Raw genomic sequence first — 62,238 nt, 5'->3', positions numbered from 1 at the left:
GCGTACAGTTTTGGTTCCCTTCCCTTAAAAAAGGATATGGTTTCACTGGAGACAGTCTGATTCGATTTATTATTGTCACGTGTTCACATGCAGTGAAAAGTATTGTTTCTTGCACACTGTATACAGAGTGTACCGTTCATAGAGAAGGAAAGGAGAGGGTGCAGAATGTAGTGTTACAGTCACAGCTAGGGTGTAGAGAAAGATCAACTGAATACAAGGTAAGTCCATTGAAAAGTCTGACGGCAGCAGGGAAGAAGCTCTTCTTGAGTTGGTTGGTACGTGACCTCAGACTTTTGTATCTTTTTCCTGTTGGAAGAACGTGGAAGAGAGAATGTCCGGGATGTGTGGGGTCCTTAATTATGCTGGCTGCTTTGCTGAGGCAGTGGGAAGTGTAGACAGAGCCAATGGATGGGAGGCTGGTTTGCGTGATGGACTGGGCTACATTCACAACCCTTTGTAGTTTTTTGCGGCCTTGGTCAGAGCAGGAGCCATGCCAAGCTGTGATACAACCAGAAAGAATGCTTTCTAAAGGAGATTCACCAGGCTAATTCCTGGGATGAATCATAGAATCCCTACAGTACAGAAGGAGGCCATTTGGCCCATCGAGTCTGCACCAACCACAATCCCACCCAGGCCCCATCCCCATAACCCCATGCATTTACTCTAGCTAGTCCCCCGGCACTAAGGGATAATTTAGCATGGCCAATCCACCTAACCAGCACATCTTTGGACAGTGCAAGGAAACCAGAGCACCCGGAGGAAACCCACGCGGGAGAACGTGCATACTCCACACAGACCCAAGCTGGGAATTGAACCTGGGTCCCTGGCACTGTGAGGAAGCAGTGCTAGCCTCTGTGCCACCATGCCACCTCTTGAGGGCATTGTCCCTATCCAGACAGACTAAATGTATAAGATGTTGAGAGGCATAGATTGGGTGGACTCTGAGGCTTTTTCCCAGTGTGGAAATGGCTGCTACGAGAGGACACAGGTTTAAGGTGCTGGGGGGGTAGGTACAGGGGAGATGTTAGGGGTAAGTTTTTCACACAGAGGGTGGTGGGCAAGTGGAATCGGCTGCCGTCAGTGGTGGTGGATGCGAACTCAATAGGGTCTTTTAAGAGACTCCTGGATGAGTACATGGAGCTTAATAGGATGGAGGGTTATCGGTCGGTCTAGAAGGTAGGGATGTGTTCGGCACAACTTGTGGGCCGAAGGGCCTGTTTGTGCTGTAGTTTTTCTATGTTTCTAAATAGTCTGGGTCTGTATTCCTTGGATTTTAGATGAGTGAGGGGTGACCTTATTCAAACACACAAGCTGCTGAGGGGTCTTGACAGGGTAGGTGGTGAGATGTTTTTACCAATGGGAAAGTCTCGAACAAGGTAGCTACAAGATAAAGGGCCGGTCATTTAACACTGAGGTGCGTAGAAGTTTCTTGTAGCAGAGGGTGGTAAATCTCTGGAATTCTCTGCCCCAAAGAGTGGTGGAGGCTGGATCGTTAGAAGTATTTAAAGTGGAGGTGGATAAATATTTGATAGATGGAGGAATAGAGAGAGGGCGATGGGGAAATGGCACAGAAAAGGAGTTGAGGCCGGCACAGGTCAGCCATGATTGTATTGGATGGCGAGGCAAGCTTGAAGGAGCTGGTGGCCACTCCTGCTCCTTGTTCTTGTGTGTTCCCCCCACCTCCCATCAGTGCACTCAGTGCTCCTGACTTCCTACAGTTAATAGCTCCGGGTTTTGCTGCATCGTTCCTCTTGCCGAAACAAATGTGAGCCAGTTTGGAACTCGTCCAATCCACATCCTCAAGTGTACTGAAGTCTTCTTACTTTTCGTTTTTAGGGAGCATGTATTTTGACTTCATTTAAAAAGTCAGCAGCCACTCATGCTCGAGTGAATGGTGGTATGCGTCCCCACATCTTTCTTGTGTTGCTAAATTTCATGTCTGCAGGAGCTGCAGTTGCTTTCGTTGGCAACCTGTGTTCGCCAGACTTTTTATTTATTAGTGTCACGAGTAAGGCTTACATTAACGCTGCAATGAAGTGAAAATCCCCCAGTCGCCACACACTCCGGCGCCTGTTCGGGATACACTGCGGGAGAATTTAGCACGGCCAATGCATCCTAACCAGCACGTCTTTCGGACTGCGGGAGGAAACCGGAGACACCCGGAGGAAACCCACGCAGACACTGGGGAGAACGTGCAGACAGGGACCCAAGCCGGGAATCGAACCCGGGTCCCTGGCACTGTGAGGCAGCAGTGCTAACCCACTGTGCTGGGTTCTGTCTTGCTGCTTACAATGCCAGCCTCAAACACTGCACCCGTACCGGAAGATTCTTTGTCCGTCCCAGGTACGATGCTTCATTCTGCCAGCTTCTGTCTTCACTCGGTCGATCGTTCTCCACATCACAATCTCTTGTTTTTATCTGCTTTATTAATGTAATTATGGTCAATCCTCTCCTCATTCCTCCGGAGGTGCTAATATGCTGTGCACCCTTCCTGCTTCCCACCTCCTCGGAGAGTCAGTGCAGACTTGATGGGCTGAATGGCCTCCTACACTGTTGGAACTCTGTGTCCAAACCGCCAGAATGAATTGCACGCCATTTTGCTTTAACTCATTCATTGCCAGGTCCTGCAGGCTTTAGGAAATCTAGATTTCAGTTCTGTTCCTTCTATTCCCTCAGCTTCTCCCCCACACTCCCAACAAGACGGGTCGGCGCAGTGGTTAGCACTGCTGCCTCACAGTGCCAGGGACCCGGGTTCGATTCCTGGCTCGGGTCACTGTCTGTGCGGAGTCTGCGCCTTCTCCCCGTGTCTGCGTGGGTTTCCTCCGGGTGCTCCGGAGTTTCCTCCCACAGTCCGAAAGGTTAAGTGGTTAGGGTGCATTGGCCGTGCTAAATTCTCCCTCAGTGCACCCGAACAGGCGGTGGAGTGTGGCAACTAGGGAATTTTCACAGTAACTTCATTGCAGTGTTAATGTAAGACTTCTTGTGACACTAATAAATAAAGACAGTGTTATCTTTTACCTGGGTTCTCTAGCCGCAGCCACGACTGTCTCTAACCCTAGGCTGACTGCTGCCGTGAGCAAAGCGATCTGCGTGTGCCTTAAGTTGCAGTGTTTTATTTTTCCATTCTGTTCATCTTCTCAACTGGTGGGCAAAGTTGTGTGTGGGGTGTCTCTGACCAGATTCACGTCAGGGATCATCTGTGCCCTTTTCTAGTTGTTGGGACACTCCTTTGTCCTTTCTGTGTGGAAATTGTGACGTTTCTAGTTGAAATGGTGTGGTAACGTTGTGAAAATGTTTGCTTACTTCACCGGGAGCACTTGTCGCTTGCGCCAGCTTCGCGGAACTGAAAGATGTCCCACTCTCCACAACCGGCCTTGCTCAACTGGATCAGCTGAAAGTGTACAAAAGAATTCTGCGTCGCAGTGGTCGTATTCATCGTAACCTCGATTTCCCCCCCCCCCGGCCGGGGATCATGTAACAAATCTGAGCTTTGGTCTTGTGTGTCATCTGAAGCCTCCTGCGTATTGTTCAGAGCTGGAGCTGTTCTGAGATCAGTTTCATTGACATTCCGAGCAGCCGAGAGAGAGAGAGAACAGTCAGACACTGAACATAACTATCCTCGGGAGCTGCTCCTTTTTTAGAAGTGTGACGGTAGGACCCATTTGGATGTGGTTTTGTTCGTACTTTTGCTTTCAGTCCAAGCCCGTCCCTGTGAATGGGCGAGGGGAGGGGCGAGCGGGGAACTCTGTTTTGCTCCCTGTGAGTGAAGCACTTGTTTGAAAGTGGAGCAGCGCCTCGCTGGATCTCTGCCTGTGAGCTCTTCCACACAATCACAATAAGGTATCTTTTGTCTCCGGGTGAAGTAGACCAAAACAGGAAAGTTGCTGCATGCAAATAGGTGGTGAGATCCCCCACCCCCAACCCCCCCCAACCTCTCCAGCTTTGTGAGGGAATACCAACAGACCATTAAAATAAATTGCTTCCAGGAAGAAGATTCACTTCGGTCTGTGTTTTGGAGGCCCCGAGAGTGAAGGAATTCTTAGGACATTGTTGTTGTGGAATTGGTGAGTTATTGGATCTCGAGTTCTGCTTACTTTGAAATAGCTTTCCATCGAAAAGCCCCAGCGCCCTGCTTCAGGGCAGAGCAGTGAAATTGATGCATGTTGCCAATACTTTCTGGGTGTTTAAATGTGTGGTGGTGACAGCGATATAGCGACTCTCGTTGCACTTAATGTCAAATCATGGAATTGGCCGTTCAAGGCAGGGGGAGAGCTGCCCTTCCTTCTCCATCAATGAAATGTAAAAAGTCCTCAACATGTTAAATGGTGACCACTCCGAGGATTGAGACAATGGAGCGTTTTATCCCTGGGGTGATTTTTTTTTTGTGTGTGTGTGTCTGTGTATGCGTTGCTTGTTGCAGAATGGGGGGCGCTATGCTGCCTCTGTTGTCAAGTCGGCCAGGGGGCTTTTGATTGGTGCTGGTTGGATCAGGAGACGGCGATGGTGCCAGAAGACCCGGGCTGAGTGGGTGGGAACGGAACTTCTGAAGCCCATGGTTTTAAAAAAAAAAAATGGGCGATGAATGGTGACATTAGCAGTCTCGACGCAGCTTAAACTGCTCAGTGGCACAAGGATGATCCGGAGATGTGGAGAGACTGGAGTTGGGATTGTTCTCCTCCGAGCATAGGGGTTTTGGTAACGCGGATAGGGAGAAGCTTGTTCCTGATGACAGCAGTGGCGGTGACCAGGGGACACCGGTTTAAGGTAATTGGCAAAAGAACCAGTGAGATGATCAGAGTGAACGGCGAGTTGAAGTTTATTTATTAGTCACAAGTAAGGCTCACAACACTGCAATGAAGTTACTGTGAAAATCCTCTAGTCGCCACACTTCGGCGCCGGTTCGGGTCATTGCACCCTAACCAGCACGTCTTTCAGACTGTGGGAGAAAACTGAAGGAAACCCACGCAGATACGGGGAGAACGTGCAGACTCTGCACAGACAGTGACCCAAGCCAGGAATCGAGACTGGCGCCGTGTGGCAGCAGTGCTAACCGCAGTGCTAACCGCAGTGCCACCGTGCCGTCTACGATGATCTCTCATGTTATAAACTGCACAACCCTCCTTTGTTTACTTAAGAACCTTTTATTGATGTTTTGTTTGCACTTCAGCCCCACGCCCCTGATCTACAGACACCCGGTGTGGAGGGGCGGGGGGGGGGGGGGGGGGGGGGACGAGGGCCTCCTTGTGAACCTGGGCCTGGCCTAACTTGCCATGATGTGGAGATGCCGGCGTTGGACTGGGGTGGGCACAGTAAGAAGTCTCACAACACCAGGTTAAAGTCCAACAGGTTTATTTGGTAGCAAATACCATAAGCTTTCGGAGCACTGCTCCTTCGTCAGATGGAGTGGATATCTGCTCTCAAACAGTGCACAGACACAGAAATCAAGTTACAGAATACTAATTCATACTAACAGTAATACTAATATTAATACTAACAGTATTCTGTAACTTGATTTCTGTGTCTGTGCACTGTTGGAGAACAGATATCCACTCCATCTGACGAAGGAGCAGTGCTCCGAAAGCTAATGGTATTTGCTACCAAATAAACCTGTTGGACTTTAACCTGGTGTTGTGAGACTTCTTACTAACTTGCCATAAACAGGTCCCGGCAGCGGGCAACCGAGGGGGTCATCCATCCCGACTGCCCCTCTACCACGGCTACATTCGCGGCCGGGTGTCCCTGGAAAGGGAGTATGCAGTGTCCGCAGGCACTGTTAATGCCTTCCGTGCCCGCTGGGCATCACAAGAACTGGAGTGTATTATCGACCCCTTTAATCCCATTTTAATTTGATGTTTTAAGTTTCCTTTCCACTTTGTCCTTTGTTTCGGGCGGTTCCCCTCCTTTTGGGAGCTGCCCCTTTTTAATTTTAATTTTGATTTAGTTTATTTGGTTAGACAAAAAGAGCGGAAGGCGCTGCCTGAAAGGTTGGTGGAAGCAGATTCAACAGATTTCAACTTTCCAAAGCGAGTTGGGTAAAGGCCAGGGAAAGGAAAATGTTTGCCGGGCCCACGGGGGAGTCGAGTAGGGTCATGCTTCTAAATGGATAACTCTTTTAGAGAGGGCTGGTTCAGGTATGATGGGCTGAATGGCCTCTTGTATAGTAATTTCCATCTTCCCAGCTTTTTAAATTGTTTTCAGATTGTATACCAGTGCGGATGCTGAGATCAGCCTGTATCTAACGTGAGACTTTACAGGAGTGGTTTATTTTAAAAATATGCCTCTGAACTATGTGAGGAGTTGGTAGCTCAGATGGCCAAAAACTTGTTGCAGTGAATCATTTTGAGCGGGGGGAGGCATTGCCACTGATGTTCCGAGTGTTGGTGTGAATGGTTTTATTGGGATAAGCTAAGATCACCCTGAAACCATGATAGTGTCACACCCAGTAAAAGTTTATTTATTTTAAAGTTTATTTGTTAGTCACAAGTAAGGCTTGAATTAACACTGCAATGAAGTTACTGTGAAATTCCCCGAGTCGCCACAGTCCAGCGCCTGTTCAGGTCAATGCACCCTAACCAGCACGTCTTTCAGAGTGTGGGAGGAAACCGGAGCACCCGGAGGAAACCCACGCAGCCATGAGGGGAATGTGCAAACTCCACACAGACAGTGACCTGAGCCAGGAATCGAACCCAGGTCCCTGGCGCTGTGAAGCACTGTGCCACCGTGCCGCCCCATTTGATTTGATTTATTATAGTCACATGTATTAGTATGCAGTGAAAAGTATTGTTTCTTGTGCGCTATACAGATAAAGCATACCGTTCATAGAGAAGGAAAGGAGAGAGTGCAGAATGTAGTGTTACAGTCATAGCTAGGGTGTAGAGAAAGATCAACTTAATGCGAGGTAGGTCCATTCAAAAGTCTGACAGCAGCAGGGAAGAAGCTGTTCTTGAGTCGGTTGGTACGTGACCTCAGATATTTGTATCTTTTTCCCGATGGAAGAAGGTGGAAGAGAGAATGTCCGGGGTGTGTGGGCATACCATACTCTTAACTTTTTAAGATACAAACTTTATTCAATGTGGACTCTTTGAAATTGACTTTTTCTTTAAAAAGTGAGTGCTGTGCTGAGGAGGCGGTCACTGCAGGTCAGATAAACTGGCTTGTGGATTCAGAAACCCACTCACCGTCTCTCACAGAAACAAAATGGCACATCCCAGACAAAAAGTTGTCGACTGCACCCGTCAGATCGTCACTCCCAGTTGAATGGGCCTTTTCTAAAACAATAAGGCGATTGTCTTGACCTCTTCAAGATGAATGTGGGTGGCACAGTGGTTAGCACTGCTGCCTCCACAGCTTCAGGGACCTGGGCTCGATTCCTGGCTTGGGTCACTGTCTGTGTGGAATTTGCACGTTCTCCCCGTGTCTGAGTGGGTTTCCTCCGTGTGCTCCGGTTTCCTCCCATAGTCTGAAAGATGTGCGGGGTAGGTGCATTGGCCGTGCTAAATTGCCCCTTAGTGTCCCGGGACGCATCGGTTCGAGGGATGAGCAGGGTAAATATGTGGGGTTATGGGGCTACAGCCTCGGTGGGGCTGTTGTCGGTGCAGATTCGATGGGCCGAATGGCCTCGTTCTGCACTGCAGGGTTTCTATAGAATGTCATCAAACGAGAAACAAGGATGCGGCAAATCTATCCAAGACTGCCACCATATTTGGAAAAAGAACTGCAATAGTGTGGAGTCGCGTGGTAAGGCTGCCATGTTTGTCCCTTGGTAACCTCAAGACACTGCCAGCGACAGAAAAGGCAATAACATGAGTGCTTTCGAAGAACCAGGATGAATGACATAGCAAAGCCCCAAGCCTGGTTTTAGGGTCCACCAATATAGCAAACTAACCTCCCGATAATGAGACTGGGAGCAGTTCAACTTTGTAACCTGCATCCCCTCGAGAGAATGCTGAAACAACTTTGGCACATAACTCCAACTGTTGGACTCATCTAACCTGCCCTCCAGGGGTGAAAACTTTTCCTTCACCAGGCTGGCGACATGCGCTCTCCAGAACATGACACGGCGGCGCAGTGGTCAGCACCGCTGCCTCACAGCACCAGGGACCCGGGTTCGATTCCGGCCTTGGGGTGACTGTGTGGAGTCTGCACCTTCTCCCCGTGTCTGCGTGGGTTTCCTCCGGGTGCTCCGGTTTCCTTCCATAGTGTGGGAGGGAAAGGATGTTCAGATTGGGTGAATTGGCCATGCTAAACTGTTTGCTGTTCTTAGTGCATTGTTGAGTCTTATAGGATCTCCATAGTGTAGAAGAAATCATTCAGCCCATTGTGTCTGCATTGGCTCTCTGACAGAGTATCTTACCCAGGTCCTCTTCCCCCCCACCCTATCCCTGTAACCCCACACATTTATCATGACTAATCCCCCTAACCTCCACATCTTGGGACACTAAGGGGCAATTTAGCATGGCCAATCCACCCGAACCTGCACATCTTTGGAGTGTGGGAGGAAACCGGAGCACCCGGAGGAAACCCATGCAGACACGGGGAGAACGTGCAAACTCCACACAGTCACCCCAGGCCGGAATTGAATCCAGGTTCCTGGAGCTGTGAGGCAGCAGTGCTAACCACTGTGCCACCGTGCTGCCCATAATGCCAAACCAGTGATGTGCAATAAATGCTGGCCGAGCCAGCAATGCCCATTCCCATAAAATTATTTTTTTTTTGAAAAGCAAGAAGGTGTGTTTCTATGGCGCTTTGTGGCTTCAGATATCACATAGTGCTTTACACTCGATTGCCTGCTATTAAAATGTCGTCACTGTTGTAAGAAACATGGAAGCCAATTTACACACAACAAGCTTCCACAAAAAGACAATGAGATAATGAAACTGCGACTCGCTGCAATAATTCACCTGAAAGGCGGCTCCTCTGACACTGCAGCATTCCCTCAGTGCTACACTGAAGCGTCAGACTGGACTGAGAGTTCAATTCTCTGAAGTAAGACTTGGAGCTCGCCAGTACCTCACTCGGGTTGGACACAGAGACATCCCTGGCACTCAAGGATTTGGAGAACATTAAGGATTTCAGTTAGTATCAGGAATATTGTTCCAAAAAGACCATTTATACCCATCTGCAGCCAGATATACCATGGCTGCTTATCAGTTAAAGTTAATATTACAAAAGTGCCCCTCCTCTGTCTAAATGTTTATTTAGATTATGATTAGGAAATCGGTTGTACAATGCAATTGGATTGGTGCATTTTAGTTGAGAATTGTGTGTGCTCTATATTGGTCAGTTAGCGTTTCGGTCGCTAAGGGAATTTAGCAATATAGTGGAAAAATGGTTAGGTGGATCGACCATGCTAAATTGCCCCTTAGTGTCCCCAGATGTGTGGGGCGGCGCGGTGGTTTAGCACTGCTGCCTCAGCGCCAGGGACCCGGGTTCAATTCTGGTCTCGGGTGACTGTCTGTGTGGAGTTTGCACGTTCTCCCCGTGTCTGCGTGGGTTTCCTCCGGGTGCTCCGGTTTCCTCCCACACTCCAAAGATGTGCAGGTTAGGTTGATTGGCCGTGCTAAATTGACCCGTAGTGTCAGGGGGATTAACTAGGGTAAATACATGGGGTTACGGAGATAGGATTATTGTCGGTACAGGCTTGATGGGTCGAATGGCCTCGTTCTGCACTGTAGGGATTCTATGACGTGTAGGTTGGATGGATTAGCCATGGCAAATGTGTAGGTTACGGGGATAAGGCAGGGGAGAGGTCCTGGGTAAGATACTGTGTCAGGGAGTCAGCGCAGATTTGATGGGCAGAATGGCCTCTCCTGCACTGTAGTGAATCTGAATCTGTGAAGGCTCAAAGAGTTGTAAGGCCCAGTGTTCTAATCCAAACTCCATACTGTCACATTCACAGTGATTTGATTTCACTGGTGTGGAGCAAAGGGAAGCTGGGCCCACTTGGTGCAGGGGGAGGCCCGGGGGGTGGGTGGAGCAGCAGGTGGACAGTGGTGGTCTTGGAGTGAGACCCAGAGTTGTTTTAACTCCCAGGCCTTATCGGGATAACATAGCATAGCCTCTGAATCCGGAAAGGCTGACTGCAGGGCTAGGAGCTAGGGAATATGAAAGAATGGCAAAGCCTCGGCATTGGGTAAGGGCTTTGACAGCCAGAGCCAAGAGGGAGAGGCCTGAGCTTCTGCTTAAAATTGGAACTGATGTTCGGAACACGCACACTGCCACTGACAGTGCACGCATCGCCAAGACGGCCACTCCTGTCCTATTGGACTATTTCCTGATGAAAAACCTAATCGGTAACCCTAATGTTAACCTGATTAACTACCGACTGCTCAAGTGGCTGTTGAATCTTAGAATCCCTACAGTGCAGAAGGAGGTCATTCAGCCCATCGAGCCTGCACCGACACTCTCTGGTAAGAGTACATTATGTGGAAATGCCGGCGTTGGACTGGGGTAAACACAGTAAGGAGTCTAACAACACCAGGTTAAAGTCCAGCAGGTTTATTTGGTAGCAAACGCCACTAGCATTCGGAGCACTGCTCCTTCGTCAGATGGAGTGGAAATCTCCACCGGATACAAGAGTACATTACCCAGGCCCCCTCCAAATGTGTTGCCACCACTAATCCATCTAACCTACACATCTTGGGACTATGGGAGAAAACCGGAGCACCCGGAGGAAACCCATGCAGACACGGGGAGAAAGTGCAGACTCCGCACAGACAGTGACCCAAGCCGGGAATTGAACCTGGGTCCCTGGTGCTGTGAGGCAGCTTTGCTAACCACTGTGCCATTGGGCTGCAATGATTTCATTTGTAATTGTTACGTGTATTGGTATACACGTAACAATTACAAAAGTATTGTTTCCTGCGCGCTATACAGACAAAACATACCGTTCATAGAGTACATAGTGGACAAGGAAAGGAGAGAGTGCAGAATGTAGTGTTACAGTCATAGCTAGGGTGTAGAGAAAGATCAACTTAAGATAGATCCATTCAAAAACCTGGCAGCAGGGAAGAAGCTGTTCTTGAGTCGGTTGGTACGGGGGACCTCAGACTTTTGTATCTTTTTCCCAACGGGAGAAGGTGGAAGAGAGAATGTCCGGGGTGCGTTGGGTCCTTGGTTATACTGGCTGCTTTTCCAAGGCAGCGGGAAGTGTACACAGTGTCAATGGATGGGAGGCTGGTTTGCGTGATGGATTGGGCTACGTTCACGACCTTTTGTAGTTCCTTGCGGTCTTGGGCAGAGCAGGAGCCCATACCAAGCTGTGATACAACCAGAAAGAATGCTTTCTATGGTGCATCTGTAAAGGTTGGTGAGAGTCGTAGCTGACATGCCAAATTTCCTTAGTCTTGGATGGGAGGCTGGTTTGTGTGATGGACTGGGCTATGTTCACAACGCTTTGTAGTTTGTTGTGGTCTTGGTCGGAGCCATTGGCATTGACATTGGGCAACAAGGAGGCTTAATTATCATTGTGAAAATATTTCTGTTGTGTCCCGTTGCTAAATAGAATCAACGTTTTTGTGTATTTAACAGGCCATCTCTGGACAGGATGCACAGCGTGGCTAGTTGCAGCGCATCCCTGGGATCTCTGGGGTTGATGCAACTCCTTGGGGTGTCCTGGACCTGGAGTATTGCTGCTAGCTTTGGCGTCTATCTGGGAAGTGGAGGATGGAGGTTTATTCGGATAGTATTAAAAACTGCACCGAGAGATCTCTTGTAAGTTGCACTGTGTGAGTTTATTGAACGATGTGTCCGTGCCTGTTTTTGTACTGACGTCCGATGGTGAATATTGCAAACCATCCTGTTGTATTGACAAAACACTCGGTATCCCATCCCAGAACTGATTTAAAAAAACATTTGTTCCATCATATTTGTGATGCCCACTTTGACCCGTTAGACATAGGGGCAGAATGAGGCCACTCGGCCCATCGGGTCTGCTCCGCCACTCGATCACGGCTGATAAGTTTCTCAACCCCATTCTCCCGCCTCTTCCCTGTAACCTCTGATCCCCTTACCGATCAAGAACCTATCCAACTCTGTTCCTACTTAGCAGTCCTCGCCTCTCCCAGGTACGTGTTAGGTGGATTGGCCATGCTAAATTGCCCCTAATGTCGGGGGATTCGCAGGGTAAATACATGGGATTATGGGGCCTGGGTGGGATTGTTGTCGGTGCAGATTCGATGGGCTGAATGGCCTCCTTCTGCAGTGTAGGGATTCTATGAGCTCCTCTACTATCACCAGAAAAATGTTACAGCATTGGCATTTAAGAAAAAGCTAACCAACTCGTCCCCTCCCCTGCTGTTTTCCCCTTAGCCAGTAATGTTGCCCTTGTCCTTCACTTAATCTGGTTGCGACATGTTTAAAGATATTCATTTATCAGCTGCTATCATGGTCTAACTGACGTGATTCATTTAGATACATGCACCCTACAGCTCCTAAGATTAGATTACAAATTCCCCTGACTAAGATCAACTATTGGAGAGAAGATCCTTTAATTCTAAAGTTTTTTTTTTAAGTTAATTAATTATTGTCACAAGTAGGCTTACATTAACACTGCAATGAAGTTACTGTGAAAATTCCCTTGTTGCCACACTCCGGCGTCTGTTCGGGTACACGGAGGGAGAATTTAGCACGGCCAATGCACCCTAACCAGCACATCTTTGGGACTGTGGGGAGGAAACCCATGCAGACACGGGGAGAATGTGCAGACTCCGCACAGACAGTGACCCAAGCAGGGAATTGAACCCAATCCCTGAGGGAGCAGTGCTAACCGCTGTGCCACCGTGCTGCCCATGTGGTTTTGTGTGGATTTAAACCCAGTGAAGTGACCTATGTTCCAAACTGACAGTACTCCATGTTAAAATATTTAGAATGCAAAATGCTAACTCCTTTGCTGTAGAAATCCTTTACTTAATTCTATTGTCATAGAGTCATAGAGGTTTACAGCATGGAAACAGGCCCTTCAGCCCAACTTGTCCATACCGCCTCTTTTTTTTTTAACCACTAAGCTAGTTGGGGTGTTATCGAAATGTAATATGTTAGACTGGATAAGGATTTTTTAAAATCTCAAGGTGGAGGTTACTGGGTCTATGCTCAACTTGGCAGGCCAGCTAGCTCGTCGCAAGAGTTTGTCCCCTCAACCTCTGGCACTCTCTATTTGAGTCTGTCTCTGTTACATAACTCTCAGTGAGGTATAAACGGACACCCCCCCCCCCCCCCATTGTATAAAGCTATCGTTTTAATGGCATCCCTTCTCTTTTGAGCCAACAGGACTTTAAAATTAACAATCTGTCCATTGCTGTTAATGCTGCTCCTGATCAAAACTATTTGGTGCAAGATGTTCGTCTCTTAAACTTGTTGTTTAAAAATATGTATTACTCTCATGAGGAATGTTTCTCTGTATTTTCTTGAAGTTCACATAGATCAAATTATTATTTTTACTTGAGGATTTGGAAGATTGGGATAGAGTGCGATGACTCAGGACATTTGCTTATGAGATGTTTCGCAACAGACAAAACTCTGCAACCTTCCCAAGAGTTCTACATTCCTCCAACTCCTGGTCTTTTACCTTTCCCCCACTTGCTTTGCTTCACCAGTGGCCGTCCCTCCGTCTATCGCATTCCTTCCTTGCCTCCGGTTTAGTTTATGTTATTGTGCATGCCTTTGTGATTCCTTTATAGCCTTACCCTGCCTGAAACTCAGGTTCCTGTCAGTACAGCCTGAAGAGTTTTAACAACACCATGGTGTTGTTAAAACTCTTACTGTGTTTACCCCAGTCCAACGCCGGCATCTCCACGTCAGTACAGTCTGAAACCAGGATTACACTGTTTTGGATTTTCTTTTTTTTTTTGTTGGTCCCCTCCCTTTACAATATAAAGTGTTACCTGAAGATAGAAATGCTCTCTCAAGTTTGCATATACTTTTAAAACGAACCCCAGATCTTAGGTGACAGCCTAATGAAACCGCAGAAACCTGTTGACTAGATTGTAACAACCCCATGGGACAGACAGTCCCTCTGTAGCTTCCGTTTCTTCACTGCTTCCCTTGTAATGACAGTCAAGAAAAAGCTAATTCATAGCATCCCTATAAGTGCAGAAGGAGGCCATTCAGCCCATCAAGGGCGGCACGGTAGCACAGTGGTTAGCACTGCTGCTTCACAGCTCCAGGGACCTGGGTTCGATTCCCGGCTTGGGTCACTGTCTGTGTGGAGTCTGCATGTTCTCCCCGTGTCTGCGTGGGTTTCCTCCGGGTGCTCCGGTTTCCTCCCACAGTCCAAAGATGTGCGGGTTAGGTTGATTGGCCAAGCTAAAATTGCCCTTAATGTCCTGGGATGTGTAGGTTAGAGGGATTAGGGTGTAAATATGTAGGGATATGGGGGTAGGGCCTGGGTGGGATTGTGGTCGGTGCAGACTCGATGGGCCGAATGGCCTCTTTCTGCACTGTAGGGTTTCTAAGATTCTAAGTCGGTGCCAACTCTCTGACAGAGAATCTTACCCAGGCCCTATCCCCGTAACCCTAAACATTTACCCCGCTAGTCCCCCCAACCTACACATCGTGGGACACTAAGGGGCATTTTAGCATGGCCAATCCCCCTAACCGACACACCTTGGGACACTAAGGAGCAATTTAGCATGGCTAATCCCCCTACCCTACATATCTTTGGAGTGTGAGAGGAAACCGGAGCACCCCGAGGAAACCCACGCAGACACGGGGAGAACGTGCAAACTCCACACAGACAGTGACTCGAGGCCAGCGTTGAACCCGGGTCCCTGACACTGAGAGGGCAGCAGTGCTAAACCACTGTGCCACCGTGCCGCCCCTAGTCTCAGTAATGGTGATGATGAAACTATCATTAAGTGTTGTTTTTAAAAATAAACAATCTGCTTCACTAATGTCTGTTAGGGAAGGAAATCCACCATCCAGATCCAGTGTGGCTGACTCTTAATAGCCTGATAAAACGACCAAAAAAGCCGCTTAGTTGATGGGAAGGGCGATCAGTGCTGACGTAGCCAGCAATGCCCACATCCTGTGACTGCCAGATCATGATGTGGAGATGCTGGCGTTGGACTGGGGTAAACACAGTAAGAAGTTTAACAACACCAGGTTAAAGTCCAACAGGTTTATTTGGTAACCAAATGTGTTCATTTGGTAGCCAAATGGTGTGGCTTTTGCTACCAAATAAACCTGTTGGACTTTAACCTGGTGTTGTTAAACTTCTTACTGCCAGATCAGCCATGATCTTATTGAACGGTGGAGCAGGCTCATGCGGACCAAGTGACCTATTCCTGCTCTGAATTCATATGTATGTTCTATCATTTTTTTAAAATTCCAGAGCAGACGTGGTCTAGTTGAATTGTGATGTGGAGATGCCGGTGTTGGACTGGGGTGGGCACAGTATGAAGTCTCACAACACCAGGTTAAAGTCCAACAGGTTTAATTGGAATCGCGAGCTTTCGGAGTGTTGCCCCTTCATCAAGTGAGCAAGTGTCCATTCACCTGATGAAGGAGCAGCGCTCCGAACGTTTGTGATTCCAAATAAACCTGTTGGACTTTAACCTGGTGTTGTGAGACTTCGGGTTGAATTGTGGAACAGGTTCGAGGGGCTGAATGGCCTCCCCAACTGATATCACTAACTAAAATGAAAAATTTAAAATACTTTGCTCTGGGGATAAGGTGACTGGTTTGAATAATGTAAGTATGGAGGTTTCTGCATGGACATTGCTCTCTCTCAGCCCTTGAAACGAAGAATACAAAACCACCTCCGGTTAAAGCTTCCCTCTGTTCTTTCATGGCTTCACCATCCATCCACCTTGAAACCTTTTTGAAAGGTTTATTTAACCTGCACTAAATCTTGTATCACTAAGATACAAAAGTCTGAGGACACGTACCAACCGACTCGAGATCAACTTCTTCCCTGCTGCTGTCAGACCTTTGAATGGACTTATCTTGCATTAAGTTGATCTTTCTCTACACCCTAGCTATGACTGTAACGCTACATTCTGCACTCTCTCGTTTCCTTCTCTCTGAACAGTATGTTTTGTCTGTATAGCGCACGAGAAACAATACTTTTCACTGTAAATACATCTAACAATAAATCAAATCAAGTCTTGCTCACATATCGCCCCCGACATTGGCTCTTTGACCCACCACTGCCTCATTCTCATCCTCGTGTTCAAAACCCTCCATGGCCTCACCCCTCTTTAGCTTTATAACCTCCGCTGGCCCCTAATCCTCCTGGATCTGTGTGCTTCCCCCTGGCCTTGCACATCCCCAACGCTGAGCTATCCGAGACCCAGTCTTTGGCCATGTCGCTTTTTTTTGGGATACTGCTTAACTTCCTCAAAGGCTTACCTCCCCTCACAATATTGGCACAGTTTCATTCATTTTCCAGAGGCAGAGGTTAGGTAGGCCAGTCTTTGGAGCAGTTTGTTCACTGTAAGTGCAGCTACCAGGTGGTGTAGAGAAACTACAGCCTGATCAGAGCAGCGACATCTTGCCAAAGGAAAACAACGCCTTTAAAATGATTATTCGTACTGACCTTTTCTAACAAGGGTAGAAGTTCTATCCAAAGGCTACTCGGGTTCGTGTCGCTTGGCGTTCAGGCGGCGCTACATCCTCTCCCGAAGGCTGGTGAAATGAGATCCATTGTTGTTCGGAAGCAGGCAGTGGGTTTAAGGGCAGCGCTGTGCGGATTTTCCTGGTACATCGCCAGCCGACTCTTGCCAGCATCGCACAGAACATTGTTTCAGATTTGTGAGAGAGAGACTTGTAATGAGCTGCTTCCTTATCTCTGCCTCCGAGTGGGATCGTCCAGCCCTTTCGTGCGAGGGGCCACATTCCGTTTTCATTTCTCTCGCCCAAGGGGCTGAATGCCAAACTCTGGGAAAGATTCAGGCTGGGCCCAGCTTTAGACGTGAATCTGAGTAAGATGTGGAGATGTGCAGTAAATAAATAAATCTGCCGAGGGGAAAAAAAAAAGCAATGTTGACTGAACAAATTGATCATTTATAAGAAGCGTAATCAATAATTTGATTTATTATTGTCACGTGTATTGGAATACAATGAAAGTATTGTTTCTTGCGCTATACAGACAAAGCCTTACCTTTTAGTCAGTCACCCCCTCGCAATATTGGCACAGTTTTATTCATTTTGCTGGAGGCACAGGTTAGGTAGGCCAGCCTTTAGAGCAGTTTGTTCACTCGGCCTTTTGGCTAAGATCAAGTGTAGTATGGATCGCCTGCACTTGGTTGAGGTCATTAGGTTACGCTGAGGCTTCATATGTTTCATATGAAGCAATTTTTAAAAGCGGCATCTCGGCCTTTTGGCTAAGATGCAAATGAGCTCAAGTCTTGGAGGAGGATCCTCCCCCTTCTCCAATCAGCTTGACTCATGTAGATCAGGCCCAGGACAGGGTGGTTTTGGTCTCCCGTCCTGTCTTGTCAGCCTGGATCTGAAATGTCTCAACTTGTTGAGACTCTGAATTGGATTTGATTTGATTGAATTGGAAAAGTATATTAAAAAAAAGTTTGTTCACTTTTGGCTAAGATCAAGTGTAGTATGGATAGGATGCTGCGCTTGGTTGAGGTCATTGGGTTACATTTAAGCTTCATTTGAAGCAATTTTTAAAAAGCGGCATCTCGGCCTTTTGGCTAAGATGCAAATGAGTTCAAGCCTTGGAGGAGGTGAGTCTGCACCTACTCCAATCAGCTTGGCTCATGTAGATCAGGCCCAAGACAGGAGTGTAGGCCCTGTCTTGTCAGCTTGGATCGGAAATGTCTCAACTTTGTTGAGACTCTGAATTGGACTTGATTTGATTGAATTGGAAAGGTATTAAAAAAAAAAGTTTGTTCACTGTACGTGCAGCTACCAGGTGTAGAGAAACTGTAGCCTAATCAGAGGAGCGACATCTCGCCAATGTTCAGAGTACATAGAGGAGAGGGAAAGGAGAGGGTGCAGAATATAGTGTCACAGCCATAGCTAGGGTGCAGAGAACGATCAACTTAATATGTGGTGGGTCCATTCTAAAGTCTGATGGCAGCAGGGAAGAAGTTGTTCTCGAGTCGTTTGGTACGTAAACTCAGGTGACCATGAGAGAGATTTTTGGGGGTCGGACAGAGAGAGGACGTGTCCCCTTTTTCTACACGCTCTGCCACTTCTCTTTCAGCTCACGTCCAACCCTTGTTGCTCCCTGTGATGCCTTCCTTTGCCTTTACCTTGTGGCTTGTTGTCTTCATCTTGTAGCTTGTTGTCTTCTTGCCTCCTGGGCCTTTTTCTTCTTGGATATTATAATCCGTGTTAGTTTTTTCTTGTGTGGGGTGGTGGGTACGGGTCAAATTGTGTTTGTCCGGTTCGCCCCCAATCTCGGGGTGCTCACTCTCTCGCTCTCACCCTCTATGTGAGTTGGTGTGTGGGGTGAGTGTGAATCGGAGTGAGCCAGAAACGTTCTCAATCTCACACGCAGTCAAGTTTTGCCCTGCTTGGTAGCCGCTCTGCCCCTCCCTCAACCTTCCCCAGCGGAAACACCACTCCCATTGCGCTGTGTATTTCTTTGATTTGATTTATTATTGTCACACAGAAAATAGGTGCAGGAATAGGCCAAAAGAGAAAATGCTGGAAAATCTCAGCAGGTCTGGCAGCATCTGTAAGGAGAGAAAAGAGCTGACGTTTCGAGTCCAGACGACCCTTTGTCAAAGCTCGGGTGCAGGAGTAGGCTACTTGGTCTTTCCAGCCTGCAGCACATGTATCAATATACAGTGAAAAGTATTGTTTCTTGCGCACTATGCAGGCAAAGCATACCGTTCATAGAGAAGGAAAGGAGTGCAGAATGTAGTGTCATAGAAGCGGCTCCACCCAATCAGGGACTGGTTCACTCCCACACCTCCTGTTGATAGGATAATTAGTGAGCCAATCAACAGCAAGTGTATGCGGGAAGCAGCCTGTGATTGGAGGAGTAGCAAATGCATGTGATTGGAGGAGCAGCTTCTTGAAGGCTCTTGAACTTCATTTACCAGCATTTTGAATATGGTACCATGCGTTGGACAAGCCTGCCTTAAAGTATGCAAGACTTTCTTTTTAAATTAAGAACCTTTTGTGAAGGGCCAAGGCTTTAGTGCAATGTCAAGTTTGGTGTACATGAAGAAGATTGTGACTTGTGTGTTGAGAAGATTGAAGGGTGATCTGTCCAGATGTGAAACAGACTTGGATCAGGCAGATGTTATTTCCTCTGGTAAAAGTATCAAGGGAAAGGGGACATAATCATAAAATTAGAGCAGGATCATTCAAGAATGAAATCGGGAAACATTTTTTCCACATCAATTCTACCTCTTTCTCTCCTCCCCATTCCACACCCCCTACCAAAAAGAAAGGAACAATAGCAACTTTCAAAACTGAGATGGCGGCACAGTGACACAGTGGTTAGCACTGCTGCCTCACAGCGCCAGGGACACGGGTTCAATTCCCGGCCTTGGGTGACTGTGCAGAGTTTGCACATTTTCCCCGTGTCTGTGTGGGTTTCCTCCCACACTCCAAAGATGTGTGGGTTAGGTTGATTGGCCATGCTAAATTGCCCCTGGGTGTCAGGGTGATTAGGAGGGTAAATATATAGGGTTATGGGGATAGGACCCGAGTGGGATTGTTGTTGGTGCAGGCTCGATGGGCTAAATGGCCTCCTACTGCACTGTAGGGATTCTGTGATTCTACAAAGAGATTGTTGGTTAAGGAGCGTAAAATGAAGGCAGATAAATATAGGATACTAATCAGCCTTCATCTAATTGAAGGGTGACAGTGACTCTGCCGAATGGCCTCTCTATGTTCTTGGGCAATGATCTGAGACTAGAACTTGAGCGAGGGTGCGTGGAAAGGGCTGCAGGGAAGGGAGCAATGTGTTGCTGGGGTTTGTATCTGTAGCATGCTCATTTAGAAAGAGAAAGTTTGGTATCAGTGACCAGCATAATGGAAACGCATAAATAGGAGCAGGAGGAGGCCACTCGGCCCTTCGAGCCTGCTCCGCCATTCATTATGACCATGGCCAATCATCCAACTCAATAGCCTGATCCCACTTTCCCCTACCCCCACTTATCCTTTGATCCCCTTTGCCCCGAGTTTTTTTTTTCATTCATTTGTGGGACATGGGCGTCGCTGGCTAGACCAGCATTTTGTTGCCCCTTGAGAAGGTGGTGGTGAGCTGCCTCCTTGAATCACTGCAGTCCATGTTCTGTGGGTTGACCCACAATGCCGTTAGGGAGGGAATTCCAGGATATTGACCCAGCGACTGTGAAGGAACGGCGATATATTTCCAAGTCAGGATGGCGAGTGGTTTGGAGGGGAACTTGCAGGTGGTGGTGTACCCATGTATCTGCTGCCCTTGTCCTTCTAGCTGGAAGCGGTCGTGGGTTTGGAAGGTGCTGTCTAAGGATCTTTGGTGAATTGCTGCAGTGCATCTTGTAGATAGTACACACTGCTGCTACTGAGCGTCGGTGGTGGAGGGAGTGGATGTTTGCAATAGCAAAATGATTGCTATAGAACCATAGAAAAATCTTTCAGGATCTCCCAGCAGGTTGAGTCTGTTGACCACATTCCTGTCTTGAACACCTTGGTTATTTTGTAAGTTTGGAGGAGTGTGAGATCGAAACCATGTTAATGGCCGGTGATTTCTGTTTTTCCCTCTTTGACAGCGGTCTGTTATTGCTACTGAGGGTCAAGTTGGCCGTGTGGAAACACCAACGGGAAGACAGCACCATCCCGAAGATTTTTCAAGAGACGGTGCAGAGGCACCCAGATAAAGTGGCCCTCATTTACGAAGGGGTCGACCAGAAGTGGACCTTCAGGGAACTTGACGAGTACTCCAATGCGGTGGGCAACTTCCTGCGTGAGCAAGGCTACGGGCCGGGCGACGTCATTGCGTTGTTCATGGAGAGCAGGCCCGAGTTTGTTGGCCTGTGGCTTGGCATGGCCAAAGTGGGAGTAGAGGGTGCGCTGCTCAACTTCAACCTCCGCCTGGAAGCGCTTACTCACTGCCTGTCGGTGTCAGGAGCCAAGGCCATTATCTTTGGAGCAGAGATGAGTGATGGTGCGTAAGCAGTATAAAAACAAAACAAACTTGTTTTTCCACATAATTTCACATTCGTAGGATAACCTGCATCACGGTGGCCCAGTGATTAGGACTGCAGCCTCACAGCGCCAGGGACCCGGGTTCAATTCCGGCCTCGGGTCACTGCCTGTGTGGTGTCTGCACTTTGTATGATTCTATCATACTTGGTTGATTCATTATATTCCTTAGCACTGCTGCCTCACAGCACCAGGGACCTGGTTTTGATTCTCGGCTTGGGTGACTGTTCAGGAGTTGAAGAGTTTGCACATTCTCCCCATGTCTGCATGGGTTTCCTCCGGGTGCTCCAGTTTCCTCCCGTAGTCCAAAGATGTGCGGGTTAGGTGGATTGGCCATGCTAAATTGCCCCTTGGTGTCAGGGGACCTAGCTAGGGTAAATGCATGGGGGTTACGGGGATAGGGCCTGGGTGGGATTGTGGTCGGTGCAGACTCGATGGGCCGAATGGCCTCCTTCTGCACTGCAGGGATTCTATGATTCTATTGCTCCCCGTGTCTGCGTGGGTTTCCTCCGGGTGCTCCAGTTTCCTCCCATAGTCCAAAGATGTGCGGGTTAGGTGGATTGGCCATGCTAAATTGCCCCTTAGTGTCAGGGGGATTAGCTAGGGTTAATGTGTGGGGTTATGGGGATAGGGCCTGGGTGGGATTGTGGTCGGTGCCGATTCAATGGGCCGAGCGGCCGCCTCCTGTGCTGTAGGGATTCTATGATACTTGGTTGATTCATTATATTCTTTTCGACAAGGTGCAGCTGCTGTTTTGCAGGTAAAATCCTGCAGCCAGTTTGTACACAGCAGGCGGGAGTGAGCTAAATGACCAGTTGAGATGATAGGCCTCCGACATAAATCTCAACAGAAAGGCAGCATCTCTGGCAATGCAACACTCTGTCAGCTCGAATGTCTGCCCAGATTTTGCACTCTAGTTCCCTGAAGTGCCAACATTTCCGTTATCTGCGCTGGAGATCTCATCTGCCGCCCCATATCAAATGAACTTCAATCCAGAAAATGGATTGTGGGCAAGATGATGGTGAAAGTCCTGCCGAGAACTTCCAGCTCAGCCTTGGAAAATAATCAAGGCTTCTTTATTATCATGACTTGTTATCTCATCTGTCTGTGAGACATCTCTTTTTTTTTCCTATTGGAAAGTCCTGTTAGGAGAGGGAGCTTTATAGATAACACGCATAGCTAGTTTCAGAGTTTGGGTTTTACTAGAAATAAGGCCATAAATACCTAAATACATACCTAGTAAGGTATAAACTGGTAGGGATTGTTAGTTCAGACCAGGATTTCTATGCTGGAAGAGCTTCTAAGTTTTTTTTAAGTTTGTTTATTAGTGTCACAAGTAGGCTTACATTGCAATGAAGTTACTGTGAAAATCAAGAGAAAATGTTGGAAAATCTCAGCAGGTCTGGCAGCATCTGTAAGGAGAGAAAAGAGCTGACGTTTCGAGTCCAAATGACCCTTTGTCAAAGCTGTGAAAATCCCCTAGTCGCCACACTCCGGCGCCTGTTCGGGTACACTGAGGGAGAATTTAGCACGACCCGAACCAGCACGTCTTTCGGACCGTGGGAGGAAACCCACCGGGAGCACATGCAAACGCCACACAGACAGTGACCCAAAATGGGAATCGAACCCGGGCCCCTGGCGCTGAGGCAACAGTGCTAACCAGTGTGCCACCGTGCCGCCCCACTCAAAAGGATATCAGACAGCTCTTTCAGAGGGCTAGTACAGATTGGATGGGCCAAATGGCAGCCTCCTACGCTTCTTCCAGCACAAATCTGTGAAGTTAGACCATAAAACAAAAAGACCGTAAGACATAGGAGCAGAATTAGGCCACTCGGCCCATCGAGTCTGCTCCGCCATTCAATCACGGCTGATATTTTTCACATCCCCATTCTCCTGCCTTTTCCCCATAACCCCTGACCCCCTTATTAATCAAGAACCTATCTATCTCTGTCTTAAAGACGCTCAATAACCTCATCTTTAATCTAATCTAAATTTAACCTAAGTTTAATCTTGATAGTTGAAACTTAAAAGACAAGTTGACAAACTCTTTTTGTCAAGCGCAATTTCTGCGTTGACCGTATTTTATTAATCTCCGACCTGTCCTGTCATAGCATGTCATGGCGCTGTGTTTTTGAGGCACGGCGCAGAAAGCTCCGTACCTGCGACCGGTGGAAGCGCTGGCTTGTGACTCGGGCTGAATTTGATGGTTTATCTCTTGTGTTTTATGTTCCAGCCTTGTTGGAAGTCAACGGGATCCTGGGGATGAAAGTTCGGAGGTTTTGCAGTGGAAACTGGGATCCAAACAAAGTTGCGGCTGGCACAGAGCATCTTGACCCTCTACTCAGCGCAGCTTCCAAATACCCACCCACTCCACCTCTGGCAATCGGATTCATGGGTAATGAGTATTTTAATGCATGATTATTTCTCTAATGTAAATAACTTTGGTAGGTTTGTATTTGGATAGGTTGCCCCTGTTTACAAAGAACGGTAAGACGTTTAACAACACCAGGTTAAAGTCCAACAGGTTTATTTGGTAGCAAAAGCCACACAAGCTTTCGGAGCCCCAAGCCCCTTCTTCAGGTGAGTCACCTGAAGAAGGGGCTTGGGGCTCCGAAAGCTTGTGTGGTTTTTGCTACCAAATAAACGTGTTGGACTTTAACCTGGTGTTGTTAAACTTCTTACTGTGTTTACCCCAGTCCAACACCGGCACCTCCACATCATTACAAAGAACAGCACAGGCACAGATCCTTCGGCCCACCAAGCCTGTGCCAATTGCGTTGTCCTATCTAGACCAACATAGTCTTGTAACCCATAAAACCTGATGCCTAGACTTGGGGGGCTGGATGATTCACATCTGACTGACTGCCAGTGTCTCTAGCTATTGGGAAGCTCGTGGTCTACTTTGGTGTGACTCTCCCAACTGGTTCCCCCCCACCCTTCCCCACTCCCTCCACTGCAAAGAAGCACCCGCAGCTCCTCTGCTCACGTTGTAAGCTGAACAGAACTCATCTCGAACCCCGAGTCTTCCCACAACACAAACTAAGCACCGAGTGCTATATTGTAAAGGTCCTACGGCAAGCGTGTCACTAAGTGTTGATGGAAGAGCACTAACCTCCCCTGATGTTCGGTCTAACAGAGATCTCACGTTTGTCCCACTTCCCAGGCTGGGAAGAAAGGGTACGATGTTGCACTCCTCGGGACAGATCCAAGAATGCCAAATTTCAAAGGCAGTAACAATTCAAACAGCATGAGGAAAGGGTGCTGATTGGTTGGCAAGGTCACTCTGGTCATAGAATCCCTACAGTGCAGAAGGCGGCCATTCGGCCCATCGAGTCTGTACTGACAACAGTCCCACCCAGGCCCCATCCCCATAACCCCCCTGCTAATTCCCCCTGACACCAGGCATAATTTAGCATGGCCAATCAAGCTAACCTGCCCATCTTTGGACTGTGGGAGGAAACCGGAGCACCCGGAGGAAACCCACGCAGACACGAGGAGAACGTGCAGATTCCACGCAGACAGTCACCCGAGAACGGAATTGAACCCGGGTCCCTGGCGCTGGCTCTGGTGCTAACCACTGTGCCACCGTGCCGATGTTGCCAAGGAGAATGCACCAGGGAACTAGTCTTTCCCCGACCTGTTGTTTAATTCCAAGGAAAGCACAATGTCCTTACATGTCCCTTTTGCTTTAGGACAGATCCCTGTGTATGAATAGATGTATACATGAATATAGTATCTTGCTATTGTCTTCCACAAGCCCAATACTCCTCACTATCTTCAGTGAATCTGCACCATTTCCCTGGTTGTCAAAGACTAAAACTTCTGTAAAACCTTCACCTCCACTAAAACTAAGACAAGTCTCTAAAAACTCCTAAACTATTCAGAGCCCAAATGGATACTCTGTTTTCAACAACACTCTCACAGCCAAGGCAAGAATTCTAATATTCAGTGTTGGTCAACTTTTTTGAATACTACTTCTTGATTAATATAGTACATTCGAGCCTCTTGCTGTTGTATCCGCAAATAGATTTTATAACAATGGTTTCTATTTGACTCATAGACCTCTCATTTACACCATTTTTAGCCCAGTGGCCTCACCAAGACTATATTACACCACCACCCTGGTCTGTGGCAAGAGCTTGAACCCACATGTTAAGCCGCATTGAAAACCAAACGGCTGTGACTGAGGATTGGAAGTAGTTTGGGATTTCCAAATCCTTTCCAGTTACCGCCGTGAAGGCAGTTCCACCTTTGCAGTAGCTTCTGTACCGAGGGGTGCAACTTGTACTCAGAAGCTAGTTTTCCCACCGGTACGATGCATCTTGTACTTTTAGTCGTATTTGCTGTAAGTCGAGATGGGCCTTTACTTGGAATGCGCTGTGTGATGTTGATTGCTGATAACAGATCGCTGGTATGTCACTGCCCTCAGGAATGTTCCTTGTTGCTGTGAACGAAGATAGCCAAAAAAAAACAGGCCAGGATCAGAGAGTTTTTGTGCGGGGTGTAATGTAGAGTCATACAAAGAACAATACAGCACAGGAACAGGCCCTTCGGCCCTCCAAGCCCGCGCCGCTCCCTGGTCCAAACTAGACCATTCTTTTGTATCCCTCCATTCCCACTCCGTTCATGTGGCTATCTAGATAAGTCTTAAACGTTCCCAGTGTGTCCGCCTCCACCACCTTGCCCGGCAGCGCATTCCAGGCCCCCACCACCCTCTGTGTAAAATACGTCCTTCTGATATCTGTGTTAAACCTCCCCCCCTTCACCTTGAACCTATGACTCCTCGTGAACGTCACCACCGACCTGGGAATAAGCTTCCCACCGTTCACCCTATCTATGCCTTTCATAGAGGTCATAGAGGTTTACAGCATGGAAACAGGCCCTTCGGCCCCACCTGTCCATGCCACCCCTTTTTTTAACCACCAAACTAGTCCCAGTTTGGCCCATATCCCTCTATACCCATCTTACCCATGTAGCTATCTAAATGCTTTTTAAAAGGCAAAATTGTACCTGCCTCTACTAGTATCTCTGGCAGCTTGTTCCAGACACTCACCACTCTCTGTGTGAACAAAATTGCCCCTCTGGACCCTTTTGTATCTCTCCCCTCTCACCTTAAACCTATGCCCTCTAGTTTTAGACTCCCCTACCTTTGGGAAAAAATGTTGACTATCTAGCTGATCTATGCCCCTCATTATTTTAAAGACCTCTATAAGATCACCCCTAAACTTTCTACGCTCCAGGGGGAAAAGTCCCAGTCTATCCAACCTCTCTTTATAACTCAAACCATCAAGTCCCAGTAACATCCTAGTAAATCTTTTCTGCACTCTTTCTAGTTTAGTAATTTAGTAATTTCTAGTTTAATAATATCCTTTCTGTCTTTACCGTTTGTGAATCTAAGGTGTTTAGTTTATCCGAAACTGAAATAGTAAACCTCAGTGGTTAGCACTGCTGCCTCGCAGCGTCAGGGACCCGGGTTCAATTCCAGTCTCGGGTCACTGTCTGTGTGGAGTTTGTGCATTCTCCCCGTGTCTGCGTGGGTTTCCTCCGGGTGCTCCGGTTTCCTCCCACACTCCGAAGATGTGTGGGTTAGGTTGACTGCCCATGCTAAATTGACCCTAGTATCAGGGGGATTAGCAGGGTAAAAATAGGATTACGGGAGTAGGGCCTGGGTAGGATTGTGGTCGGTGCAGACTCAATGGGCCGAATGGCCTCCTTCTGCACTGTAGGGATTCTATGACAACTCCCATGAGTGATGCCTCAGGAATAACTCTTTGTGATTCATCATTGCAGAACTGGCCATAGTGGTCAGAAAAAAACCCTCGGGACACAGGTCGGTCCTTCTGAGACCCTGTACCCGTATTCAATGTGATAGTGGCAATCTGATGCCGTTTAGCCCAGTAATAGGCCTGTTAACACAACACTTCCATTTTTTTTTACAAAGCTAGTGTGTGTGTTGTACGTGAATGAGAGCCCCAGTGACTGTATTTTGCACAAGAATACGTGTTTTCGTGCCTCGTAACAACAATAACAGCTTGCATTTATTAAGTGCCTTTAGCATGGTAAAATGTAGCAGGCAATGGAATGCGTTAACAACCAAACTTTGACACCAAGACGCAGAAGGAGGTGACTGAACACTCGGTCAGAGTTAGATTTTGAGGAGCGTGCTGTAGAGTTTATGGAGTTTTAGGGAGGGAATTCCCGAGGCCTAGACAGCTGAAGGCACAGCCTTCAGGGGAGGCGACAGCCTAGTGGTATTATCGCTAGACTATTAATCCAGAAACTCAGCTAATGCTCTGGGGAACCCGGGTTCGAATCCCGTCACGGCAGCTGGTGGAATGGCACCAATTCAATAATAATCTGGAATTAGGAATCTTCTGATGACCATGAAACCATTATCGGAAAAACCCATCTGGGTCACTGATGTCCTTTTAGGGAAGGAAATCTGCCATCCTTACCCGGTCTGGCCTACATGTGACGCCAGAGCCACAGCAAAGTGGTTGTCTCTCAACTGCCCTCCAAGGGCAACTGGGGATGGGCAATAATTGCTGGCACAGCCAGCGATGCTCATGTCCCATGAATGGAAAAAACACAGCGGTAAAACAATAAAAATCCAGGATGTGCAAGAGGTCAGTATGGTAGAACAGAATCCATGCAGTGCAGAAAGAGGCCAGTTGAGTCCAGACTGACTCTTTTACAGATTATCTTAGACAAGTTCTCTTTCCTGCCCTATCCCCGTAACCCCACATATTTCTTAGAAATCTTAGAAACCCTACAGCACAGAAAGAGGCCATTTGGCCCATCGAGTCTGCACCGACCACAATCCTACCCCCATATCCCTACATATTTACCCACTAATCCCTCTAACCTACGCATCCCAGGACACTAAGGGCAATTTTACCATGGCCAATCAACCTAACCCGCACATCTTTGGACTGTGGGAGGAAACCGGAGCACCCGGAGGAAACCCACGCAGACACGAGGAGAATGTGCAAACTCCAAGAGACAGTGACCCAAGCCGGGAATCGAACCCAGGTCCCTGGAGCTGTGAAGCAGCAGTGCTAACCACTGTGCTACCGTGCCGCCCATTTATCCCACTAATCCTCCTAACCCGCACATCTTTCGACACTAAGGGGCAATTTGGCATGGCCAATCCACCTAACCTACACATCTTTGGAGTGTGGGAGGAAACCCACGCAGACACGGGGAGAACGTGCATACTCCACACAGACAGTGACCCAAGCCAGGAATCGAACCCGAGTCGCTTGGAGCTGTGAGGCAGCAGTGCTAACCACTGTGCTTAGTATTGGAAAAGTGCAGAGATCTGAGGTTTTGCTTCCACAAACGGAAGCTTTACATTTATATAAGCTCAATGGCACTCCCATGTTAGAAACTGCCCTCCCTCTAATGCAGACTTCATTGTGGCATGTTGTTCTTAAATGTCTAAACATGTGAAGGGAACTACAGAAACTTAAACCCGCCATAGTCCCAGATGACCATTGGCTGCTCTCCCTTTGAGCCAACTGAGCTAACAGAGTCCATTCTAACTAATAATTGAACTTTGAATTTAGCATCAATCAGACTTTGTCGCATGAAATGACTCACCTGTTAACCTTGCGTCTAATTTTATTTATCATGCTGTGGGATGCTCTGTTCCCCATTCTCCCCCCCACCTCTCTCTTCCCCCCCCCCCCCGCCCCTCTCCTGCTTACTTTCCACCCAGCCACCTCCCCCTTTCCTCAGCCTGGGATCCCTGGATGTCCTTTTCCTGCTTGTGACTCATTCCCATTCCAAAAGCCTCATGTCCTTCCCACTCCCATCGCCCCCCCCCCCCCAGCTATCATCAACTTTTGCATTCATCTCTCTCTGAAAGCACAGCAAGTGCTAGGAAGGACTTGAAAAGAGATACAGGATTTGGTAAACCATTGGCTATGGAAATGGGCTAACAAAATCGTAGATTTACTAGGATGCTACCGGGACTTGATGGATTGAGTTATAAGGAGAGGCTGGATAGACTGGGACTTTATTCCCTGGAGCGTAGGAGGCTGAGGGGTGATCTTATAAAGGTCTATACAATAATGAGGGACTTAGAAAAGGTAGGTAGTCAACATCTTTTCCCAAAGGTAGGGGAGTCTAAAACTAGAAGTTTAAGGTGAGGGGGAGTGATACAAAAGGGTCCAGAGGGGCAATTTTTTCACACACCGGGTGGTGAGTGTCTGGAACGAGCTGCCAGAGGTAGTAGTAGAGGCGGGTACAACTTTGTCTTTGTCCTAACCGATTGGATAGGTAACTGGCTGTCTGATCGAAGACAGAGGGTGGTGGTCGATGGAAAATTTTCGGATTGGAGGCAAGTTGCTAGCAGAGTGCCGCAGGGATCAGTGCTTGGTCCTCTGCTCTTTGTGATTTTTATTAATGACTTAGAGGAGGGGGCTGAAGGGTGGATCAGTAAATTTGCTGATGACACCAAGATTGGTGGAGTAGTGGATGAGGTGGAGGGCTGTTGTAGGCTGCAAAGAGACATAGATAGGATGCAAAGCTGGGCTGAAAAATGGCAAATGGAGTTTAACCCTGATAAATGTGAGGTGATTCATTTTGGTAGGACTAATTTAAATGTGGATTACAGGGTCAAAGGTAGGGTTCTGAAGACTGTGGAGGAACAGAGAGATCTTGGGGTTCATATCCACAGATCTCTAAAGGTTGCCACTCAAGTGGATAGAGCTGTGAAGAAGGCCTGTAGTGTGTTAGCTTTTATTAACAGGGGGTTGGAGTTTAAGAGCCGTGGGGTTATGCTGCAACTGTACAGGACCTTGGTGAGACCACATTTGGAATATTGTGTGCAGTTCTGGTCACCTCACTATAAGAAGGATGTGGAAGCGCTGGAAAGAGTGCAGAGGAGATTTACCAGGATGCTGCCTGGTTTGGAGGGTAGGTCTTATGAGGAAGGGTTGAGGGAGCTAGGGCTGTTCTCTCTGGAGCGGAGGAGGCTGAGGGGAGACTTAATAGAGGTTTATAAAATGATGAAGGGGATAGATAGAGTGAACGTTCAAAGACTATTTCCTCGGGTGGATGGAGCTATTACAAGGGGGCATAACTATAGGGTTCGTGGTGGGAGATACAGGAAGGATATCAGAGGTAGGTTCTTTACGCAGAGAGTGGTTGGGGTGTGGAATGGACTGCCTGCAGTGATAGTGGAGTCAGACACTTTAGGAACATTTAAGCGGTTATTGGATAGGCACATGGAGCACACCAGGATGATAGGGAGTGGGATAGCTTGATAGCTTGGTTTCGGATAAAGCTCGGCACAACATCGTGGGCCGAAGGGCCTGTTCTGTGCTGTACTGTTCTATGTTCTAAGAAGTGTTTAGACAGTTACGTGGGTACGATAGGTATAGAGGGATATGGGCCAAACACGGGTAATTAGGATTAGTTTAATGGTTAAAAACTGGGCGGCATGGACAAGTTGGGCTGAAGGGCCTGTTTCCATGCTGTAAACCTCTATGACCCCATGACTCCAATCTTATAGCATGGGAGGAGGCCATTCGGCCCAGTGTGCCTATGCTGGCTTTTTGAAAGAGCTGTAAAATTTAGTCAAACAATCCCAGCTTTCTCGCTGAAACCCTAGTCCTTTTCCCCTGCGTGCCCGGTTGCCTTTTGAAAGTTCACGGGGAACCTGATTCCAGTTGAAGTTCTGAAGTCAAACCTTGTGGAATTAGCTTTCACCAATCTGGTCACCTGCGGGTCTGGAATCATCATTTCCTCACACTCTGCCTCGGGAAGTGTGACCTCAGCAGCCCATCTCCCCATGACTTCACAGCTAACCGCGGCAAGAGGTCAGTCTCAGAGCCTAGATAATGTAATAATCACGGTGCTACGCTTGTAACACGCGCTTCCACATATTACATTACTTCCTAAAATGCTTTCTCATTGCGTCTGGTCAGTAACATCCTCATTTATGTTAAAATGACATTTCCAATCTATTGTGAACATTGTGAAGGAAGTTGATGCAGCAGAACCTCGAAGTCCAGCGTGAATCTGTCGCATACTGTTTTGTTTTGATTTGATTTATTATTGTCACATGTATTAACGTACAGTGAAAAGTATTGTTTCTTGCACGCTATACAGACAAAGTATACTGTTCATAGAGAAGGAAAGTAGAGAGCGCAGAATGTCGTGTTACAATCACAGCTAGGGTGCAGAGAAAGATCAACTTAGTGCAAGGTAGGTCTATTCAAAAGTCTGACAGCAGCAGGGAAGAAGCTGTTCTTGAGTCAGTGGGTACGCGACCTCAGACTTTTGTATCTTTTTCCCAATGGAGGAAGGTGCAAGAGTGTGTGTTCGGGGTACGTGGGGTCCTTAATTATGCCGGCTGCTTTTCCGAGGCAGCGGGAAGTGTAGACAGAGTCAATGGATGGGAGGCTGGTTTGCGTGAGGGACTGGGCTTCATTCACAACCCTTTTGTAGTTCCTTGCGGTCTTGGGCAGAGCAGGAGCCACACCAAGCTGTGATACAACCAGAAAGAATGCTTTCTATGGTGCATCTGTAAAAGTTGGTGAGAGTCGTAGTGGACATTCCAAATTCTCTTAGTCTTCTGAGAAACTAGAAGCATTGATGGGCTTTTTTAACTATAGTGTCGGCATGGGGGGACCAGGACAGGTTGTTGGTGATCTGGGCCTAAAAACTTGAAGCTCTCGACCCTTTCTACTTCATCCCTGTTGATGTAGACAGGATGTGGAGATGCCGGCGTTGGACTGGGGTAAGCACAGTAAGAAGTCTCACAACACCAGGTTAAAGTCCAAAAGGTTTATTTGGTAGCAAATACCATAAGCTTTCGGAGCGCTGCCCCTTCGTCAGATGGAGTGGTTATCTGTTCTCAAACAGTGCAAACAGACACAGAAATCAAATTACAGAATACTGATTAGAATGCAAATCTCTACAGCCAGCCAGGTCTTAAATGTACAGACAATGTGGGTGGAGGGAGCATTCAACACAGGTTAAAGAGATGTGTATTGTCTCCAGTCAGAACAGCCAGTGAAACAGCCTCCTTGGCTTGCAGAATTTCACTAGCTGTTCTGTCTGACTCCATCTGACGAAAGAGCAGCGCTCCGAAAGCTTATGGTATTTGCTACCAAATAAACCTGTTGGACTTTAACCTGGTGTTGTGAGACTTCTTACTGTGATGTAGACAGGGGCATGTTCTCCACTTCGCTTCCTGAAGTCAATGACAATCTCCTTCATTTTGTTGACATTGAGGGAGAGATTATTATTGCCGCACCAGATTGTTGATTGGTTATGGAGGCAAAACGATATTTTTATTTAAAATAAATAGTAAGACAGGTATTTGATTGTTTCTAATCTGGATCCTGAAATGTGCAAATAAATTATTTGCCCCTCAAAGAGATTTATAAACAGCTAACATTGCCTAAACTCCCAGGACTTGAGCAATGACCTTAAAGCAACATGTCAGCGCAAAAGCTGACCCATTTCAAGACTTCAGATTCCAGATTCTGAGGAGGCGATGGCCGAGTGGTATTATCACTAGACTATTAATCCAGAAACTCAGCTAATGTTCTGGCAGGTGGTGGAATTTGAATTCAATAAAAAAAAATCTGGAATTAAGAATCTACTGATGACCATGGAACCATTGTCGGAAAAACCCATCTGGTTCACTAATGTCCGTTTAGGGAAGGAAATCTGCCGTCCTTACCCGGTCTGGCCGACATGTGACTCCAGAGCCACAGCAATGTGGTTGACTCTCCACTGCCCTCTGAAATGGCCTAGCAAGCCACTCGGGTCAAGGGCAACTAGGGATGGGCGATAAATGCTGGCCCAGCCAGCGATGCCCATGTCCCACGAATAATAAAAAATCTATGAGAGACACATTGGAGGGGTAGTGAAGTGGGGTAGAACATGGCAATATGGGTCTGTATTGACTTGCAAGGTGAGTCCTTAACCTTCCGCAAGACATTCGGAGCCACACAACCCATTTGACTTAGATACAAAGCTGACAGGAAGCAAAGAGTAATGGTTAATGGGTGTTTTTGGGGCTGGAGGAGGGTTTGTAGTGGAGTTACCCAGGGTCGGTGTTGGGACCCTTGCTCTTCCTGATGTATATTAATAACCCAGACTGTGGTGTGCAGGGCACAGTTTCAAAACTTGCAGCTGATCAGGAACTTGGAAGCATCATGGACTGTGAGGGGAACAGTGTAGAACTCCGAAAGGGCATGGACAAGTTGGTGGAATGGGCAGGCAGATAGCCGATGAGGTTTAATGCGGAGGTGTGTCGAATCATAGAATCCTACAGTGCAGAAGGAGGCCATTCGGCCCATCGAGTCTGCACCGACCACAATCCCACCCAGGTCCCATTCCCCCATAACCCCACGCATTTACCCTAGCTAGTCGCCCTGACACTATGGGGAAATTTAGCATGGCCAATCCATGGAGTGTGGGAGGAATCCGGCGCACCCGGAGGAAACCCACGCAGACACGGAGAGAATGTGCAGACTCCACGCAGACAGTGGCCCAAGGTCGGAATTGAACCCGGGACGCTGGCGCTGTGAGGCAGCAGTGCTAACCACTGTGCCACTGTACCGCCCCTGGGGGGCATACTAAGTGAATTACCAGGTGAATTGGTAATTTGGAGAGCCAGTGCAGACATAATGGGCTGAATGGCCTCCTTGCAACCATTCTGAGATGTCAGCAAATTGTTCTGTGCTTTCTGTCCCTTTGAACCCTTTGCTCAGCATAATATGTACTTATTCAAGCCTTATCGAACTGTTTGTCTATTTTTGCCCGAGTAGCACCCATAAACACTCGATGCACATGAACAAGAGTGACAGGCAGCAACTCGGGATTCAACCTTTCACCCACTTCCTGCTGCTGGGAAGTCATAACCTTTGGCCCACTTGAGAGAGTTTAAACAGAGTCAGAGCATCATCCCTGAGAGAATCCCCAGAGTAAAGGTCACCCTCCACCCAGGCCTGAAGCACCAGTGGGAATCTGTTCACACAGGCTGTGAAATTCACTGGGCAATTGCCTACTTTTAGTCCTCTTTAATAACCCGTTGTGCCAGCTTTATTGAGACCTCCCTTGGTTCAAACTGGGGTCCTGGAATAATGGCCGCCTTCTGTGCTAAAATTACCGATCGTAGAATGCAGGCCATTTGGCCCACCCGTGCTGACTCTTTGAAAGAGAGCTTTCTGATTAGAACCCACCAAATCTGCACTTTGAGTGAATATCCAATTCCCTTTTTAGAAGTTTCAAATGCATGTGCGTAAATGGCAGTGCCTTCCAGCAGTCTAGTGACCTCTTCCAGGGGCCTTGAGATGTGATATCTCTGACGTGGTTAGAAAGTTGGATTACGCTCACCCTTTTACATTGGAACAGGAGGCAGTGGCCAGGGTATCGAGCCCTCTGCTGTGGTTAACATTGTTGCTGGAAAAGCATCAATAACGTGTACACTTCCTCAGGCCCCCATAGCCTGCTTAACACACACAACAAAGCAGATGAAAGAGATTATATTAAATTAATTCTCAAATGCGTATGAATTAATTTAATGTCGGTTAAGTTTTGCCTTGTGTTTTATGAGGGTAAGAGTGGTTGCTTATGCAAAGCAGTGTCAAAGAAGTTTAAAGTTTATTTATTCGTCACAAGTAAGGCTTGCATTAACACTGCAATGAAGTTACTGTGAAATTTCCCCCAGTCGCCACACTCGGGCACCTGTTAGGGCCAATGCATCCTAATCAGCACGTCTTTCGGAGGAAACCCATGCAGACATGGGGAGAATGTGCAAACTCCACACAGACAGTGACCCAAGCCTGGAATCTAACCCGGGTCCCTGGCGCTGTGAGGCAGCAGTGCTAACCACTGTGCCACCGTGCCGCCCTCAATAGTTGGATTATCATAAATGGTGAAGCAGGCTCGAAGGGCCGAATGGCCGGCTCCTACGTTCTATGTTTCTATTGAGTCAGTTCCTCCGTTGACCCACACTGCCCACAGTTAACAGCCTTTTGGGGAGAGAGAGGGGGAGTTCCAGATTCCCATCACCCCTTTGGGGGAAGAGGTGCATTCCCAACATCAGCTGTGAAAGGCCTATTGTTCTGCACTGACAGGGTAGCGTCAGTCTAACCAATTCCAAGTATGTGAAACTTACAAAACGTTGAGTCCTAGAATAGCCACAGCACAGAAGATGGCCATTCAACCCATTGTGTCTGTGCTAGCTCCTCACACGAGTAATAAAGTTTGTGCCACCTCCTTTCCCCGGGCAGCCCTAGGAATTTTTTTCTTTTAGATGTTCAGTTATTTATTTATGTATGTTATTGTAATAGTTATAACTTCAGATATGGGGAAAGAATTAAGATGCTGGTGTTACGTACAGTGAATTGTAAAGTGGAGTTTTAATCGAGGTTTTTAAAATTCCGAAGAGAGTCACAGAAAACTAGCATGCAGGTACAGCAGATAATAAAGAAAGGGAATGGAATGTTGGCATTTATAGTTAAAGGAATAGAATATAAAGGTGAGGAAGTCTTGTTGCAACTATACAAGACATTAGTGAGGCCGCACCTGGAGTATTGTGCACAGTTTTGGTCCCCGTATTTGGGGAAAGATGTAGTGGCATTGGAGGCAGCTGAGAGGAGGTTCACTAGATTGATTCCAGAGATGAGGGGTTTGCCGTATGAAGAGAGATTGAACAGTTTAGGCCGATACTCTCTGGAATTTAGAAGAATGAGGGGAGATCAAATTGAGGTATACAAGATGATAAAAGGTATGGATAAAATAGACGTGGAGCGGATGCTTCCTCGCGTGGGGCATTCTAGGACGAGGGGTCACAGTCTTAGGATAAGGGGCAGCAAATTTAAAACAGAGTTGAGGAGAAACTACTTCTCCCAAAGGGTTGTGAATCTGTGGAATTCGCTGCCCCAAAGTGCAGTGGATGCTGGGACAGTGAGTAAATTTAAGGAGGAGTTAGACAGATTTTTAATTGGGAATGGGTTGAAGGGTTATGGGGAGAAGGCAGAAAAATGGGGATGAGGAGCACATCAGCCGTGATCGAATGGCGGAGCGGACTCGATGGGCTGAATGGCCTGATTCTGCTCCTATATCTTATGAACTTATTTCATGTGATGAATGGGGAAAAACTGTTTCTTCTTATTCATAGAATCCTCACAGTGCAGAAAAGGCCATTCGGCCCATCGAGTCTGCACCGACTCTCTATCAGAGTATTGGGCAATCGGTGCCCAGAAAGACGTCCCTTTACAGGGGATGGATGCCCAGGGATTAGTGAGCACCACGAGGTAAACCTTGGACATGCAGCCAGGGTTGTTAAGACCACAGAGTTGACTTGCCATGGGGAGTGGCTGAGGCAGAGGCCATTAAATCCAAAAAGAGAAAATTGGGTACGTGTTTGAAACCGAGGAATCTAGAGGATTAGGGGAGGCGCAGGTGGAAGGACAGGCTGGTGAGATTAATTTGGAATGCAGCAGAAAACTGGTCCAAGCTCTGAGCCAGATTACAGCTCGCTCTGCTGTAAACACCTGCAGCATCGCTGTTAACTATCGACTGCACACATTCAACCCCACAGGGCTCCGCAGTGACAGAAAGGCAGCATCTCCGTCACTCATGCAGTGAACAGCTTTGGGTTTTGAGTAGGTGGGAAATGTTGAGATGCCGGTGCAGCCTATCCATTCAACCCATTGTCACAGCCGGCATTCCCACATTGTCACAGCCGGCATTCCCACTTCCCGGTCTGCCCCCCCACCCCCCCACAAAATCCCAGCGAGCTGGACCGGAGACGCAGGTGTAGAGGGCTGGGCATTGTACCCTGAGACCTCTCCAACAGCCAGTGACACGCATGGCTTCCTAACGGTCAATCCTAGGGGAACTCATCCACGCCAAGACAAAATGCGGATGCTAGAATCGGAAACGAAAACAGAAAATGCTGGAAAATCGCGGCAGGTCTGACAGCCTCTGTGGAGAGGGAATAGAGCCAACGTTTCGAGTCTGGATGACCCTTCGTCATCAGGTACTGAACAGGCTCACTAGCCCGTGATTGGCTCTGATGATGGGTCATCCGGACTGGAAACATTGGCTCTGGTCTCTCTCCGCAGATGCTGTCAGACCTACATTTTCTGTCTTTGTCTCTTCTACGCCTTTGAATTGAGGTCCAGTCACCCATTCCTTGGCCCTGTGACAGTACGTGTCCTCCCCAAAGTGTGAGATAAGCACATGAACAGCATTGGCCGGTGCAATGCTCTGACTTATTGCTACATTAATACCTATTGGAGGCAGCAACAGGAGTTTGTACACTTGTCCTTGTATCCGAGCGATGGGGACTCTCTCTCCTTCTCTTTTATACTGCCTAAATACGATCAAAAATCCCTGGATCGTCACAGCAGCATCCCTGTGACTTTCCAGGCTTGTGGACATTCCTGTTAAATCCGTGCAACTTGAAGACAGGAGAACTTAAAGTTAAAGTTTATTTATTAGTGTCACAAGTAAGGCTTACATTAACACTGCAATGAAGTTACTGTGAAATTCCCCCAGCCGTCACACTCTGGCACCTGTTCGGGCCAATGCACCCTGATCAGCACGTCTTTTGGACTGTGAGAGGAAACCGGAGCGCCCGGAGGAAACCCACGCAGACACGGGGGAGAACGTGCAGTCTCCGCACAGACGGTGACCCGAGGCCGGGAATTGAACCCGGGTCCCTGGCATTGTGAGGCGGCAGTGCTAACCACTGTGCTACCCTGCTGCCATCTACTCCAAACCGAAACTAAATGCAGCATGGTGAATAACAGTCTATATCAGAGCTTTGATATATCACAGATGTAGGAAACTTCTTTGGTCAATTGATACAGTTTCTTCCTCTGATTTGTCAGGTTGGAAAGACCAGGCTGAGGTGTGAGCTGATTGTGAATTGGCCGGTTCAGCTCAAACTCTCGGCATTCCTCCGTGTAACGGGGTCCGTGGCAATCCAAAACTTTTTTTTCTTTTGGGAATTATTCCGACAGATGCCATTATTGTCACCGAGGTGGCTGTTTGTAACCTGGAAATGTTAAATAGACACACACAAACTGTGCCTGATCTCCCTCTCTTGTCTTTCTAGATCGCCTGTTTTATATCTATACATCTGGCACCACGGGGATGCCTAAAGCTGCCATTGTTGTGCACAGCAGGTAAGCACCAGCACTGGGCAGTGGCAAGTGCCGGCCTTTGCTCTCCCACTTTGAAGATTTTGATCTGGAATGCAAGATGGCAGAAAGGGGAATTGGAAAGATTGACTAGGTTAGGGTTGTTTTCGCTGGAGTTCAGACGAATGAGATAGGGGGGATGGATGTCAAAGAAACTTATAAAATTTTAACAGGACTGGACAGGGTAGATGCAGGGAGGATGTTCCCGATGGTGGGGGAGTCCAGAACCAGGGGGTCATAGTCTGAGGATTCGGGGTAAACCACTTAGGACGGAGGTGAGGAGACATTTCTTCACCCAAAGAGTGGTGAGCCTGTGGAATTCATTACCACAGGAAGTAGTTGATGCCAAAATATTGGAATCCTACAGCGCAGAAGGAGGCCATTCGGCCCATCGTGTCTGCACCGACCACGATCCCACCCAGGTTCTATCCCCATAACTCCATACATTTACCCTAGCTAGTCCCCCTGACACTAAGAGGCAATTTAGCACGGCCAGTCCACCTAACCCGCACATCTTTGGACTGTGGGAGGAAACTGGAGCACCCGAGGAAACCTACGCAGACACGGGGAGAACTCTACACAGTGACCCAAACTGCAAATCGAACCCGGGTCCCTGGCGCCGTGAGGCAGCATTGAATGTATTCACGAGGCGGCTGGATATAGCACTTGGAGCGAATGGGATCAAAGGTTATGGGGAGAAAGCAGGATTAGGCGATTGAACTGGATGGTCAGCCATGATCTTAATGATTTCGGAGCAGGTTAGAAGGGCCAAGTGGCCTCCTCCTGCTCCTATCTTCTATGTAAGTACGGGACTGTGTGGAAGGTGCAGGGGGAGGGAGACTAATTGGATAACTCTTCCCAAAGAACCACCTACAAGGGAGCAAATTCTCCCTGTTGTCTTTCATTGTCCTCTTTGTTTAACTGGAGTGAGAGTGGGGGAGAGAGTCTTAGCAGGAGTGCTGAGAGTAAGCTAAGAAGTGATTTAATTATTCATTTATTCATTTAAGGGTATTCCTAGTATATTTCGCGGGCTTTTTTCAGGGTTTTGAATTGAGGAAGTGAGGTCAGCTGAAGGGGATTCTGGGAGGTTGAGTCTTAGTATAAAAGGCAGTTACTTGGGGGGTTCGTCGGGAGCATAAAAAGCCGTCTGCACTATACAGCGGGCAGCGTCGGGAGCGGGCAGTGGAGTGAGTGGGGAGCAGAGTGTGCATTATAAGGGCTTTGGCTCACAGGGCTTGAGTGAGTGGGGAGCAGAGTGTGCATTATAAGGGCTTTGGCTCACAGGGCTTGAGTGAGTGGGGAGCAGAGTGTGCATTATAAGGGCTTTGGCTCACAGGGCTTGGGCTAAAAGGGCAAGGCAAGGCTAGTTATTTTTTACCCAACCCTATAAAGGATAAGGGCAGGTATGACTGATCGGCCAGTTCAGTGCTTCCGATGTGGGATGTGGGAGTTTCTGCAAACACCGAGCTTCCCAGAGGTTCACATATGTGCCAGGTGCGTGGAACTGCAGCTCTTGAGAGACCGTGTTAGGGAACTGGAGCTGCAGATCGCTGACCTTAGCCTAATCAGGGAAAATGGGAGAAAAATTGACAGCAGTTATAGGCAACTAGTTACACCGGGGCATCGGGAGAATGACACGTGGGTCACAGTTAGGAGGAGTAAAGGGCAGAAGGGTAAAGTACAAGGGAGGTCTCCAGAGGTGTCTCAAAATAGGAAGGGCTTGGTGACAGGTGTGAGAGGGGAGGGGAGTGGACAGTTAGAAGAAGGGTCACCTGTGGTTGTCCCACTCCAAAACAGGTACATTGTTTTAGATAGTGTGGAGGAGTGTGCCTCTCCAGGGGTAAGACACAGTGACCAGGTCACTGGCACACAGTCAGGCTCTGTGGCCCGGAAAGGGAAGAGAGGGGTTAGGAGAGCGATAGTGGTGGGGGATGCGTCAGTTAGAGGGACAGACAGGCGATTCTGTGGGGGCGAACGGGACTCCAGGATGGTAGTCTGCCTACCTAGTGCTGGGGTCACGGATGTCTCCGAGCGGATAGGAGGCATTTTAAAAGGGGAAGATAAAGAAACGGATGTCATTATACACATTGGTGGAAATGACGTAGATAGGAAGAGTAGGGGGGTCCTAAGGGAGCAATTCAGGGAGTTGGGAAATAGGTTAAAAAGTAGGGTCACTAGGGTGGCCATCTCTGGGCTGCTCCCAATGCCTCGTGCCAGTGAGGATAAGAATAGGGAGTTGGTTCAAATGAATGCCTGGCTAAAGGACTGGTCCAGGAGGGAGGGCTTTATTTTCATAGACCAATGGGAGGTTTTCAGGAGAGGATGGCACCTGTACAAGAGGGAGGGGTCACAACTAAGTTGGAAGGGCACAAATATCCTGGCTGGGAGCTTTGCTAATGCAGTTCGGGGGGGTTTAAACTAGTGTGGCAGGGGGGTGGGGATCAAACTATTAGGTCTATAAGTGTGGTGGCTGGGGACGAGCTTGGGGCTGGGACAAGGCTGGCAAAGAAGAAGAGCACTCTGGGGGAGGACGACCTCACTGAGCCTGGGGGTCTGGAGTGCTTATACTTCAATGCAAGGAGCGTAGCAGGTAAAACAGACGAACTTGGGGCCTTAATGCGCACGAGGAATTTGGATGTGGTTGCGGTGACGGAGACTTGGTTGAAAGAGGGACAGGACTGGCAGCTGAATATTCCAGGGTACAAGTGTTTTAGGCGAGACAGAGGAGGGGCCAAAAGAGGTGGGGGAGTAGCGGTATTGGTTGGAGAGCATATTACAGCGGTGCAGAGGGAGGACAATTCGGAGGAGTCGTGTAGCGAGTCACTCTGGGTGGAGCTTAGAAACAGGAAAGTGGAAGTTTTTTGAAGAAGTGACCAAAATGGTTGACGAAGGAAGGGCCGTGGATGTTGTCTATATGGACTTTAGTAAAGCGTTTGACAAAGTCCCTCATGGTAGGCTAGTGAAAAAGGTTGGATCCCATGGGATAAAGGGGGAGGTGGCTAGATGGGTGGAGAACTGGCTTGGTCATAGAAGACAGAGGGTGGTAGTGGAAGGGTCTTTTTCCGGCTGGAGGCCTGTGACTAGTGGTGTACCGCAGGGCTCTGTATTGGGACCTCTGCTGTTTGTGATTTATATAAATGATCTGGAAGAAGGAGTAACTGGGGTGATCAGTAAGTTTGCGGACGACAGAAAACTGGCAGGACTTGCAGATAGTGAGGAACATTGTCAGAGGCTACAGAAGGATATAGATAGGCTGGAAATTTGGGCAAGGAAATGGCAGATGGAGTTCAATCCTGATAAATGCGAAGTGATGCATTTTGGTGGGAATAATGTAGGGAGGAGCTACACGATAAATGGAAGAACCATAAAGGGTGTAGAGACGCAGAGGGACCTGGGTGTGCAAGTCCACAGATCTTTGAAGGTGACGTCACAGGTGGAGAAGGTGGTGAAGAAGGCATATGGCATGCTTGCCTTTATAGGACGGGGCATAGAGTATAAAAGTTGGGGTCTGATGTTGCAGATGTATAGAACGTTGGTTCGGCCGCATTTGGAATACTGCGTCCAGTTCTGGTCGCCACACTACCAGAAGGACGTGGAGGCTTTGGAGAGAGTACAGAGGAGGTTTACCAGGATGTTGCCTGGTATGGAGGGGCTTGGTTATGAGGAGAGAATGGGGAAACTGGGGTTGTTCTCCTTGGAAAGACGGAGGATGAGGGGAGACTTAATAGAGGTGTATAAAATTATGAAAGGCATAGATAGGGTGAACGGTGGGAAGCTTTTCCCCGGGTCGGTGGTGACGTTCACGAGGGGTCATAGGTTCAAGGTGAAGGGGGGGAGGTTTAACACAGATATCAGAAGGACATATTTCACACAGAGGGTCGTGGGGGCCTGGAATGTGTTGCCGGGCAAGGTGGTGGAGGCGGACACACTGGGAACGTTTAAGACTTATCTAGACAGCTATATGAACGGAGTGGGAATGGAGGGATACAAAAGAGTGATCTAGTTTGGACCAGGGAGCGGCGCGGGCTAATTGTTCCTGGTTTCTCGTTTCAAGGCTTCATTCTACGATCATCTTGCTGGTGCCAGTACAGAGTGAGACTGCGGATAGTTGGGAACCTGTCTCGGGGGCAGGGGATTCATATGGTGTTCGTGGAAGTGGAAATGACTAGGGTTGGGAAGCATTTTCCGATCGGGGCCATTGTGATCTCCTGGACTCGTTTCGATCGCCTCAGGGGGTCGGAGAGGAATTTCCCAGATTTTTTTTTCCCCATATTGGCCCTGGGGTTTTTCACTCTGGGTTTTCGCCTCTCCCTGGAGATCACATGGTCTGGAATGGGGGGGTGGGGGTAAGTTAATAGGTTGTAATGAACAAAGCATCGTAGCTGTGAGGGACAGCTCGGTGGATAGGATATTGGTATGTAGATAGGCTGGAAAATTGGGCGGGGATCCTGGATTCAGGATTCAATCCTGGACCGGGGAGCGGCGCGGGCTTGGAGGGCCGAAGGGCCTGTTCCTGTGCTGTATTGTTCTTTGTTCTTTGTTCTTTGTTCTATTGTTCAGTGTTTCACAACAATTAAAAACCCCATTAAGACACTGAGGCATGAAGTGTTATCTCTGCCGGGTTATCCGCACCCCACGAAATGAGGGACGAACCCAAACAGCATGACTGGGATTAACCGGAGGGCATAGGTTCAAGGTGAGAGGGGAAAGGTTTAAAAGGGACCTGAGGGGGCAACTTTTTCACAGAGGGTGGTGTGGGTATGGAATGAGCTGCCAGAGGAGGTGGTAGAGGCGGGTACAATAGCAACATTTAAAATATATTTGGACAGGTACTTGGATGGGAAAGGTTTAGAGGGATATGGGCCAAATGTAGGCAAATGAGGCTAGTACAGTTTAGGAAACCTGGATGAGATGGGCCAAAGGGCCTGTTTCTGTGCTGTATATCTCAATGACTCTACAACTTGCAGCCTGCACTGGCTACTCAGTGAAGCCCTGGTTACTGACCGGCTCTCCACCCTACTCACCACCGCGTGTTCTTGCTTCCAGGTACTATCGGATGGCTGTCTTTGCTTACTACGGATTCCGAATGAGGCACGATGACGTTATTTATGACTGCCTGCCGCTGTATCATTCAGCAGGTACGGATGCCAGGTTAACCTGCTTTCGCAGTTGTGTCAGTTTGTAGTGTTAATCTGTGCGGTGGTTGTGGAATGAGCGAGCATGATGAGTTGGTGCACCGTGCTGCTAAGTGCCACGTAAGGGCACCCTGCCTTCCATTTCCCCATCACCAAGTCAGATTCCAAGCTGACCAACCCAACACTGGATTGAAGCAAATTACTGCGGATGCTGGAATCTGAAACCAAAACTGGCCACAATTCGGTGTTGAGACATCAGGGGGATGTCAACAACTTCAGATGATTTGCTCTACCCCACCTCGACCCCTTTGTTTTCATTTTATTTATTTTTTAACTGTTTTTCTACCTTTTATTTCTTTATTTTTCTTTTCCCCCCCCCCACTCTTTTCCCCCTATTTTATCCCCTTTCCTCACCTTTTCTCCCCCTTTGCTTCCCCCTCCACCTTTTTTTTTCTATTTGACCTCCCACCCATCCTCCCCCCTCTCCCACCACATCATCACCTGTCACAGTTTACCCTCTGATTTCAGCTTCTCTGCCGTTTGGCCATTCACACCTTCTATTCTCACCATGGGCTGCCATTAGCAGCCTTTCCCCTGGTTTCTGTGGCTATGACTCATCTTTCATTCCCTCCCCCTGCAGTAAAAATATCTCCCACTTTCTGTGCCTTTTAGCTTCGACAAAGGGTCGTCTGGTCTCGAAACGTCAGCTCTTTCCTCTCCTGACAGATGCTGCCAGACCTGCTGAGATTTTCCAGCGTTTTCTCTTTTGACTAACCCAACAGCTGGTTTCACCAATTTGAAGTTTGACACTGAGGAAGGAAAGTCATCTGCAAGACAGAAGAGCTCATTCCCTCTTTTGGTGGAGACCATTCCCACCTATCCCATTTGTATCGGCCTGCAGTGAACCTGCTCTCTGCCTCGGTTTAACATCTTACCCCAAGAGCGGCCCCTCCAGCTCTACTTGGCTGCCTCCGCACTGCACTGGAGTGCCTGCCTCCATTTTCTTTTTTATTCATCTGTAGGACGTGGGCGTTGCTGACTGGGCCAGCGTTTATTGCCCATCCCTAGTTGCCCTTGAAACTGAGTGGCTTGCTGGACACAGTGAGGGCTTTTAGTTCATCGAACGGTGAATGCTCACCTCTCCTCTTGAGTGGCAGTTGAGAGTCAACCACATTGCTGTGGCTCTAGAGTCACATGTAGGCCAGACCGGGTAAGGACGGCAGATTTCCTTCCCTAAAGGGACATTAGTGAGCCAGATGGGTTTTTCCAACACTGGTTTCGTGGTCATCAGTAGATTCTTAATTCCAGATATTTTTTATTGAATTCTGCCGTGGCGGGATTCGAACCCGAGTCCCCAGAACATTAGCTGAGTTTCTGGATTAACAGTCTAGCGATAATACCACTAGGCCGTCGCCTCCCCGATTAAGCGCTGAAGTCTCTGACAACCCGACACGGACACAGAGAGCTGAGACAGGACTTGCGGGGCGGCACGGTAGCACAGTGGTTAGCACTGCTGCTTCACAGCTCCAGGGACCTGGGTTCAATTCCCGGCTTGGGTCACTGTCTGTGTGGAGTTTGCACATTCTCCTCGTGTCTGCGTGGGTTTCCTCCGGGTGCTCCGGTTTCCTCCCACAGTCCAAAGATGTGCGGGTTAGGTTGATTGGCCAGGTTAAACATTGCCCCTTAAAAAGTCCTGAGATATGTAGGTTAGAGGGATTAGTGGGTAAATATGTGGGGGTAGGGTCTGGGTGGGATTGTGGTCAGTGCAGACTCGATGGGCCGAATGGCCTCCTTCTGCACTGTAGGGTTTCTATGATTTCTATGATTTCTATGCGTTGTTGAGTCATGTAAAAGAGTGAAGTATGAAGATGGCAAATGTCCCACTGTGCCATCAATTAGTCGCTGTTCCAATGAAATTCCGCAACTCGTCGGGCAGGCCAGAAGAATCACAGACGGATCTTTGTGTCAGGCCCTTTGCCATTTCCTCACTCTGTTTCAGAATTCCAGCTTATTATTCTGTGTCTCCATTATCTTCTGTGTCACTCCTGCAGGGTTTGCGATAATTCACCAAGTGTACCCCCTGTTCATTAAGTTGAGATGTTTAACTCCTATAACATACAGCTTTGCACCAGCCTATCCTGGATTCTCCCCTTTTAGTGTCGAATAGAAAGACATTCCTTCACAGTTCATTCAATATGGTGACATAGACAGGTGCCACACTGGAGCTGTTAAGCTTCCTTCAGTCTGTGAGCTCCTTTCAGCCTAATGAGTGTGATTGTATCTCACTCGCTAGGAATTGTGACTGACACCACCTCCATGTAGACGTAAAAATAACACTGTCTACTGGAATAAAAGTAAAACCTGATAAATTTTTAGTCGGCCTGTTGAGAGACAAATGATTCATCCAGGGTTTGAGTTCCTGTGTATTCCATAGAATCCAAACAGTGCAGAAGGAGGTCATTCGGCCCATCGAGTCTGCACCAACCACAATTCCACCCAGGCCCTATTCCCGTAAACACACACATTTACCTTGCTAATCCCCTGACACTAAGGGGCAATTTAGAATGGCCAATCCACCTAACCCGCACATCTTTGAACTGTGGGAGGAAACCGGAGCACCTGGAGGAAACCCAGGCAGACATGGGGAGAATGTGCAAACTCCGCACAGACAGTGACCCAAGACCAGAATTGAACTCGAGTCCCAGGCGCTGTGAGGCAGCAGTGCTAACCACTGTGCCGCCCTTTAGCTTTTAATCATCTCCTGTTGTCAATTTTTAATCAAAATTCTTATGGCCAGGGGGCCTTATTTAAGGCGGCCCCTGTTAAAATCGTTGCTTACAATTATCATCAATGGGCATACCACAGCTAATCATGGGACTTCCACGAGTGGGGAACAGCAACAACTTTATGTAGCGCCTTGAAATGGAGTGAAAGGTTCCACAGCCCTATATTGGGGCATTGCAATACCAAGCCATGTGAGCGATTAGGAAGGATGACCAAAAGTTTGGTCAAAGAGATTGGTTTGAAGAAAGGGAGAGTGGTGGGCATGTTTGAGGGGGGAGTTCCAGAACTTGAGGCCTCAGCAACTGAAGGTTTGGATGCCAATGGTGAAATCATGAAAATTGGGGATGGGCAAGAGGCCAGAACTGGGTGAGTGCAGATATTTTAAGGAGTTGTAGGGCTGGAGGAAGTTATGGAGAGTCGGCGGGGGGTGGGGTGGAGGGGAATATTTTGATTGAAGTGCGAAGAATCATCCTCAAAACGTTGCCTGCTTGATTGGCACCCTTCTGCAAACATCCTCTCCCTCCACCACCGACACACAGTGGCAGCCATGTGTACCGTCTAGAAGATGCACTGCAGAAACTTACCAAGGCCCCTTAGACAGCACCTTCCAAACCCACAGCCACTTCCATCTAGAAGGACAAGGGCAGCAGATACATGGAAACACCATCACCTGGAGGTTCCCCTCCAAACCACTCACCATCCTGACTTGGAAATATATCGGCCGTCCCTTCACCGTCGTTGGGTCAAAATCCTGGGACTCCCTCCCTAACAGCACTGTGGATGTACCTACACCACGTGGACTGCAGCGGTTCAAGAAAGCAGCTCGCCACCACCTCCTGAAGGGGCAATTAGGGATGGGCAATAAATGCTGGCCTAGCCGGTGATGCCCTCATCACATGAATGAATAGATGGCACGGCGGCACAGTGATTAGCGCTGCTGCCTCACAGCGCCAGGGACCAGAGTTTGATTCCCAGCCTTGGGTCACTGTCTCTGCGGAGTCTGCACGTTCTCCCCGTGTCTGCGTGGGTTTCCTCGGGTGCTCCCACAGTCTGAAAGACGTGCTGGTTAGGGTGCATTGGCCATGCTAAATTCTCCCTCCGTGTACCCGAACAGGCGCTGAGTGCGGCAACTAGGGGATTGTCACAGTAACTTCACTGCAGTGTTAATGTAAGCTGACTTGTGACACTAATAAATAAAGTTTAACTTTTAACTGAATAAGAGAAAAAAGGAAAGAGAAGGTTGTCTCACTGGAATTTGTCAAACAAGCTTGTGCCCATGTACGTAAACAATCGCACTTGGTCCCTCATCCTACCTGCGTTGTTGACATGTTGTAGGTAGTGTGAGGCCTTTTTAACCGTGCGCCCCTGTTCTGTCAACAGGCAATATAGTTGGGGTTGGACAGTGTCTGCTGCATGGCCTGACGGTGGTGATCAAGAAGAAGTTTTCGGCCAGCCGGTTCTGGGACGACTGTGTGAAGTACAACTGCACCGTGAGTATTTACCAGTCTCGCACGACTGTACGCACTGAGGGTTTTCAGCTCACCACACGGCCAACTTCCTGTACAGCGCTCACATCCCCTGTCTGCACGAGCTTCAGATATGTGTGCTAGCGATGGCAGAACTTTTTATTTAAAGTGTGGGAATAAGACCAAGAGCCAAGAGCATAAAGCCAAGCTGCTCCATCATTCAATAAAATCAGGACTGATATTCTAACATTGGTCCACTATTCCAACTCAGTCCCCAAATTCTTCCATTCCCTTTTCTGCTCGTAAAACTATCAATGTCAGTCTTGAATACCGTAAGGAGTCTCACAACACCAGGTTAAAGTCCAACAGGTTTATTTGGTAGCAAACGCCACAAGCTTTCGGAGCCTTAAGCTCCTTCAGGTGACTGGCTCACTCACCTGAAGAAGGGGTGGCATGGTAGCACTCACCTGAAGAAGGGTGGCACGGTAGCACAGTGGTTAGCACTGCTGCTTCACAGCTCCAGGGACCTGGGTTCGATTCCCGGCTTGGGTCACTGTCTGTGTGGAGTTTGCACATTCTCCTCGTGTCTGCGTGGGTTTCCTCCGGGTGCTCCGGTTTCCTCCCACAGTCCAAAGATGTGCGGGTTAGGCTGATTGGCCATGCTAAAAATTGCCCTTAGTGTCCTGGGATGCGTAGATTAGAGGGATTAGCGGGTAAAATATGTAGGGATATGGGGGTAGGGCCTGGGTGGGATTGTGGTCGGTGCAGACTCGATGGGCCGAATGGCCTCTTTCTGCACTGTAGGCTTTCTATGACTTCTAAATACACCTGTTGGACTTTAACCTGGTGTTGTTAGACTCCTTACTGTGTTTACCCCAGTCCAACGCCGGCATCTCCACGTCTTGAATACCGTCAGGGATTTTTAAAATTCTTTCGTGGAACGTGGGTGTCACTGGCAACGATAGCATTTGTTGGCCATTCCTAATTACCCCTGAGCTGAGAGTCTGGCTCACACATTCCAGTCAACCACATTGGGGCGGCACGGTTTAAAAAAAATTAAAACAGAGTTGGAGGAGAAACTATTTCTCCCAAAGGGTTGTGAATCTGTGGAATTCGCTGCCCCAAAGTGCGGTGGGTGCTGGGACAGTGAGTAAATTTAAGGAGGAGTTAGACAGATTTTTAATTGGTAATGGGGTGAAGGGTTACGGGGAGAAGGCAGGAAAATGGGGATGAGGAGCATATCAGCCGTGATCGAATGGCGGAAGCGGACCCGATGGGCCGAATGGCCCGATTCTGCTCCTATATCTTATGAACTTATGAACTGTGCAGTTAAAGAGAAACCATTAACTCTGTTTTGAATCTTAAACCCCTTAATTAGATCATTCCCTAATCAGCTTTACACGAAGGGAATGTAATCCTGGTCGATACAACCTGGCCAAGTTTAACCCTCTTCGACCAGGTATCGTTCTGGTGAATCTCTAAAGCCAGTACATCCATCCTTGGTGCAGTGTCCATGCCTGGATCTAATGCTGTAATTGGGAGTCCAGGCAGAGCTTTGTATAACTGTGACATAACTTCAATTCCTTTATATTCCAGTCCCCTTGAGGTAAAGGTGATGAAGCTGTTAGCTTCTCAATCTAAATATTAACAATTACCCCTCAGATTGTTCAGTATATTGGGGAGATTTGCCGCTATCTCCTGAACCAGCCAGTCCGCCAGTCCGAGTCGCTGCACCAGGTCCGCATGGCAATCGGTAACGGCCTCCGACCCTCTGTCTGGGAGTCCTTCACCACCCGCTTCCGCATCAAGCAGATGGCAGAGTTCTACGGGGCAACCGAGTGCAACTGTGCCATTGCCAACCTCGATGGCAAGGTGGGTACTGAGGTGTTTTACCCCGGGGGGATGCGGGGCAGGGTCGGGTCACGGTAGGGAGGGGGGCAGGGGCTGGTGAGTGGGTGGGAATTGGGGCAGCGCGGGGCGGGGGCTGAGAGGCGTGGGGGAGGCGGGGCAGATGATTGTGGGGGGTGGGTTGGGACGCATGGTGGAATGGGAGGGCGGAGGGGGCTGTGGAGTGGGCGACGGGGTGAGGGGTGGGTCGGGGGCGTTCGGACGATTGTGGGGGTATTGGGGTCCAGGGCAGACGATGGGGGAGATGGGGTTTGCGATGGATAATGGTGGGTGTCGGATGAGGGTAGATGATGACGGGGCGGCAGGGATGGTCGATTGGGATTGGTGCGTAGGTGGGGGCAGCTGGGGCTGGGCCAATGGCCCCCGGAGGGGAGAGGGAGTTGAGGAAGATGTGAAAGGGGGATGGCAGGGGTAAAGGAGTTGGGGATGGGGTTGATACTGGAATGGGGATTTGAAGATAAACTGTTGTAATAAAAATGACCAATTTCACCGCAGAGATTTTGGGGTCACTTCTCGGCGCTGTGTGTTTAACTTGTTACTCATCCTGTCAGTTAATTCAGTACACAAGCAAAATGCTACCTCTATGTGTCTCTGTAGGTGGGAGCCTGTGGCTTTAATAGTCGGATCTTGCCCTATGTCTACCCCATCCGCCTGTTAAAGGTGAATGAAGATTCTCTCGAACTTATCCGAGGTCCCAATGGGCTGTGCGTCCCCTGCAAACCAGGTAACCATCGGGTTCCTCTGCCACTGCGTGCTGATACCCCCACAGAGAGAGAGAGAGTCTCAGCTTGAAATACGGCCCTGCTTCTGGTTCCAGTGTAGATGGTCATTTTCCTCCAGTGTGCCTCCCCATCCCCTCCCCTTCCTTACTCCCCTCCCCTCCCCCCCCCCCCCCCCCTCCCCCCACCTTTCCTTCCTCCCCTCCCTCAACCTCACTTTAGTTAGAATCCTGATAGCCAGCACGGGGCGAGAATGTTTTCCCATCAGCCTGCCACCCAAAGATGACAAAGTACCAATGAGACAGTTTCATATTTGTGTTAACTTGTCACCATCTACTGGAGTAAAGCAGAATTGTGTCTGCTGTTTGTGCGGAATGGCAGTGTGTGTAACAGCTACAATCATGCCCTGCCTTTCCCTTGAAGGCTCCTTTACAGATTCCCCACGCTTCCTTTCAGGCTTTTACTGGTCCGTGTATAAGCTGCCTGCACGGAGGGTACAATTGCATTTTGCTCACCCGCATCCCTCGGAGTTAGGTTCCTCCCGTCTGTACTCGTGGGATCCTACAGAGCACAAGGAGGCCATGCAGCCATCAAATCTGCACCAACCTCAATCCTACCCAGGCCCCATCCTCACAGCCCCACGCAGTTACTCAGCTCGTCCCCCTGACACTAAGGGGCAATTTAGCACGGCCAATCCACCTAAACTGCATATCTTTGGACTGTGGGAGGAAACCGGAGGAAACCCACGCAGACGCAGGGAGAACGTGCAAACAGACAGTGACCCGAGCCGGGAATCGAACCCAGGTTCCTGGCGCTGTGAGACAGCAGTGCTAACCATTGTGCCACCGTGCCGCTCTGCAGAGATCATCATTGCAGCAAGTTTCCCCCCCACCCTCCCCACTCCGCCCAAACTAGGATGCAAAGTTCTTGCTTCACTTCCTTTCCAACACTCCCTTCTACATCAAGAATTCTAAAACATCGGTACAGGTGAAATCAGAGGGAGAAACTTCCGAGGAGAAAGTGACTAGACTTCCAAAGATCCTATCTTTCACAAGATGTGAGTATTACTAACAAGGCCCAGCATTTATTGCCCATCCCTAATTGCCCCTTGAGAAGGTGGTGGTGAGCTGCCTTCTTACATAGAATCCCTACAGTGCAGAAGGAGGCCATTCGGCCCATCGAGTCTGCACCGACAACAATCCCACTCGGGTACTATCGCCGTAACCCCATTTACCCTAGCTAGACCCCCTGACACTAAGGGGCAATTTAGCACGGCCAATCAACCTAGCCCACACATCTTTGGAGTGTGGGAGGAAACCGGAGCACCCGAAGGAAACCCACGCAGACACGGGGGAGAACGTGCAGATTCCACACACACAGTGACCCAAGCTGGGAATCGAACCCGGGTCCCTGGTGCTGTGAGGCAGCAGTGCTAACCCACTGTGCTGCTCCAGAGATGGTGGTCTGTATGGTGCAGGTACACCCACAGTGCTGTTAGGGAGGGAGTTCCAGGATTTTGACCCAGCGATAGTCGGGATGGTGAGTGGCTCGTTACCTGCCTGTGAACTGCTTTCGATCAATCCGAGGTCCTGAACTGCGTTATAGAAAGGAAAGCTTTGTCTTTGCCCCCTGCTGTGGAGGTGCTGGCTCAGCCTGAGCTCTGGCAGGAACCTCCTCCTCTTTCGGCTGTGTGGCTTCCACCCATTGTAACCTTCCTCTCCCTCTGTTAAACAGGTGAACCCGGGCAGCTGGTCGGCCGTATAAACCAGCAGGATCCCCTTCGGCGGTTCGACGGTTATGCCAATGAGTCTGCCACCAGCAAGAAGATCGCGTACGATGTGTTCAAGAAAGGAGACAGTGCCTATCTGTCAGGTACCAACTACTGTCAGGGTGCAGCAGACCCCAAGAATGAGCTTTGAAGTATATTTATTCCTGTCACATTAACACTGCAATGAAGTTACTGTGAAAATCCCCTAGTCGCCACAGTCCGGCGCTCGTTCGGGTTACACTGAGGGAGAATTTAGCACGGCCAATGCACCCTAACCAGCACGTCTTTCGGACTGTGGGAGGAAACCGGAGCAACCGGAGGAAACCCATGCAGACACGGGGAGAACGTGCAGACTCCGCACAGACAGTGACCCAGGCCGGGGATTGAATCCGGGTCCCTGGCGCTGTGAGGCAGCAGTGCTAACCACTGTGCCACCGTGCCGCCCTGGAGTGCAAAACAATGTACAGACTTTCCCTCGTATTACATGCGTGTTCAGTCGCACTCTCGCCTCTAAGTCAGAAGGTTCAAGTCCCACTCCAGAGACTGGAGCACACAACGCAGGCAAGCACTCGAATGCCTCGCTGTAAGGAGAGCGCCTTGTGGTTGAGATGTTAACCCCAGGCTCCATCTCGCTCCCCCCACCCCCGCTAGGTATGGGTGTAAAAGATCTCACAGCCCCCCGCTTTGAAGAGCAAAAGAGTTCTCCCTGCTCTTTTGGCCAATATTTATCTCTCGACCAACATTCACTCTAACAGATTAAGGTAATTGTGAGCGCTTGCTGTTTGAACGTTGACTGCCAATGTTCCCCGAACAGTCGGTGCATTTTTTTAATGAAGTGTTTCTGTAAAATTGCAGTTTTGGGTGTTCCCCCTCAACGCCTCTTTGTCAGAAACTCATGCATTCAATGTTCATCCAGAAAAAACTCTTCCAGTGTAGACAATAAAAATCTGACAAAATTTACTCCAACTTGTAGATCAAAGAAAAGGTTTAATGAAGAAACTTCATTACTCCAACACTTGAGGCCTCACCCTGGACCATTCCAAACTCTCCACAATTTCGAACAGGTTCTTATTTATACTGAGTCAGCTGATCACATCATTCTGTCATTGGTTGCATGGATTACTGGGTCAGCTGACCCTTACAACCTGCTACCATTGGTCACGTTACAGCAGGTACAATGTTATCACCAGTTACATTCTCATCATAGAATCCCTGCAGTGCAGAAGGAGGCCATTCGGCCCATTGAGTCTGCACCAACCACAATCCCACCCAGGCCCTCTCCCCATAACCCCATGTATTTACCGTAGCTAGTCCCCCTGACACTAAGGGGCAATTTAGCATCCACCTAACCCGCACGTCTTTGGAGTGTGGGAGGAAACCGGAGCACCCGGAGGAAACCCACTCAGACACGGGGAGAACGTGCAGACTCCGCACAGACAGACAGAATTGAACCCTGGGTCCCTGGCGCTGTGAGGCAGCAGTGCTAACCCACCGTGCCATCCCGGCCAGACAGTCACGGCCTTCTCCAGGGAAATGAGCACAAGATGTGGGTTGGCGCTCCAGTCTGCTGTGAATGAAACATCAAACCTAATCCTGCTCAAATTCAAGCATCAACTCCCATGGGCATTGGTCAAAGTGGGTGCAATCTCCCAGAGTCCTGCCCTGCAAACTTCCATAACTCGGACCACGGAAATTAGAATAATTGGCTGCCTGTGGGATCTTGCTGTGCTGATGCATTTGTCTACATAACAGCAGTGGCTGAACTCCGCTGCCTGAGGAATTCCTGTGTCGTACTGAGAGTGCTTTCCTTTCCTTTATCTTCCTATTTTTCCTGCCTGTCTGCCAAGTGACATGCGTGTGACGCGCTCGGGTTCCTCCAGTTGCAGTTTGTGCCTGTCCGGATGCCCCGTTTCTCTGACGCCCTCTCCCCTTCCCTCCGGCACGCAGGTGACGTTCTGGTGATGGACGAGCTCGGCTACATGTATTTTAAAGACCGGAGCGGCGACACCTTCCGCTGGCGAGGGGAGAACGTCTCCACAACCGAGGTGGAGGGGTGTCTGAGTCACCTCCTGGACATGACGGACGTGGCCGTGTATGGGGTGGAAGTGCCAGGTAGGCGGGATGCTCTTCTCCCCCCCCCCCCCCCTCCCCATCCACAATGTATTGGTGGTGTATCGAGCGGTGTTTATGGCGATGGATGGCATACCAGTTAACTGGCTACTTTGTCCTACACAACACAAGAATCAGGAGTGCGTCTAGGCCATTCATAGAACATTACAGCGCAGTACAGGCCCTTCGGCCCTCGATGTTGCGCCGACCAGTGAAACCAATCTAAAGCCCATCTAACCTACACTATTCCAATATCATCCATCTGTTTATCCAATAACCATTCGAATGCCCTTAATGTTGACGAGTCCACTACTGCTGCAGGCAGGGCATTCCACGCCCTCACCACTCTCTGAGTGAAGAATCTACCTCTGACATCGGTCCTGTATCTCTCACCCCTCAATTTAAAGCTATGTCCCCTCATGCTAGCCATCACCATCCGAGGAAAAAGGCTCTCACTATCCACCCTGTCTAATCCTCTGATCATCTTGTATGCCTCTATTAAGTCACCTCTTAACCTTCTTCTCTCTAATGAAAACAACCTCCAGTCCCTCAGCCTTTCCTCATACGATTTTCCCACCATACCAGGCAACATCCTGGTAAATCTCCTCTGTACCCTTTCCAACACTTCCACATCTTTCCTGTAATGCGGTGACCAGAACTGTACGCAATACTCCAAGTGCGGCCGCACCAGAGCTTTGTGCAGTTGCAGCATGACCTCCTGGCTCCGAAACTCAATCCCTCTACCAATAAAAGCTAACACACCGTATGCCTTCTTAACAACCCCATCAACCTGGGTGCCAACTTTCAGGGATCTATGCACATGGACACCCAGATCCCTCTGTTCATCCACACTATCAAGTATCTTACCATTAGCCCAGTACTCTGTATTCCTGTTACCCCTTCCAAAGTGAATCACCTCACACTTTTCCGCATTAAACTCCATTTGCCACCTCTCAGTCCAGCTCTGCAGCTTATCTATGTCCCTCTGTAACCTGCCACTTCCCTCCATACTGTCTACAACTCCACCGACTTTAGTGTCATCCGCAAATTTACTAATCCATCCTTCCACACCCTCATCCAGGTCATTTATAAAAATGACAAACAGCAGTGGCCCCAAAACAGATCCTTGCGGTACACCACTAGTAACTGAACTCCAGGATGAATATTTCCCATTATTCAGCCCCTCGAATCTGCCCCACCATTCAATCAGGCTGTAGCTGATCTGATTGTGGCCTCAAATCCACTGCCCTGCCTGACCCTGAACTGCCCTGCCTGCCCCCTGACCCTGAACTGCCCTGCCTGCCCCCTGACCCTGAACTGCCCTGCCTGCCCCCTGGACCCTAAACTGCCCAGCCTGCCCCCGTCCCTAAACTGCCCTGCCTGCCCCCTGATCCTAAACTGCCCTGCCTGCCCCCGTCCCTAAACTGCCCTGCCTGCCCCCGTCCCTAAACTGCCCTGCCTGCCCCCTGACCCTAAACTGCAGGGGGCAGGCAGGGGAGTGGATTTGAGGGCACAATCAGATCAGCTACAGTCTGATTGAATGGCGGGGCAGACTCAAGGGGCCGAATGGCCTATTCGCACTCCTGATTCTTGTGTAGGACAAAGTAGCCATTTAACTGCCATCCATCGCCATAAACCTATCGCTCCGCGGATGCTGTCTGACCTGTTGCTCGCTTACGGCACTTCCTGTTTCAATGTCCGGTTTCCTGTCCCGCTCACGTTTCTGTCCGACTCTCTTGCTAGGTGTGGAAGGCAAGGCGGGGATGGCTGCGATTGCTGACCCCGAGAATAAAATAAACCCTGACCTCTTCTACCAGAAGCTGCTGAAGGTGCTGCCCCCGTACGCCAGGCCAGTCTTCCTCCGCATCCTCCCAGTTGTCGATACCACAAGTAGGTAGCTCGCTGCGTGTCGCGGGCCTCCCCGTAGGTATTCCTGGGGGCTGGTGGGTATTTGGGGTGTGTTTACATCGCGGCTTTCACAGAAAGGCGTGTATCTAGTGCTGTGCCCGAGGCAGAGCAATAGGTTTCCGCTGATCGGACCATGATGATTTTTGATTTGATTTATTATTGTCACGTGTATTAACATACAGTGAAAAGTATTGTTTCTTGCGCGCTATACAGACAAAGCATACCGTTCATAGAGAAGGAAAGGAGAGAGTGCAGAATATAGTGTTACAGTCATAGCTAGGGTGTAGAGAAAGGTCGGCTTAATGCAAGGTAGGACCATTCACAAGTCTGACGGCAGCAGGGAAGAAGCTGTTCTTGGGTCGGTTGGTACGTGACCTCAGACTTTTGTATCTTTTTCCCGACGGAAGAAGGTGGAAGAGAGACTGTCCGGGGTGCGTGGGGTCCTTAATTATGCTGGCTGCTTTTCCCCGAGGCAGTGGGAAGTGTAGACAGAGTCAGTGGATGGGAGGCTGGTTTGCGTGTGATGGATTGTGCGATCTCAGCATTGGCGAGGCAGAGAGACGCTTCTCAGGAATGGGGAGATGAAAGACTTAAAAGACAAACCAGACCCCAGCTGCTGGAAGAGCAGACGAGACAGAGACCCCGGGACAGAGGCCTGTCTTCCCCCCACCCACTTTGCGATTGCAAGGACCTCGGCAGGATTTAATTTCCTCGGGTAACGGGCCGGTTCGTCAGCAACAAGAGGAAGCCATTCACCCACTCCAGCCTCCTTTACCCTCAGTTACACCATGACGGGAACTGGACCTTGTACTCCATCGACCTGTCTTGTACCCCTTGAAACCCATCCCCTTAAAATAAAATCTACCCATCGTGGGTTTGAAAATTTTCAAATGACCACGGCCCCAGTTCCGACAACTTTAGCCCCCCCCCGCATCGATAATTATCGCCCCCTCACCCCCCAGCTCCGACAGCTTTGGCCCCCGTCCCTTGGTTCCAACAGCTTTAGCTCCCCCCTCCGCGCCCCCCCACCCCCCAAACTTTGACAACCTTTATAGGACAAAGTTCCAGATTTCCACTCCCCTTCATGTGACCAAGTGCTTGCTGACATCACCCCTATACAGCCTGGCTCTAATTTTCAGGTTATCCTCTTCCCCCCCCCCCCCAATTTTCATCCTCCCCTGCCACCTGGAAATAGTTCCTCAATCCCTGTCGACTCCTGTCATCACCTTCCTTCATTTATCTGTTGTTGTTGTTCTCCGATGTCCTCGAGCCTGTCATCACCTTCCTGCTCTGTGCTGCTTTTGTCCATCAGTTTAAATCCTTTCATCCTAAACGCTAGGCCGTGCCAGCACTGAAATCATTCCAGATCGCCAGTGTGAGTGTCATCGTTTGTAACTGTGATCATTATCCTGCTTGGCCCACAGGGTTTAACGCTGCCCCATCTGTCTCTGCTCATTGTAGTCATGATGTGGAGATGCCAGCTAAACACAGTAAGAAGTCTCACAACACCTGCTCCTTCGTCAGGTAAGGAAGGACCTGACGAAGGGGCAGCGCTCCAAAAGCTAGTGGCTTTTGCTACCAAATAAACCTGTTGGACTTTAACCTGGTGTTGTGAGACTTCTTACTCTGCTCATTGTCCCAGTCACTGGGCATATCCTTGCCCAGTAAGAAGTCACACAACACCAGGTTAAAGTCCAACAGGTTTATTTGGTAGCGCGAGCTTTCGGAGTGTCACTCCTCCTTCAGGTGGCCTTCTTCACTCACCTGAGCAACACTCCGAAAGCTTGCACTACCAAATAAACCTGTTGGACTTTAACCTGGTGTTGTGAGACTTCTTACTGTGCCCACCCCAGTCCAACGCCGGCACCTCCACATCATATCCTTGCCGCCATGTGTAATGGATGTAGCTGCCAGATTTCATAGAATCCCCCGCAGTGCAGAATGAGGCCATTCGGCCCATCGAATCCACACCAACCGCAATCCCACCCAGGCCCTACCCCACATACTTACCCTAGCTAATCCCCGTGACAGTAGGGCAGTTTACCATGGCCAGTCAACCTAACCCGCACATCTTTGGACTGTGGGAGGAAACCGGAGCACCCGGAGGAAACCCACGCAGACACGGGGAGAACGTGCAGACATCCGGGAGTCCGAAGCGATCATTCGTGCTCACTTGTCAGTTAATCTGTCCTGCCTCCCGCTGGAATTTAGCAAAGTTGCATTGCGCTGTGGCATCCTATCCGAAACCAGACTGAGCGACCAACTCCAGGAGCTCTCCATCTCTGAAGACTGCTCATTTCCACCTCCACAACATTTCTCCTCTGCCCCCTTCACAGCACTGTTGAAACTATTTATCAGTGCTCTGCCACAACCTGCCCCACCCACCTCCCCCCCCAACCCTCCTTTGCCCAGTATCCTCCCAACTTGTTGCAGCTGCCTGTCTTGCATTAAATCCTTCCCAGCGCCTGCTCTGATCTCCGTGTCCCTCTCCCTCTAGTCACTCCGATGGCCTCGCTCTGACCCAGCTACCTCCATCTCCTCCAAACTCGCTTTCCTTTGCAGTTTTCCAACTTTGTCGTTGTGTGTAGTGCCCTCTCCACCCCCCCTCCCCTCCCTCTGCCCCAGCACTTTCAGCCTTGGTGTTGTTACCATGGTAACAGATGCCCTTCCCTGGATAGGGTTCCAAGGTCGTCAGTTCCTGTGACAAGGTTTGCAGTGGAGCTTGGAGCATTAAGCTACAACTCCTTGCTGTGATTTCCCCTGTTCTGATTTGAAAGTTGAGCACCCGTGGGTGAAAGCTCTACCCAGCTAACCTCCAGCTTCCCTATCTGACCTAGCATGGCTTGAAGCAGCACCTTATCCTTTTGGTTTCATATTCCATTGCTGCCCAGAATTGTTCTCCAGCACTGTGGTTAGCACTGCTGTCCCTCAGCGCCAGGGACCCGGGTTCGATTCCAACCTTGGGTCACTGTCTGTGCAGAGTCTGCACGTTCTCCCCGTGTCTGCGTGGGTTTCCTCCGGGTGCTCCGGTTTCCTCCCACAGTCCGAAAGACGTGCTGGTTAAGTGCATTGGCCGTGCTAAATTCTCCCTCCGTGTACCCGAGCAGGCGCTGGAGTGTGGCGACGAGGGGATTTTCACAGTAACTTCATTGCAGTGTTAATGTAAGCCTACTTGTGACACTAATAAATGAACTCACAACGATTATCATTGGCTAGCAGGATTAAGGAAAGTCCCAAGACTTTTTATACATGTATAAAGAGCAAGAGGGTAGCCAGGAAGAGGGTTGGCCCACTCAAGGACAGGCGAGGGAAACTATGCATGGAGCCAGAGGAAATGGACGAGGTATTAAATGAGTACTTTGCGTCAGTATTCACCAAAGAGAAGGACTTGATGTATAATGAGTCTGGGAAAGGATGTGTAGATAGTTTGAGTCATGTTGAGATCAAAAAGGAGGAGGTATTGGGGTTCTTGAGTAACATTAAGGTAGACAAGTCCCTAGGGCCTGATGGGATATACCCCAAAATACTGAGAGAGGCAAGGGAGGAAATTGCTGGGGCCTTGAGAGAAATCTTTATATCCTCACTGCAGGGGAACTCCCAGAGATTGGAGAATAGCCAATGTTATTCCTTTGTTTAAGAAGGGTAACAAGAATAATCCAGGTAATTACAGGCCAGTGAGCCTTACCTCAGAGGTAAGGAAATGATTGGAGAAGATTCTTTGGGACAGGATTTATTCCCACTTGGAAATAAGTGGACATATTAGCGAGAGGCAACATGGTTTTGTGAAGGGGAGGTCATGTCTCACTAACTTGATTGACTTTTTCGAGGAAGTGATGGAGATGTTTGAGGGTAGGGCAGTGGATGTTGTCTACATGGGCTTCAGTAAGGCCTTTGATAAGGTCCCTCATGGCAGACTGGTGCAGAAGGTGAAGTTGTGTGGGATCAGAGGTGAGCTGGCAAGATGGATACAGAACTGGCTCAGTCAAAGAAGACAGAGGGTAGCAGCGGAAGTGTGTGTTTCTGAATGGAGGGCTGTGACAAGTGGCGTTCCTCAGGGGTCAGTGCTGGGACCTTTGCTGTTCGTAATATATATAAATGATTTGGAAAAAAATGTAACTGGTTTGATTAGTAAGTTTGCGGGCGACACAAAGGTTGGTGGATTTGCAGATAGCGATGAGGACCATCAGAGGATACAGCAGGATATAGATCAGTTGGAGACTTGGGCGGAGAGATGGCAGATGGAGTTTAATCCAGACAAATTTGAGGTAATGCATTTTGGAAGGTCTAATACAGATAGGAAATATATAGTAAATGGCAGAACCCTTAAGAGTATTGATAGGCAGAGGGATCTGGGTGTACAGGTACACAGGTCACTGAAAGTGGCAACGCAGGTGGAGAAGGTAGTCAAGAAGGCATACGGCATGCTTGCCTTCATCGGCTGGGGCATTGAGTTTAAAAATTGGCAAGTCATGTTGTAGCTTTATAGAACCTTAGTTAGGCCGCACTTGGAATATAGTGTTCAATTCTGGTCGCCGCACTACCAGAAGGATGTGGAGACTTTGGAGAGGGTACAGAAAAGATTTACCAGGATGTTGCCTGGTACGGAGGGCATTAGCTATGAGGAGAGGTTGGAGAAACTTGGTTTGTTCTCACTGGAACGACAGAGGTTGAGGGGAGACCTGATAGAAGTCTACAAGATTATGAGGAGCATGGACAGAGTGGATAGTCAGAAGCTTTTTCCCAGGGTGGAAAAGTCAATTACTAGGGGGGCACAGGTTTATGGTGCGAGGGGCAAGGTTTAAAGGAGATGTACAAGGCAAGTTTTTTTACACAGAGGATGGTGGGTGCCTGGAACTTGCTGCCGGGGGAGGTAGTGGAAGTGGATACGATAGTGAGTTTTAAGGGGTGTCTTGACAAATACATGAATAGGATGGGAATAGAGGGATATGATCCCCAGAAGGGTAGGGGGTTTTAGTTAAATTGGGCAGCATGGTCGGTGCAGACTTGGAGGGCCGAATCTTTGTTCTTTGTTGACTATCAAAGTGAATGCATTGAGTTGACGCGAGTGTTTGAATTCCAAACAGAGAACGGTGACGCCCCAGACTGAACGAGTAAACAGGGTTTTGTATTGTTCCAGGTACCTTCAAAATCCAGAAGACACGGTTACGCAAAGAGGGCTTCGACCTGCACCAGACGAGTGACAGACTGTACTTCCTGGACTCCAAGCTGGGAAAGTACATTCCCCTGGATAAGAAAGTTTACAACACTATTCTGGCTGGGAATTACCATCTATAGTTTAGAAATCAGACCCTGGGAAGCTAACAATTCATAATTTAAATATAATAAATCGCAGGGGATTTTTAAAAAAGAAACGGAAGCACTTGTTCAGCACAAAGAATTGAAACAAAAGCTGCCTGAGGAAGAGGGAAACCCTGTGTAATAAAACTGTGAAGAGTTGGGTGAAGTCCTGTTTAAATACCGCTTGTCACAGAGCGAACTCTGACTCGGGAGTTGGACTCCAATCTGCAGACGGTGCCCCCCCCCCCGGTGATCCAAGTTGTCTAGGATTCAGAAATTGGAAGAAGCGATACTCATGGCAGCGGAGTAGGAATGGAGCAGTCCGGATCAGTCACAGGAATCCTCCAGCCTAATCCATTCGGGTCCGCTTCCTCTGTACCTCACTGATGTCTTACAAAACGTGCCGCGTGAGCTTCCGATCGGGATTTTGCCTCGCCGGACAGTCACCCACAGGAGAAGATGCACTAAGGACACTAACTCTCTCGGTGGCAACTGGCTTCGATCGAGAGCTTTGACATTCCTCTGTTCCCCCACTCTGCACTGTGCCCAGCCCAGCCGTTCCCCCCCCACCCCGCCCCCCCCCCCCCAACCTCTCATACACACGCTCTCTCACACACACTCTCTCTCTCACTCACACACACACACACACTCTCACACACTCTCTCACACACACTCTCTCTCACACACTCTCTCCCACACACTCTCTCTCCCACACACTCTCTCTCCCACACACTCTCTCTCCCACACACTCTCTCTCCCACACACACTCTCTCCCACACACTCTCTCTCCCACACACTCTCTCTCCCACACACTCTCTCTCCCACACACTCTCTCTCCCACACACTCTCTCTCCCACA

The 62,238-nt window shown here is 48.9% G+C and overlaps 1 protein-coding gene across 3 annotated transcripts; it reads left to right on the top strand.

Moving 5' to 3' along the window:
• The first annotated feature begins 3,576 nt into the window (after window positions 1–3,576).
• On the top strand, window positions 3,577–61,539 carry LOC144489462 (long-chain fatty acid transport protein 1-like). Of its 3 annotated transcripts, none has more exons than XM_078207323.1 (13): window positions 3,577–3,651; window positions 11,530–11,712; window positions 20,670–21,064; window positions 23,336–23,497; window positions 38,201–38,270; window positions 43,332–43,423; window positions 47,585–47,694; window positions 49,333–49,542; window positions 50,176–50,302; window positions 52,032–52,169; window positions 54,013–54,177; window positions 55,918–56,064; window positions 61,220–61,539. In XM_078207323.1, exons 2-13 carry the CDS (start codon window positions 11,546–11,548, stop codon window positions 61,375–61,377), a joined length of 1,941 nt encoding a protein of 646 aa, XP_078063449.1. In that variant the 5' UTR covers window positions 3,577–3,651; window positions 11,530–11,545; the 3' UTR covers window positions 61,378–61,539. The 3 variants fall into 3 exon arrangements, with proteins under 3 accessions (XP_078063449.1, XP_078063448.1, XP_078063450.1); XM_078207322.1 differs by lacking the exon at window positions 3,577–3,651 and adding an exon at window positions 3,766–3,840; XM_078207324.1 differs by lacking the exon at window positions 3,577–3,651 and adding an exon at window positions 4,008–4,064.
• The last annotated feature ends 699 nt before the right edge of the window (window positions 61,540–62,238 follow it).

The sequence above is a fragment of the Mustelus asterias genome, unplaced genomic scaffold, assembly GCF_964213995.1.
Source record: "Mustelus asterias unplaced genomic scaffold, sMusAst1.hap1.1 HAP1_SCAFFOLD_2209, whole genome shotgun sequence".
Taxonomy (NCBI): Eukaryota; Metazoa; Chordata; class Chondrichthyes; order Carcharhiniformes; family Triakidae; genus Mustelus; species Mustelus asterias.
This window is presented reverse-complemented; position numbering and strand designations above follow the sequence as displayed.

Bases quoted from the DNA above. Each gene is read 5' to 3' on its own strand.
- LOC144489462 (XM_078207323.1), top strand. From the start codon at position 11,546: ATGCACAGCGTGGCTAGTTGCAGCGCATCCCTGGGATCTCTGGGGTTG. The intron at 49,543-50,175 runs GTGGGTACTGAG...GTGTCTCTGTAG, and splicing joins TTGCCAACCTCGATGGCAAG to GTGGGAGCCTGTGGCTTTAA. The intron at 56,065-61,219 runs GTAGGTAGCTCG...GTATTGTTCCAG, and splicing joins CCCAGTTGTCGATACCACAA to GTACCTTCAAAATCCAGAAG.